Raw genomic sequence first — 66767 nt, forward strand, 5'->3', positions numbered from 1 at the left:
TTTATTTTGGTGAATAAGAATATATGCCAACTCATTTAATAAATTATTTATTTTTAAAATATTTCGTGTCGATTTTGATCTTAAGGGAACTAATTATTTATGTACTAAATCTAAAAATAAGCTATTAAGAAATTAATTAAATAAAATACAATTTTATTTTCTAAAAATTTGGATAAATGGGCTAGGATCTATAATAAACCCAATATGTCCTTTTAAAGACATTTTTAGTATTTATTATGATGGATCTATTTATTTTTATCGTTTATAATAAATAGACATTTAAGAAATTGATTATTAAGAAATTAATAAAGCTTAGTTGAAAATTTATCTATAAATAAATACTAAAGTCCCATTTTAGTTTTGATTTAGTTTAATAATAAATGATTATTTATATGTAAACTGTTATAAATTAATTTCTATTATATGTTATTGTAATGATGCATTTATATGAAAACAGTAACATGATAATAAAAAGGCTTGATAGTAAGGAAATGTCGAACCATGCTTCCGGCATGTAAAAAACGTGGGACGTGTTTTCCGGAACGTAAAATACGGCGAACACAGTAAGGTTGTTTAACCTGATCTGTGGCTCGAGCAACATTGTACTGGAGGAGTGACGACTCCCACTAAGTTAGGGGTTTTGGTTTACCTCACCCTAACAGGCCCTTACATATATCAAACAAAGATCATATGTGTTGCATTCATTAAATAAGTAATCGGGTTCCACGCCCTAACACTCAAGCAGAAGTGTTAGAAAATCATGCCCTGGTACTCAAGCAAAAGGACTAGAAGTTTAATATATTTAAATAAATCTAATCTTAAAATGAATTTCACCTTGCATATTATTTATTGTGATGCACTTATCTTTGCATATTACTTAATGCAATGCATATATTTTCTATACTTGTATAATTGTGGTAAGTTTTTATACTTGGTTTTTTTTAAAGCTGACCGATTTCCATCGGTTGTTCCCATATTTCGAGAGCAGATGCTGCATGTAACTTTACATGAAGTTATTAAGAAGCTATTGTATTGTCTATGTGATGTTAGTATATATGTTGTTTATATTACGGGTATGTAAAAACGATAATTATGTATTAAAGAAAGATGTAATACGTAAAATTATATTTTAATGATTTAAGTTTTCTTTGTTTTTTTTCGAAAATTCTGTTTTGTTTTATTTCTTTTTCGCAATAATCACGGTTCGATAGACTTCCGCTTAGCATTACTTACTATTATATTACTTTAAACCTATATTTGGAAAAGGACTTTCCGTTACATGTAACAATAACCTTACTTGATTTGATACTTTTTACCTCACACTTGTCTTTGTCAAAGACTACCTTATTATCTTTGTTACATAGTTGAGAAAAGCTAAGGAGATTGTACTTGAGACCATCAACCAGTAATACATCATCTATGGAATTATATGAGTCACAACCATCTTTTCCAATACCATGTATGTTGCATTTTGCTTTACCACCAAGACTACTTGTTCCACCAGTTTGTTCTTCAAGTTCAGTGGATAAAGATACTTTTCCACTCATATGCTTTGAACATCCATTATAAAGAATCCATTTGCTAGGTACCTTCAAAATAACATATCAAACCTTTTGGCTAGACCACTTATTAAATTTGTTGCTATATTCGAAGCCAACCAAGTTAAAAGGTCTAGTTCCTTTAACAACCCAAATGTGTATAACATGAGCACTTTTTTGTACAGGATATGTGTATTTAATAACATGAAGATCGGTTCTTCTATAGGGGCATGCAAATTTTATGTGACCTTTCTTACCACAATATGAACAAGTAGGACCATGCTAATTACTTGTCACTTTCACAAAAATGGTTTGAGTCTTTTTGACAAAGTTACTTTGTTTATGATCAATACCACTTTTATTGCTAGGCCTTTGACTTGAACTTAATAACCTATTAAGCTCTTTTTTCGATTTGGCAAATTTGGCAAGAGTATCACTTTGGGATTTACACCTCCCAATCAGATCTTTCTTTTCCTTTTCTAATCTATCTTTGGAATAATTTAGACGTTATCATCTGTCAGGGCCTTAACCATGTTATTTTGACAGTTTTCATTGCCTTGACTTTAACATCGAAAACAGATTTTAGTTGTTCGAATTGAGATTCCAGATATAACGTAGAAGAAGATCATCCAATTCTTTTAGTTAACTTTCTTCTTTGTTTTGACTTTCACAAACTTTGTTTTTAAGAGAGTTTATTTCAAGAGTTGAATTATCTTCATTATTCAGCAGATCTAGCAATATATCTTTAAAACTTCCTTAAGACCATTAATAAGACTATCTATGTTCACCTCAATAGAAGTTTTTGAATCCTTAGTGGAATCTTCACGTGCCATGAGACAAAGATCATCACTACCATTCTCCAACTCACTTGTGGAATCTGAATCACTCTAAGTAGCAAGCATGACTTTCTTTTTTTCATATCTTTTTGTCAACCTTTCTTTTGAAGTCTTTTCTTTTATAATCTCTTTTATCTTCTCTTTTAATTTCCTTTTTCTTCTTGAGACAATCTTTAGATGGGATAAATTTTTAGTGTATTAGATTTAGATGGGGATAAATTGTTTACCTCAAGAAAATCTGAAAGATCGTGGATATTTGTTTTTCTTGAAGTTCCTTATTCTCAGTTTTAATATTTGAGAAAGACCACAAGCAACTAGGGAAAAGTGATCATCATCATCATCTTCACTCTCTTATTCGGATGTGGAGGGTTTTTCCACCTTATTTGCCTTGGGAGACATATAATTTACTTTTGAAGGTAGCTCTGCATCATATATTTTGCATGGTAAGCTCATAATTGAGAAGTTTATCAAGGAGATGTCAAGGGGTAGCTTTTTTAAATCTTGAGCTTCCTTTATGGTTGTTACCTTTGGTTACCATTTACTCTTGAGAAGACATCTCAAACACTTTTGGACTTTGTCTTCATTTGTAAAGGATTTTCCTAAGGAATGAAGATTATTCACTATGAGTGTGAATCGAGTGAAATTCTCCTTTATGGATTCATTGGAAGCCATTTTGAACAATTTATACTTGTGAAGAAAGATACTTGTCTCGGTTTCCTTGACTTGACTAGTGCTCTTATACGTAACAATGAGTTTATTCAATATATCATGTGCAAAAGTACAAGAGGAAATTCTTTCAAATTCGTCTCCATTCAAACTACAATATGTAAAGGTTTATGGCTTTATAGTTCTTAGATATGAGTTAAACGTCACATTATTTGTAATCATTCTGATCACATTTCGGGACCTTGACTCCTTCTCTTTCAGTTATACGATGTCTATGGCCATTTTTTGATAATATTCCAGATTTTAAGATCTTGATCAATAAAAACATTTGCATGACAGAAAGCCAATGAGCAAAGTTGTTTCTACAGAAAAGAGGATAATGGTTAGAAGCACGTCCTTGAGCGAAACCACCACCATCACTTGGGGGATTGATAATGAAATACCTCGTGGATTGCTAAATCAAGCTTTTTATGTGTTAGGCTCTAATACAAATTTAAGAATCAATAAGAATGGTGGAGGAGGGGGGGGGGGGGGGGGGGGGAAGGGTGTTGAGTAGAATGTGACAACTTTTTGACTTTTTACTGATAACAAATCAGGGCCTTGATACGGTATGTCATGACCTTGACAAACGAAAAACAGAAGTTCATTTTGAGGTATAAAATTGAGACTTGTTGTTTGAGCTAAGATAAAAACAGAATGTAATTATGTGAAAATAAAGAACACAAGGATGTAAAGAGTTCAGTCCCTCAAATGACCTAATCTCTACCTTCGAGCTTTTCCTTAACTCTTAGGATTTTGGCAAATGGTCTTTATTCACTTTTCTCCTTAGATTTGTAGATACAAGCTTTAGAAGAAGGTCACATTTATCTTATAATGACTTCCTGTAGCCACAATGCTACCAACTAGAAACTCTAACCCTAGTGAACTAAAGATTCTCTTTCACTTTTCTTTTTTACATTGAATCGTATATTACAAATATTATTACAAGAAATTACTCTAAAGATTATTACAAGACAACGTTAAAAGGTTAACTTGAATGTAGAGCTTTGGAGTAAATCTTGAATAGGATTCTTTAAAGACTTGAAAGACTTTTAACAATGTTTCTTTTGTATACTCATTTGTTTCTTATTCTTCATGTCTTTCTTCTCTTCATTCTTCAGCTTATATACTAGTTGAAGCTTCGAATCCTTAATGTTAACTTTGCCTTAATTGACTCTGTCAAGGCCTCGAAATTGCTACCTTACCTTTGTATCCAAAGTGTTTGTTCCTACAATAAAACTTGTTAGTTTAACCACTATACCATGGTAATAATACATTAGAGTGAAATTATTACTTGCTTAGAATATGTCATTTGATTTTAAGCAAGTGAATATACCAATTATCTCTAAATATATATGGCAACATTTTAGCAAATAAAATCAATTAGTACATTGTCATATATTTGAGATCTTTAACAAATCAATTTAATATCTTACTGAATATATAAATATATATGGAAATCATAATTGTATTATCTAATTAAGCAAGGATAGAAATCACACCTTGGAAGATTATGTAGTCGTTGGATTGAACTGATTTTCGGCAACAAATATGTTTGCCAAATATTATTTTTGCAAACGACTATATAATAGAGATTCTTGCAATATTTTGGTTTATCACATGCTATGAAAACATACAAACCACATAGACAATAATTGCTTGTAATAATCAATAATAAATGATTAATATTGTCTTCCATCATAACATTTAACGATTGATCAATCAAAGGGGTCAAGTCAACAAAGCTAATATTTCGATAAGGACTAACTGGCAGTTGTAATCAAGATAAGTTAAATGTTAGTAATATAAGCTTGCTCTTATTTGTATATTCACAATGTATTTATCCTTTTATCATAATGTAATATACACAATAGCATCAAGCCAACAATGCAAATGATTATTCAAGTAATACACCAAGTATTAAGACAACCTTCATCATATCAACATGGCAACATTATAAAATCATCAAGTTTGTCATCTTCACTAATTTACTTAGTATGCCACTATCATCATATTGTTCATCACTTAATATCAAGTACCCACTCACCTACCCCAGCTAAGTCTCACAACAATACTTACTGCCTATAAACCATGGCCGCACAACTCTGTCTGTCATGCAAGCTTATGGCCGCACACCACTACTTCCAGCCACCACAATCCCGACAAACCATATAATGACTCCCCTTTTATTCCCAACAAATGATCAATCCAAAAAAAATAAAAATCAGAATAACTAAGTCTAAGAAATTGAATCCACTTATAATTTACAATGGCAACTTAAAAAAAAAACAAATTTAAAATTGAATTTCATACATATATTTATGTATTACTTGAGGAATTTACTTTCATTGTTACAATCCAGTAATAATAAATAAACTATTAAAAGTTATAGAATTCATTACCATAAGTTTAAAAGTAGATATAATACATGTTTCATGCTAAAAGCATACTCAAATTATCATATCACTTGATAATATACATGTCCTAAATGACACAACTTTATAAGTAGATGATACTTATAATCACTTTATAGTAATTAAAATAAATTAACTTGTCCCATATGATTTATAAATAAATTATGTACCATTGAATTTCATATGGATCAAAATAATTTTACACCAAAAATATTATTACAAAACTAGTAATAATAATTTGATTAATAAACATTATAGAATTTCAATTGCCATAAAACATAATTTGCAATATTTATGCAAATTAATTTATCCTGTTATATAGGATAACATTATTTTACCATAACTATATTCATAAGTAATAATAAGAACAACCATTTAATTATAATTTCAACATTATTAAAAAAATTACATATTAATATAACTTTAATTATTTTAATAATGGTCCATCCATATTAAACTTAAATTTAATATGTTTCATATAAATCCTACCCCGTACTCTTAGTTATAATATAACTAGCTAGACTGAATTCGGTAGTTAAATAACTCATTTAAGTATGCAAAAATAAATCATTACCCCTTATATTTCCATAATAGGGTAAATTTAAAAATATGTCACTTTAACTTATGTCTCATCTTTTGAGATACTTGACAAAAGTCAATAAATTCAACATTTAGTGATAAAAAAAAACCCAAACCAACCAAAAATATGATTACATCAGTTAAATAAATTGATACTTTGTTTCATAATCCAAACCGTAAACATACATAACAATAATATCATGTAACAAAAGAAAGACTGAAAAAGCATTATCTATTGGAAATATAATGTAAATACAAATAAACCAAACCGATTTGTATTTCCCTTGTGTGGATGGCAATGGAACTCCATACTTTGTAAATCACCAAATCTAGAGTTAAAGTTCTAGAGGGAAGCAGCACAAGTATCCGATGTGGTCACAGGTACTTTTTGCATCAATTCAAAGTCTGTTAAAGTTCTTTTTGATTCTGGTGCATCGTACTCGTTTATTTCTAAATCTAGAGTTAAAGACTGAGGATTGGAAAATCCCGAAAAAACATCTTTCTCAGTTGTTATTCCTTCCGGAGAGACCTTTCATTTTAGTATGTTATTTCGTGGGGTGTCAGTCAATATAGGAAAGACAAATTTCTCGAGTGATTTGTTTTCTTTGGAAATGGAAGGTCTAGATGTAATCCTTGGGATGGATTGGTTGGGTAGATATAAGGCAGTGATAGATTGTGAGGGACAATCCGTAACGCTAAGCGGACCCCGAGGAGAGAAAGTTAAATATAGGAAGTTTCCCAAGGGACTCAAGGTAAAAATCGTGTCGTCCTTAGAAATAAGGAAGCTAATCAAGCAGGGACAACCGTGGTTTTTCTGTAGTATAAGTAAGTTGGAGGTGTGGAAGGTTTGAATTGATGATATTCCTGTAGTCCGTGACTTCAAGGATGTATTTCCAGAAGAGCTTCCAAGCATGCCACCGAAAAGAGACGTGGACTTTTCAATCGATTTGATGCCTGGGATAGGGCCAATTTCAAAAGCCCCTTATCGTATGGCTCCAAAGGAAATGGAAGAATTGAAGGTGCAATTAGAGGAGTTGTTAGAAAAGGGTTATATAAGACCTAGCGTCTCTCCCTGTAGACTCAATTAGGAACGGGAACAGCAACAAGAGGGGGGTGAATTGTTGTTGTTACTAGTTTAAGCGTTTTTGCCCTGTTTTTGCGGAATTGAATAAAATAAATAAAGCTTAAACTTAGAGCGAAATAATTAAAAGAGACAAACGATTTTTACGTGGAAACCTTCTAGGCCTAAATAGAAGGAAAAACCACGACCCCTCAGGATTTCTAAATTCTCCACTATGTTTAAGGCAACTCGTTACAATTACATTAAACATCTTACTTCACTTGAAGCGCATCAACTAGGCCAACTCTTCTCTCTTAAATTGCTTCACTTAAAGCAACAAACTTAGCTTCACTAAAAGCTAATTCTCACCACTAGCTTCACTAGAAGCTTTCTCCTTAGCTTTACTCAAAGCTAATCTCTTCTCTAGCTTCATTAAAAGCTATCTAATTTCCCCCTTAGACTCACCCGAGTCTAATTACAAATTTTCTCAAAAACCCTTACAAAGGATAAAAATTCTCTAAAAATAAAATCAATGAGTTGCACAAGAAAATATTATAAATTAATTGGCATTTTAAAAACAAAATTTTCTTGTAAAAATTATCCCAAAATTACGTATGATTTAATGGCTCATACTAAGGCGAGTTTTGAAGAATAACCGAGTCCACTATTTATAGTGCTAAAATCCCTAAGAATAAGGAATATTCCAATCCATTATCCCATTATCAAAAGATCATGGGAGTAATGTGGATAAAGCAGCCATACGGTTATTTGATTAAGTCAAACCAGATAGAAATAACCGCTGTCTTCTGTTCCCTTCAAGCAGCAGTTTCTTCAATAGCTGTTCCTGTTCCAGTACTAATTGCTAGAACGTGTTTGCTATAAATAGAAACGGTTATGCTTATTACGAATGGTTACTTGCTAACTTGTAGGTATAAGGACGGTCAAGAATGATAGCTAAGACCCATTCAACAACCACTAATTCTATTTTTAGTAAATCGAATATTTACTAAAAATAGATCCTAAAATAAAGGATCTTAGAAAATAAGGACGTTAATTCATTTTATTTAAGAAAAACGATTTGCCAATTAATTTAATAAATCACTACTGCAACAAATTAATTTTATTAAATACATTAACTAAAAATACTAATTAAAATATAATAACCAGAATTTTCAGTCAACGTAGTCAACCTTCAGCTTAGGAACAGTGCGCTGTCTCCAGACTTCAGTTTAGCTAGAACATCCAACTTAGGAACAGTAGATCTGCTGTCTCCATTTTACATCCCAAGCGATATACTTCTCCTAACATCAATTGAAACATTTTGACATGTACGTTTCCATAAGCTAAGGCATAGGTACTATCAACGATCATAATCATAATCGGATATCGACCTGCACAATCTCTAAAAACATGTTCGCTTAAATAAAGTGTAGTCATCATCAAAACTCAAGAGGTCCAACAAATTCCCCCTTTTTGATGATGACAAACTTTTTAAACAAACTTAAACAAAATAGAGTAAAACCAATATTGAAGAGCATGTTCGAGATTAAAACAACTCTACATTACTTAGTAAATTAACTCGTTACAATATAATTTACCAAGCATACATTAAAAACAAATTACTCTATTAATTAGAATTATTTAAAATAACTTAAGCATAATCAAAACATCGGAAGTAGTTTATAACTTAAGATTTCAAATAGAACTAAAACAAAACAAAACTTACCAAACAAAACTTAAAGCACTGTAAGAACTTTTATCATAGCATTCAAGTAATCATCAGAGCATATAAATCATAACAATCAAAGTATGTATCTCAGTATGTATATCAGAGCTAAACTTATTACTAATCAAAGCTTAATTCAAATAAATCATCACATATAATCCAGTTCATATCAGAGCATGTATGAGCATGTATGCAGTAGTAAAACATATAGCATTCAGATCATAGAGCATAGCCACAGTCCTAATGTTCAACAGAATAAATGTATATCAGACTAAGCATACTCAAGCATTATTTAAGTTTGTGCTAAATATTTCCCCTTTTGACATCATTCAAAAAGAATTGGAGCAATCAAGCCACAGCACTAAACATATAGTTATAGTCAAAGAGAGAATAAGGATGCAAAAATTAAAAGCGAGTACCAATGAATACAAACATGATCAACAATGATGAAAATAACAGATATTAAGTAGCACAAAAAGAAAATAGGATTCAGTGTATTAAGCAGTACCCCAGCTGGTACAAAATGAAAAACATAAAAAGATTGTTTAATGAGAGTGATAGTTGCAACAAATAAGAAGGAATGAAAAAGGAGAAATTAAGTTGCAGGAGCTTCATCATCAACATATTCTGTCTCCACCTCTATTGTGTCCAGTTTGGCCCCTAAACGTGCTTCCATTTGGTCCATTTGAGCAGATAGTGAGGCTATAGAGACACGAATTTCATCTTTAAACACAAGGAAGCTTGACTGCAAATCATTGAGTTTCAGGAGAATGGAGGTTAGAGGGTCAGTGGGAACTGTAGTGTCACCTAAACCTTGATGTGGTGAAGGGGGTACAGGTGATGGTGATGGTATAGGTGACTTAGGTGGTGAAGATGGTCGTATTGGTGATTGTGGTGGTAATGGTTTATGGTATGACGGTGTGGCAGGTCTAGGTGAGGAAGGTTGGCTTGGTTGTGCTGTTGTGTATGAGGTATAGTCATCATCAATAACAACAACAGGTTTCTTTCCTTTAGAAGCTAGCCTTCTACTCTTCCTAGGGGTCAAACCAGGTGAAGAACCCTTCTCATTTTTCTTTTCTTCTTCCTCCACAGCAACCTTCACCAGTTCCTTCTCTACTTCCCCCTTACAAGAGTTTTCCTCCTGTTCTTCCTCCTCAGAATGCCCTTCTGCCTTCTCAGTGGCAGAGGGAACAGACTCCTCCTGTTCCTCCTTGTTTACTTCCTCCTCCTCAACATTTTCTTCAAATTCTTCTTCTTCATTGGTGTCCTCTGATTGTTCAAAAATGTTTTCAAGGGTCCCATTTTCAGTTAATCTTAGGCGTAAATTTTTCAAACATTTTACACCCACTTTGTTGTTTGGACCCATGGGATAGTTTGGACCATCAAGAGGAACACCCAATTTCTTAAATATTCAGGTCAACAGTCCACCATATCCTAACACATTCCTTTTAAACATACAATCATTTAAATGACAAATCATTAAAGAAGGAAAATTAATCTTGATGTGGTTTGCCAGACAGTAGATTAACGTAGCATCTCTAAGACTAACCTCACTTCTTTTGGATGTGCGAGGCAAAATGAATCTTCTTGCTATGTTGAACAATTTGTGCATAGGTGATAGCACATTATGACTAACTTTTCCCTTTTTCTCATTCAACCCTAAAAACTTCCAAATTGACTTCTCATTTATACCAGAAAAATCAATTTTTGACCCAACAACATATCTATCAAAACCAGTCGAGGGAACACCCAACCATCCTCCTAAAATCAGGTTATTAAATTCAATTTTGATCCCCTTTACTTCACTAGTACAGACTCCATGGTCAAAAGAAAATTTTAAAGCAAACTCACGCATTAAGTTGGGATACATTGGGTTACAGCAATAGTTTCCCATTAAAGATTCCCAAGCTTGATTTTGCAATATGGCGTGAAATTGAGGAAAAAAATTTGATTCATACCATTGTTTGTCCAATCCGAAGCCAACAATCATTTCTTTTGATATCTCTTCAGCAGATACCTTAACATTAACCTTTGCCCTCTTTGAGGATGATTTCCTCACTGTAGCATCTCCTTTGCGCTTCGAACTTTCATGCACTTCAGAAGGATTAGGTGTGTCCTGCTGCTTTCTTGATGAAGACTCAGTTTTAGGAGTGAGTGGTGTTGGATAGATGACTTGAAGAGGTGTGGGTTGTTTCATTTTTGGGGTTTGATTCTTGGTTTTCATGGTGGTTTGAAAGTTCAAGAGAAAGAAAAACTAGGTTGAAGACGGTTTTGGGGGTTAAATGCAATTGATGATGAAGTGAAGGATTTGACGTGAGAGAGAGTATAAAATGCATGTGAGGGGACGTGTGTTTAGGTAATTCAAGTTCCTTATTTAATTCGTGCATATGAACACAAAATGTGAAATGGAAACAGACGAATTTAGTGAAGAACTATGATGATTTAACTCCCACTTCTTAAAAAAATGCTGGATAAATATATATATTTAATATTATGAAGAAAAATTTTTTATGAAAATAAAAGATAAATGAAAATTTTATGCTACTACAATCTGATCAAATCAAACATGCAATCATAAGAGCACTCACAGTATATACTTTTAAATAGTGCGTACCTGATTCTTTCAATAATTGATTTTTCAATCAAGATTTTTGTGGTTGATCGTCTTTTTCAAATTTCCATTTTGTCTTTAAGGATCACATTTATCACTTACTTCAATTCAACTTAATCATGCCCAGTTCTAATCTCATCTTTTCATGTTGTTCCCTTGGAAGCGGCTTTGTCATGATATCAGCTATTTGCTCGTTTGTATTAACATGCTTGACGATAATATTTTTATTTTCGACGTTGTCCTTAAGAAAATGATGCCTAATGTGAATATGTTTTACTCTAGAATGATGCACTGGATCTTTTGAAATGCATATGGCACTGGTATTATCACAATAAATAGGAACACATTCAAACTTAATACCAAAATCTCTTAGCTGTTGTTTTATCCAAAGCATTTGGGAACAGCAAGCTGCTGCTGCTACATATTCAGCTTCGGCAGTGGATAGTGCAACAGTGTTTTGTTTCTTGGAACTCCATGAAACTAAACATGAGCCAAGAAATTGTACCATACCTGATGTACTTTTTCTATTTACAAGATCACCTGCATAATCTGCATCACTAAAACCTTTCAAATCATAAACATCACTTTTAGGGTAAAATAAGGACAAGTCGTCTGTTCCCTTCAAGTATCTCAAAATCCGTTTTACTGCTGTGAGATGTGATTCTTTAGGGTTGGACTGAAATCTAGCACATAAAACAACACTAAAAGAAATATCGGGTCTACTAGCAGTTAGATATAACAAAGAACCTATCATGCCTCTATACACAGTTTGATCTACGTTAGTCCCATTTAGGTCTTCATCTAGTCTAACATTGGTAGCCATAGGTGTAAGGTTGGTTTTAGCACTGTTTAGTCCATATTTCTTAAGAAGCTATTTGATGTATTTTTGTTGATGAATAAAAATACCATTTTCAGTTTGTTTAATTTGCAAACCAAGAAAGAAATTTAGTTCTCCCATCATGCTCATTTCAAATTCTGTACTCATAAGGTTAGCAAATTCTTTACACAATAAATCATTAGTAGCTCCAAAAATAATATCATCAACATAAATTTGAACAACCAAAATATTAGAACCTTTATTCTTAAAGAACAAGGTTTTGTCGATTTTTCCTCTTATAAAGTTATTTTGAATCAAAAACTTTGAAAGTCTTTCGTACCATTGCCTAGGAGCTTGCTTCAAGCCATATAGGGCTTTATCAAGCTTGTAGACATGATCAGGACAAGAGGTATTCTCAAAACCTGGGGGTTGTTCCACAAAAACTTCTTCATCAAGATAGCCATTTAAAAAAGCACATTTCACATCCATTTGATATAATTTAAAGTTCATGAATGCAGCAAAAGAAATTAAGATTCTGATAGCCTCTAACCTTGCTACTGGAGCAAAAGTCTCCGTGTAATCAATACCTTCTTGTTGATTATATCCTTTAACCACGAGTCTTGCTTTGTTTCTAACGATTGTTCCATGTTCATCTAGCTTGTTCCGAAATACCCATTTCAAACCAATTACCTTCTTGTGTTTCGGTTTGGGTTCCAAGTACCACACTTTATTTCTCTCAAACTCGTTCAATTCATCTTGCATGGCAACTATCCAATCGGAATCCTTTAAAGCTTCCTCGTGACTTTTAGGTTCAAGTGATGATAGGAACGCAAAGTGTGCACAAAAGTTTCTCATTTGAGATCTAGTTTGTGTTCCTTTATTCAAATCACTTATAATCAAATCAAGAGGATGATAGCTTTGATATTTTCAAGGTTTGGGCACAAATTCTCTTGTGGGAACAGTAGCATGTTCTGGTTCATCAGCTTGATTGACATTCTGTTCAGCTACTGGATCAACTTGCTCGTCTGTGGGAACAGCTGGATTGGGAACAGTCTGTTGGTTCTGAAGTACTAGCTGTTCCTGATCAAGATCGTTCCTTTCTGCCTCTTCTGGGATCAGTTGTTCACCTGCTGTTCCTTGATCTTGCATTTTCATTTCTTCTTCATCATTCTCTAGATTTGCAAGACCTATCTTAAAATTATTTGTATCCTGTTCACTTGACAAAAAGTTAGTTTCATCGAAAATTATGTGAACGGATTCTTCCACACTCATTGTTCTTTTGTTATAAACTCTATATGCCTTACTTTGAGATGAATAGCCAAGAAATACTGCTTCATCACTTCTTTCATCAAATTTACCTATATTTCGTTTTCCATTAACATGTACAAAACATTTGCATCCAAACACACGAAAATAGGAGATATTTGGTTTAACACCTTTAAGCAATTCATAGGGTGTCTTTGAAGTGATTGGTCTTATTAATACACGATTCAAAATATAACATGCAGTATTAACAACTTCGGCCCAAAAATTTCTAGGTAGACCACTAGCAATTAACATGGTTCTAGCCATTTCCTCTAAAGTTCTATTTTTCCTTTCTACTACACCATTTTGTTGTGGTGTTCGTGGTGCCGAAAAATTATGACTTAATCCATGCTCATTGCAATAATTCATGAAACTTGAATTTTCGAATTCTCTTCCATGATCTGACCTTATGTGAATAATTTGATTAATGGTAGATTTTTGTATTTTGTTAGCGAAAGAAACAAACTCATTAAAGGCTTCATCTTTACTAACTAAAAATAAAGTCCATGTAAATCTACTATAATCATCAACAATAACAAACACATATCTTTTGCCACTACGGCTTTGTATTCTCATAGGTCCACATAGATCCATATGTATTAATTCAAGTGGTTTATTAGTGGTCACAATATTCTTAGATTTAAACGATGATCTCACTTGTTTTCCTTTGGCACAAGGATCACAAATTTCATCCTTAAGGAATTTTAGAGATGGTAGTCCTCTAACTAGGTCTTTTGATCTTAATGAATTAATCAATGAATAACTAGCATGACCTAGACGCTTATGTCAAAGAAGTGGGTCGTCTTCTATAACACTTAGACACGTTAGACTGTTTCTGGGAACAGTGTCTAGGTCCACCACATAGGTGTTCCTTTTTCTGATTCCCTCAAGAACGGTGTCTCCTGTGTCATTCCTAGAAATAATGCACCCTTTTTGAAGTAAAGTTCATAGAGTTACCTTTAACGCAAAATTGAGAAATGCTTAGTAAGTTATGTTTCAAATCCTCGACTAAAAATACATTATCGATAGCATGGGAACATGACCTTCCAACTTTTCCTTTGGCTATTATCTCACCCTTCATATTGTCACCGAAGGTTACTGTTCCCCCATCATAGGCTTCAAGTGAGAGAAACTTAGATTTGTCACCCGTCATGTGCTTGGAACACCCACTGTCGAGATACCATAAGCTGTTCCCCCTCACTTGGACCTGAAAAAAATAATTGTTAGTTACAGGAACCCAGACTTTCTTGGGTTCCTTGTCGATTTTGCATGAATCATTTTTCTCAATCTGAATGTTATCGACATAGTTTCTGTTGGAGACAGTGTACTGTTCCCTTTTGGTGCACTGGTCCTTCAGATGACCAGTTCCTCCACAAAAGGAACAGAACCTGTCGCTAGGGAGATCAACGTAAGCCTTTTTCTTCTTGTTATTCTTAAAATATTTTAGGCCTTTTGAATTTTTACTTTTAGCATCTTGAATCCATTTGGGAGTAATTTTGATTTTCCCTTTTTCTCTTGAACTTAATTCAAGCTTGTCATCATTGTTACGGTCGGATTCCTGATTTAATTTTAAATTTTGAAAAACATAGCATAAATCTTTAATAGATGCATCATTCAATTCTTCATTTAAGCCTAATAATTTGTATTGTGATAACTCAATATTAACAATAACATTTTCCTTTTTAATTCTCTCCATACTTTCCTTTAGGATTATGTTTAGGTCCAACAAACCGAAAAATCTGTTTTGAACATCATATCTAAAGGTGTTTATATAGGAGACATGGTCTTTGCTTACCTTGAGTTCATTTTCTAATTGGAGACACTTAACATTACAATTTTCAAGTTTAGCTTGTGTCTCCTTTAGCAACTATATTAATTTACTTTTACTAAATTTGGATGGATGAAAATAAAATGAGTTAGAAATATGTACCTGTTGCGGGTTTGAGAACAATTTCATTGTTGGAGTTAGTAGTGGTTACCTCAAAATCTCCAATTTCGATTACTCTCCAAACTTGATAATTTTCCGCTTTGATAAAGATATCCATCCTATTTTTCCATTATTTATAGAATTTTCAATCGAACATGGTTGGTCTTTGAGTAGAATACCCTTCTTCCATTCGCTCGTTCATAATTGACATTTTCGGGAACACCAGGATTCTGCCCTCAGGGTTTCCTGATCTACTGGGAACAGGGCTCTGATACCAATTGTAGACTCAATTAGGAACGGGAACAGCAACAAGAGGGGGGGTGAATTGTTGTTGTTACTAGTTTAAGCGTTTTTGCCCTGTTTTTGCGGAATTGAATAAAATAAATAAAGCTTAAACTTAGAGCGAAATAATTAAAAGAGACAAACGATTTTTACGTGGAAACCTTCTAGGCCTAAATAGAAGGAAAAACCACGACCCCTTGGGATTTCTAAATTCTCCACTATGTTTAAGGCAACTCGTTACAATTACATTAAACATCTTACTTCACTTGAAGCGCATCAACTAGGCCAACTCTTCTCTCTTAAATTGCTTCACTCAAAGCAACAAACTTAGCGTCACTAAAAGCTAATTCTCACCACTAGCTTCACTAGAAGCTTTCTCCTTAGCTTTACTCAAAGCTAATCTCTTCTCTAGCTTCATTAAAAGCTATCTAATTTCCCCCTTAGACTCACCCGAGTCTAATTACAAATTTTCTCAAAAACCCTTACAAAGGATAAAAATTCTCTAAAAATAAAATCAATGAATTGCACAAGAAAATATTATAAATTAATTGGCATTTTAAAAACAAAATTTTCTTGTAAAAATTATCCCAAAATTACGTATGATTTAATGGCTCATACTAAGGCGAGTTTTGAAGAATAACCGAGTCCACTATTTATAATGCTAAAATCCCTAAGAATAAGGAATATTCCAATCCATTATCCCATTATCAAAAGATCATGGGAGTAATGTGGATAAAGCAGCCATACGGTTATTTGATTAAGTCAAACCAGACAGAAATAACCGCTGTCTTCTGTTCCCTTCAAGCAGCAGTTTCTTCAATAGCTGTTCCTGTTCCAGTACTAATTGCTAGAACGTGTTTGCTATAAATAGAAACGGTTATGCTTATTACGAATGGTTACTTGCTAACTTGTAGGTATAAGGACGGTCAAGAATGATAGCTAAGACCCATTCAACAACCACTAATTCTATTTTTAGTAAATCGAATATTTACTAAAAATAGATCCTAAAATAAAGGATCTTAGAAAATAAGGACGTTAATTCATTTTATTTAAGAAAAACGATTTGCCAATTAATTTAATAAATCACTACTGCAACAAATTAATTTTATTAAATACATTAACTAAAAATACTAATTAAAATATAATAACCAGAATTTTCAGTCAACGTAGTCAACCTTCAGCTTAGGAACAGTGCGCTGTCTCCAGACTTCAGTTTAGCTAGAACATCCAACTTAGGAACAGTAGATCTGCTGTCTCCATTTTACATCCCAAGCGATATACTTCTCCTAACATCAATTGAAACATTTTGACATGTACGTTTCCATAAGCTAAGGCATAGGTACTATCAACGATCATAATCATAATCGGATATCGACCTGCACAATCTCTAAAAACATGTTCGCTTAAATAAAGTGTAGTCATCATCAAAACTCAAGAGGTCCAACACTCCCTGTGGAGCCCCGGTATTATTTGTGAGGAAAAAGGATGGAACGATGCGTCTCTGTATTGATTATAGAGAATTCAATAAAGTCACAATTAAGAATAAATATCCGTTACCACGGATTAATGATCTTTTTGATTAGTTGCAAGGGCAGGAGTCTTTTCTAAGATTGATTTACGGTCAGGATATCACCAGTTGCGCATTAAGGAGGAGGATATTAATAAGTCAGCTTTTCGAACCAGATATGGACATTTTGTATTCACTGTAATGCCTTTTGGATTAACCAATGCACCCGCTGCATTTATGGGGTTGATGAATAGAGTTTTTAATGCATATCTTGATAAGTGCGTAGTGGTTTTTATTGATGATATCTTGGTCTATTCTAAGAGACGTGAAGAGCATCAAGAACATTTAAGGGTAGTATTGCAAATTCTTCGAGAAAATGAATTATATGCTAAGTTTTCGAAGTGCGAATTCTGGTTAAAACAGGTGGCTTTTCTAGGTCACCTTGTTTCTAAAGAAGGGATCTTTGTTGATCCGGCAAAGATAAAAGCAGTCCGAGACTAGCCCGCACCCCGAAATGTTACAGATATTTGAAGTTTCTTGGGTTTGGCAGGGTACTATCGTCGTTTTGTGAAGGATTTTTCTCGTGTCACTCGTCTGCTAACATCCTTGATGAAGAAGGAGAAGAAGTTCGAATGGACCGAGGAGTGTGAGAAGGCATTTCAGTTGTTGATGGAGAAGTTAACTACAGCTCCAGTGTTGACCTTACCTGATCCATCTTTGGAATTTTCTGTCTACATTGATGCTTCCAAACATGGATTAGGTTGTGTTTTAATGCAAATAGGAAAGTAGTGGCGTATGCTTCGCGTCAGCTGAAGACTCATGAGGTGAATAATCCAACACATGACTTGGAATTAGTGGCTGTGGTTTTTGCAGTAAAAATCTAGCGTCATTATCTTTATGGTGTCAAATGCAAGGTCTTCACGGACTATAAAAATTTGCAATTTTTGTTCACTCAATCCGATTTGAATTTGCGCCAACGACGTTGGTTAGAACTTATCAGTGATTATGTGGAGATTGCTTATCATGAAGGTCGTGCGAATGTAGTCGCTGATGCTTTGAGCAAAAAAAATCGAGGCATTCAGTCTCAGCGTTAATAACCTTTGAGGAGTTGTGTAAGGAGTTTGAGAGAATGAACTTAGAGATAATCCAAGAAGGGGAGTTGGAAGCCAAGTTGAGTGCATTGTCCATTTAACCTACATTTTTCGAAGAGATTATGGCTAAGCAACTGGAAGACCCCAAGTTCATTAAACTTCGGGAGCAGATCAGTGAAGGGAGAGCTGAAGGTTTTACAATTCATGAGGACGGTAGTCTTCGTTTTAAAGGACGGTGGTGTGTACCGGATGAGTGTGACTCTTTGAAGGAAAAATTATTGAACGAAGCTCATAATTCTATATACTCGGTTCATCCTGGTGGAGACAAGATGTATCAAGATTTAAAATGCATGTTTTGGTGGTCAGGTATGAAAAAGAATATTGCAGAATTTGTTGCTAAGTACTTAACGTGTCAAAAGGTCAAGAGTGAGCATAAGAGACCTGCCGGATTATTACAACCTCTAGAAATTCCACGTATGGAAGTGGGACGACATTTCCATGGACTTTGTGTTGGGTTTTCCACGAACAAGAGCCGGTAATGATACTCTTTGGGTTATCGTGGACAGACTTACTAAGTCGGCAAAGTTTATTCCAATGAATTGTAAGTGGGATATGGAACAACTTGCTCGTGCTTATATTAAGGACGTGATTCGTTATCATGGAATACCTCATACTATTTGTTTTCGATCGGGATACTCGATATTTGTCACATTTCTGGAAATCACTACAACGAGCGTTGGGGACCACCCTTCTTCATAGTACGTCCTTCCACCCAATGACTGATGGTCAGACGGAACGTGTCAATCAAATACTGGAGGACATGTTGAGAGCGATAGCCATGGAATGGAAAGATTCATGGGATGAACATTTGGATCTAGTAGAATTCTCTTATAATAACAGTTACCAAGCTACGATTCAAATGGCTCCTTTTGAAGCACTTTATGGTCGTAAGTGCCATAGTCCTGTATGCTGGGATGATTTTACTGAATCTGTCACCTTAGGACCTGATATGCTTGTTCAAATGACTGAACAAGTGAAGTTAATTCGCGAGAAAATAAAAGCAGCCCAAGATAGACAAAAATCTTACGCCGATCTCCGACGTCGGCCTAATGAATTTGAAGTGGGTGACAAGGTTCTACTTTGTGTGTCTCTAATAAAAGGAGTAGTTCGCTTTGGTGCTCGTGGAAAATTAAGCCCATGTTTCATAGGTCCTTATGACATTGTGGAGAAAGTAGGGAAGTTAGCCTATCGATTAGCATTGCCTAATGCTCTGGGTAAAGTGCACAACATTTTTCACATTTCTCAGTTGAAACGTTACGTTGCAGCCTTTTCTCATGTATTAGATCCAGAGGCGTTAGAACTTGATGAGAGCCTAACCTATGAGGAACAGCTTGTCCGGATATTGGATGCGAAGGTCCATAGTACTCGTCGGAAGGATATCACCATGGTTAAAGTATTATGGTCCAATCACCGCTCACAAGAGGCAACCTGGGAGACAGAATACTCCATGCGAGAGCAGTATCCTCACTTTTTCTCTCAAGTTAGTAAGTTACGGGGACGTAACTTCGATAAGGGGGGTGGAAGGCGATAGGATTTTCGTGCGATTCATGTTTTGGGTTGCTTTGTGTATGTGTATATAGAGATTATCTTTGTTTTACTTGTTTTGTGGTTATGTGTTATGATAAGTGTGGTTTTGGGGTCAAAACCTTTTTAAGGGGGGTAGTCTGTAACACCCCGATATTTTCCCGATATTTTCTTCCTGATATATTTAATAATTCACTAATAATATTATTTCTATATATATATATATTATTTATTATTGGGCTTGGTCATGAGATTTGCAATCCTTTTTGGCAATTAGAATCATTTGGGCCCAAACTTTTCCTTAACCCATCTTTTATATTCAAAAAAAAAAAGGAGGGACTCTTGGTGGAGCTTGTAACTCCCTTAGGGTAATGAATGATCAAGGCATTAATCCCATATAATTAACCCTTCTTAATTCCTTAATCATTTTCATCGTCATCCTTTCATTTCTAAAGTATCCAAGGACAAAAAAAAAAAAAAAAAAAAAACATATCCTCTCAAAATTCATCCTAATCCACATTCCCAACTCCATTACCCTTCATCATTTGGTGTTTTCTTTTACAATTGTAAGTGTAATTCTTAATCTATGTTGATTCTTAAGTTTTAATTTAAAATTCTATGATTATTATATGTGTTATCTTATAATACATGTTTAATTTATAAATTTAAAATTTCATGTATGATTTTGGGATGTATTTTTCTATCTAAATTGATGAAGAATGTTTCTTTTTAGAGTTTTTAGATATGCATATATGTGAAGAATAGGATTGGTTCGTGTGATGGGTGATTTTGAAATTTATATATAAATATAAATGTTCATGTAAAATAAAAAAAAAGCTTATGTGTGTGTTTTTTTTATATGTGAACAATGAATTTAATCTCAAAGATGGTTCATAAGAATTATATAAATTTGGTCATTAATATTTGATAGGCAATATACCTTTTGGAATTCATTTGTTGATGAATTTTGGTGAATCCCGTAGGGTTGGGAAAATGGTAAAAAAAAATATTTTTGGGACACTTTTTAACTTGAAAATAGGTTAAAAATACTTAGAGTACATTATGATTTATGAAAATTGGTACCCGGGGGTTCTGACGCCTTCCGGACGCAACGGTGAAGTCGGAATTTCAGTTTGACAGTGTTAACTTACTGTTCTGGACAGAATACTAAATCTGAATTTTATTTGATGTTATGTTGTGATGAAGTATGTTGTGTGATCATGAATTGTATGCAAGTGTGGTTGGATGTTAGACGTGTGTGTGTGTTTGTGCTTTGATTGTGGTTTGAGAAAGTGAATATATGCTTATTCCCGTATGTACGATTGAATCGTGTAGGAAGTCGATTCGTGACGGGAAGTTGATAGGTTCATTTAAGATTTGCTTTTTGCTTTTTGCTTTCTTAAGGTACGTACACGCAGTAAAATTTTGTACATCGTGGATTGGTTGTTATAAAGAAATGATAATAATAATAATATATTGAATAAAGTATGAAGATGATGTTATGCTTTCTTAATCAAGAGATATGATTTCAATAACTTGATGAGTAGAGGTAGTATGACCTCACTAACTTTAAAGTGGACGTAGTATGACGTCAATTGGTGGAAAGAATTTTACTCGCGGTTTATGGGGGCATTATGAGCCACCGCGGGGGTATGCATACTTAACCATAGGCACCGAAGTAAGGCGTGTTGCCTATGGTAGAGACTTGCTTAGGGGTTAGCTCCCCCTAATGTATTGTCTCACTCTTGAAGTTTGGGGTTTGGTCCGGCAGTATGGCCAGGAAAAGTACAGCATTATGGCTGACTGACTCAATGAATCATTTGAAATTTATCAAAAAGTAAATATTGAACTGTAGCCGACGTATGGTAAGTTGCCATTGTGCTTTATGCTATAATGTCAATGTTATAAGAGATGTTTTTGCTGACGTATACCTTTGATCTTAACGATCCTGCGATGATGTTGTTTTTCCTTTCGGGGTTAATAACTAGCAGTGAGTTAAGTTGCAGGCTGGGGAGTGAGGATTACATCTGAAGAATAAAAGAGATAGAGTACAGAAGGATTTTAATTTCAAACTTTAGTAGCTTTTTAGAAATGGATTTATTCAAGAGGCGACTTCGCTCTCGAGGTGTACTCCTTGGACTTTTGGTTTCATATCTTTTATCCGCTGCTAAGACTACGATATCACTAATTAATCTACAATAAATCTAGTAGAACTCGATCCGCAAGTTTTAACTTTAAAAATTTCGTTTTCTCGTGTCTTTATGACATCTTGGTTTAACTCGGGTCCTGCTTGGTTTTCTTTTAAAATATAAAAATCTCTCTTTTAACGATCTGAGTTTTTTCGGTAAGTTACAAAATCACCACAGTGCGATATTTCAACCTCTTATGAATCGAGGTCCTAAACACAAACACACACACAGAATCACGTATTAGTACGTGTTAACAATTCAATTCCACTCTACACCATCAAGACACCACTATACTTCATAACATTAAATATTTAATCCCTAAAACCTCAATGCTACTTAATTCCAAAAACAACTAGTAAATTTAGAGACCATTTTGGACATTTTACAAATTTCAAACAGAAAATGCGACTTCACCACTGCGTCTGAAAGGCATCAATTGCCTTGGATATCAAATTTCATAATTTTTAACACTCATTTATTATTTTTAATTGATTTTAGCGTTTAAGCGACTTTTAATTCAATCGGAAGTGAAACAACGAAAAAAACTGAAACAGCCCGAACAAGCGGAAACATTATAATAATACTGTTCACTAATATAGCGAAAGACTTACAAATGTTTGGACTGAATCAGACCTATGATTCGATGACCATAGCAAACCAATATTAGAGATAACGAAAACCTTTTAGAAAATTAACTTAAATTTAATTATTTACAAAATATATCTAGAACTTTAAAGTCTTAAATTATAATACCAAACTAAGAAAACGTTTACATAACCCAAAGTCAAAGGGAGTGATGACAAAATCAAAATCCTTACCGCGCACGTAGCACATAATACTTATAGTCATCATCTCCATAGCGAAGCTACCCTGAAAAATGGATCTACTCCCGTAAGAGTAGACCCCATCAAAAGCAGTCAATAATACTAATTATTGAACAAACCAACAAACGATATAATATTGAAAATCACTTGTAATTTAAGTTATTTGTTCATTTTTGTAACCTCTTTCAAATAAGTTTTAATTAAACACACGAAAATATTAAAGAGTATTTTTGTTAATAAATTGAACACGATTAAGAACTACACAAGTTCAAAGCAAACACTTTAGATAAATCTTCACAAAAATCACAACATTTGCCAAACCATCAAAACACATTACTTAAAAACAATATTCAAACATAATAATAATTAATATTAAATTCGGGAATATTCAGTGGCCGCCAAAAGTAGGTTTGATCTAACATTCTGGTAAACGGGTGATCGTCATTACCTAAACGGCTCTTACAAGAACTAAACGGGATCGGGGGCTCGAGGGTGATCCTAAAAGCATATACATGGAATCAAGCTCTAGGGTTTTCAAACAACACCGGATACATAGTATCCAATTGTCCAATTCCCAAAATGACAAACATTTATAATGTCTATTACTTTATACAAACTTTTAAGTAAAACATGCTTTTGTAATCTCTCTAAATACAATGTTAACATACTTTATTTTATTAAATACAGCTTCCATGACATGGATAAATTTTCTTTAAAATCATTTTACAATATTAATAATATTATACATAAATAAAGCAATTAGTAATGAGTTAGAATGCTAAACGAATCATCCTCAACAATGAAAGATTTTAATGAATATTTACATAAATCTTAAATCCTAAATACCCAACTTATATCATACCCAAAAAAATATCAACTAACCAAATAAGAACTCACAACTCAATAAGACCAATCTATAAAACCCAAATCCAAGAATTCGTCACTAAACTAAAGTAATCACACCTATTATAGGTTTAAAGATCATCTCAAATCAATACTAAAGTTTACGTATCCACCCAAGCAATACCCAAGCTTAGTTACAACATTGAAATCCTTTAACAACTTTTATGAAGACACATGCTCACTCAAAGGTTTATAGATAAAATTTCAATAAATATTTTTAAGTGATTCCAATTGGGTGATAAATTAGCCTTCCGTACGGTCGTAACGACTATAAATTTGCCTAAATCCGAGTCCGGACGAAGAAGATATCGCGTTTACAACGGGGTAGAAAGTTGCCTGATACTAACTTCAGCAGCACAAGGTGTTCGTTGAGCACTTTACATGCTCGTTTGAGCACAAACTTCCAGAACCTACTGTCTACTTCTGATCTAGCTTACTGAGTTCTACAGTATAAAGTGCTCGTTCAAGCACAACCTTCCAGGCCCTACTGTCTATTTCTAATCTTCATGCTCGTTCAAGGCAATACTTTTATCAGTTCAAGTTTCTTGTAATTGCTTCACAATCTCACCTACTCAATACCCACTCAAACACCACACATACACACACACATACATTAAGATACACTTAACCACCCATTAATCTACTCATAGAATTCCATCACTTTGAGTAGTTTGTTTTAGCACTCATCTCTTTAGGATACTCTAGTTTAATTTATTCATCTATGATTCTTGGCTTGTTTGCAATCTACAAATTTCAATATGAGTATGAGTGGGTAGTTTGTTTTAGCTTAGTATATGCATCATCACCATGTATGTAGTTTGAATTGCTTTCTTTACCTTTGGCTTGGTTGTGTTGTTTATGGTTTAAGATGGATTTTTCTATCATGTTGTAGTGTCGTTGAATTGAGGGTGAGAGTCGATTTTTAACGATAATCTATGCTTAAAAGTTAAAACATCTCCATGAGAATAGGTAGATGCTTTGATTGGAAATGTTGAATGTGTGCTTCATGTCTTAAATTATGCTTAGCTCCATGAGAATAGGTAGTTGAGTATGTTTAGAAAGCTTTTGATGCTCGAGAGAGAACATTAGTACTTAAGATACGTCCTTCCCCATAACAAAATATCCATGACCTTAGGTTAACGTTTAGTAAACACTACTTTGTTAAAAGCCTAGCCTATGCCTCTTAGCTTATTGATCATTTTATCCTTGCTTTTAGTTCATTGTATCCTTATTTACTGTTATGCTTTAAGTAATTTTAATTGCTTGTTTTAATTATTTCTAACTCCAAACATCATATTATATGTTTTCGAACACACTAATCGATCGAGAAACTATTAACTTATCCTCCACTCCTTGTGGATTCGACCCGTACTTGCCGACATACTACGCTACGCCGTGCACTTGCGGTATTATTATTGAAGGACGTAAAGTCCCGATCAATAATAATAATAATAATAATAATAATAATAATAATAATAATAATAATAATAATAATAATAATAATAATATGACTAATTATACACTAATACGACTATTAATATGTTGTAAGATTGTCTAATCCTTAGGGGTTCGTACAAGTTTTAATCACGGATCGAAAGAAAGAATGATAAAGGAACGATGAAGGGAATGAAAGGTGGTGAATGTCGAATGCAAGGACTGAATTTCTTTTTGTTTTCTATTTGATTTTCGAAAATGCAAATGGAGGATAGTTATGGCTAAGATCGAAACTCACTATGAATCCACGTAGCAAATAACGACACTCTTAAGGCACAGGTGCACGCGCCAAATACAGCAAGCATAAGAACTTTTGCAAATACGACTCTAATCCAAGAATTATGCAAACAACGAGGATTTGAAACAAGCGTTTTAGGTTTTTTTATCATTAATAATCAACTCTCTAAAAAACATAATACATGCTGAACTTATTTATAAAGGAAAGTAAAACGAAAGAAACTAACTTAAAAACCGACTCACAAACCGTGAGTTATGGCTGGCTGTATGGCTTGTGGAAGTTACCACATATGGCCGGTCATAACCACTTGGTAACCACCCATTTTTTGAGTAACTTCTCATGTAACTCTCGTCCCATTATTGCCTATTACAAAACCGACAAATAACTTCCTAAATTTCAGAAATTAACTCCTAATTACTAGCATAAAACCGAAAATAACTATCTAAAGATAACTACCTAAATTTCTGATTTTCTTTTATTGCATACATAAATAACTACCTAGCGAATATGGACTAAAAGGACTTAAAAGGTGATGACTTTGAGCATTCCTTGCACATGCCTGAAATGGCTCTTAACTTGCTGAAAATAACTTCCTCGATGTCGTGCTTTGACTTGATTTTCGTCTTTGTTTTCTTCTTGACTTGTACTTCCATACTTGCTTACGACTTTCAAAATATTTAAAATACATAACATATTTTTTTTATGTTTTTTTAACTTAAAATTAAATATAGAAAACATAAAAGGACCGAGTCTAATAAACACAAAATAAAAACACAAACTAGGAGCTAAGAATTAAAATTCAGATTTGAATTTAATTATGGATGATCTTTGAAATGTGGACTAAATATTGCTTGTTGAATGAGGGTGGTGCGCCAACATTGAACTAGCATTGCAAATAAGATTGAGTGATGGCTTGATATAATCCACACAAAAGCTGCCCTTGTATGATGTTGTTGATGTCTTTGGATAAAACAAGCCATGAATAAAATTTCCTCCCAATTTTGAAATATCCGTGGACTTTGATTTGCAACATAATAATACAATAATAAAACTAATTACATACCAATACTAAACTAATATTTTAATACAACTAATAATACATTAATTAATACGACTAATAATGCACCAATACGAGTAATAATACACTAATAATACACTAATACCACTAATAATAATAGTAATGCACCAACACGACTCATAATATACTAACATAACTAATAATAAACTAATAATGCACTAATACGAGTAATATTACACTACGACTAATTACAATTTGAAGAATTTTAAAAATTAGATTGGTATTTTACACTATTATTAGTTTATAATTATAATTGAGAAGTATAATTTCAATACTAATACGACTAATTATGTACTAATACTACATTAACCCGACTAATAATGCACTAATACAACTAATATTATACTAACGATACACTAAATACGACTAATAATTCATTAATACGGGTAACAATATACAAATGCAACTAATAGTATTAATAATATAGTAATATATGACTAATAATATTGTAATATACTAATAACTTATAAGTGTTAGCTAAGTAATATACTTCATATATTAATACGAGTAATATTATTCTAATATACGACTAATTTTGATGCATTTAGGAATATTAGTTGACCAAATTTATTTTTAGTAACTTTGCATGTAATTTTGTTCAACTAATTATAAATTTATAATCTTGTTTAACTTACTTTTTATAATTTTGTTCAACTAGTTAATAATAATAATAATAATAATAATAATAATAATAATAATTTTAAAAAAATTAATCTTATAGAAGTGTTACTATACTAATACGAGTAATTACATACTAATGCTACAAATAATACATTAATAGGACTAATATTACACTTATACGACTAACAAATACTAATAATGCACCAATACGATATGACCAATAGTATACTAATAATACAGTAATACGACTAATTACATACTAATATTAAAATAATACAACTAATAATACACTAACACAACTAATAATATGCTAATGCAACTAATAATACGAGTAATAATATATTAATTCTACATTAATTCGACTAATTATATACTAATTCAACTAATATTATACTAATGATACACTACTACTACTACTTACATACAATACTACACTAAGACGACTAATTATGACGTACTATATTTAATAATAATAATAATAATAATAATAATAATAATAATAATAATAATAATAATAATAATATGGTAAGAGTGCTATGTTATAAGTATACTAACATTACTTAGATTATTATTGAATAATTGATGGCCTAGTGGTTGGAGTGTTGTTATATCAACCTGGAGGTCTTAGATTCAAATCCTACTCAAGGTATTTGAGTAGAAAAAATATTACTGATTGTTAACATCAAATCCATACATACTATTAGTTGAATTTCTCTATTTACGAGTCTAATTGTATGAAAGATTTGTAGCAGTAGAATATAATTAGCCACGGGATCTACAGTGGCAAAAAAAGAGTTTATGCTACAATCATAATTTTTCTGTGGCAACAATCTAGCCACAATCTTTGTGCCATGGTAGTCTCTGACTTAAATTTTCGTGGTTGGGCATCATAGTTATGAGAAATTCTTACTTATGCCAAAGACTGCTACTGTGGCATAAGTGATGATTTGTAGCGGTGAATGGAAGACTTGGCATTGATAATGGAGACTTGGGTGGTCTTCTTTGTTTTGACATAATTGGTTGAAGACATGAAGGGTAGAAACAATAGAATACTTGAATGAAAAAAAATTTGGAGGTGGAAGGAGGTGTGACAACGTGAGATAGGATATGGAAGGCAAAATAAAGTTGGAAATTAAAATTTTTGAAAAAAACTAAAATTCAACAAACCATTATTTCATACTCTCTCCTATTCAGCTTAGGTGTCCCATTTTCTTTTATGGTCAAGTCACCTTAATTGTCCCATTTCTATTTTTGGTATGCATTTTTGACTATTATGCCCTTAGTAGTTTATGCTATTTTCAATTATACCCTCCGTTACCCATACTAATTTTCCCTCCCTTTTAATTAATCAACATACTTAAATCCTAATTAACATACCCACCCATTTAAACACTGCCTCCCTTTTTAAACCTAAAACCCTACCCATCCCCATTCCTCTTGCCGTTTTCTGATAACCCTGGGTTGAAGCTTCACCTTCTTCCTTAAGTTCTTTCGTGTTGTTCTCTGATAACCCTAATTCTGGGTTGAATCTTCACCGTCTTCCTTAATTTCTTTCGTGTTGTTCTCTGAAAACCCTAAATCTGGGTTGAAGCTTCACCGTCTTCCTTAATTTCTTTTGTGTTGTTCTCTGATAACCCTAGATCTGGGTTGAAGCTTCACCTTATTCCTTAATTTCTTTCGTGTTGTTCTCATGGCAAACTCCAGTTCGCCTTTTAAATCCCCCCTGAACAACCCTAACTCGACAATAAACTCACCAATGAAAAATCCTAACTCGCGTACTTCTTTACTTTGGAGAATCCCCAAATCTCCTTACAAATCGCCTTCTAAGAAAGAGTTTAAGGGGTTCGATGATGGAAACCCTAGATCTGGACTGAAATCGTTTGAGGAAGAGTCTTTTGATTACTATGATGACTCAACTTCTGTTGAGACTGATCCTAAGTGGGGAAGAGAACTTGACTCTGAAGGTGAACCCATTTACACACCTGAGCCTGATATGTATCCTGATCGTGAATATTCTTCCATTGATGCTGTTTTTTCGAATACTGATTGTGAAGAAGAAGATTGGCTTGATAAGCTAGGTCCTTTCTCAAGTAAGTTTCTATCGTGTTAGTCCATGTTCATTTTGACTGATGATGATTTTTAATTTAAACGTTTTTGTACGAATTTTATTTCATTGCTCTATGATCTGAAAGTGAGAGCATTTTTAGCCACCATAAAATCGAACAAAGGGGTTTGGATTGTTTTCCAACGTTTAATGCACAAAGATGTTCGATTTTCTACTCAATGATTTCAAAATAAATAAATAAATAAGTTTACCTGAGAGTACTAAAACAACCAATTTTTTCATTAATGTATATTTGAATAAAAATGTTTCATTGAAAACAACATAAAATTTTTGTTGTTTGCATCTGAAACATCCCATGTTAAAGATCCCAAAAATATGTCCAAAGTCAAAAGGAATTTACATTTGAAACATGTTGCTGTGTTGGTTAAGGTTGTGTTGGCTGATGTTCTGTGCTGTTGTTGCTTTACTGTGTGTCCCAAAAAATTTTGTTGGTTGCTGTTTTGTTGTTCATATGATGATATCTGTTGCTCCTGCTGAAATTCGTTGAGATTGGTTGTTGCTGTTTTCTGATAATTCTACATTCAAATCCCCTTGATCAATCCCCCCCTGCATAGCCAATCAGTTCCACAAGCTGATTCATTTTTTCTGTACTTAGCTTTGTGAATAAATGTTGAAGTGAATCAACAACCAATTGTTTGTCAATACTCAGGTAATCTGGTAAAGTCCCTTCCCTTGCTGCCTTTGTTCTGTTCATGTGAGGAATGTGATAGTCAAACCCCCCTTGTCTTTTCATGACCTCTATCATACAAGCTTGTAAAGTGATGAATACAAACTTTAAATATTGTGGACTTAGATTCTGAAATGCATTATTCACAGCCCTAAGTAATTCTATAACATTGTAAGCAGATTTTTGATATTGCAAAGCTTGAATTGATCTAAAAAAACCTAGATCTAGCACGTTCATGTCAGGGGAATTTGGAGGTTGTTGCACTAATTGTATATAAATCCATCTTTCATTGCCTCTTCTAAAAATTCTTTGTCATTGTGTGCTATATGCGATTTGGCATTGTCTTGTTGAATGTAAATATGCTTTGACAATCTTGCAAGCCATTTTGCTCTTATGGTTGGCAGCACATTAGTGATAAGCATTGCTCTAATGTGCTCTTTTGTGATTGATTGTATTGGTTTTGTTTCCAACTCCCCCCTTTTCTTGTTCTTTGAGCTTCTTTTTGCTGGCTCCTGTGTAATAAATGGCCAAATGCCTATCTTACCATAAAAAAACATCACTTTCAGTTGTAAATATTGGCTTTGTAACAGCACACATAAACATGATTTTTGGAATGAACCTTTTTGATTGACACTCTCTATGTGGTTCTACTTCACCCAGAGCTAGATAATAACTCTGTGTCTCTCGGGTTAGATTGAAGTGTTTTTCGTCTATGTGAACAACGTTAGTATATGGCTTAAACTTGAATGCATCATTTTGTTCATCATATTCACATTTAGATAATGTAAAGCTTAACCTGTGTAACTTGTTGTTTTCATTCAAAGTCGGTTTGATTGCATTTGTGTGCCTTCTTATGACTTTGTTCCTCTTCCACCTACATACCGTTGATTGTGACACGTCCATATGCTTTGCTACTAAATGCTGAGTACCCTTGAGTTCATATTTAATTGCCTTAAATTTTTCTTCATCGAATTTGATTTTGTTTTGCTGCTTCTCTGCCCCCTTTCTTACTGTTGAGGTTAATCACTGTGGTGTTGTTTGTCATCTGCTTCTTGACATCATTCCACAAACGTGTGATTGTTTTCCTAAACACTTAAAACTCAATCGCAAGTGCATTGATTGTGCCTAGCACTGGTTTGCCCTTCTTATTTAATGCAGACAGCAGCTTCTGCATTATTTGTTCTCTTTGTTGTGTACTTAAGTTTTTTGTAGGAGCCATTGTTTTAGATGAATGTGTAATAAATGACCATTGTCATTGTCTATTTATGGTTTCTGTTTTTTCATGTAATGATTGAATTTTTTTTCTGTTTGACAATTCATTTTTGGCGCCTAATACCCATTAATCTCAATTTATGCTGTGTGCTTTGAAATTTTGGTTGAATTAATGGCGCCAGACACCAATATTAGTTTCTTGCACTGGCGGCAGTTTCTGATTTCCTTCTGAATTCTTTATTTTTGGACATTTTAATTTGGGGTTTCAAATTAATTCGGGTAATGTGATGATTTTTTTTCATTTTGAAAATTTGGTTGTTTATAATTTGGAGGCTATTTAAGAAATTATTAATGCGTATTTTTGGTAATTTGGAAAATCTAAAGTCAATGATCGCAAAAAAATTCGCACTCACATGATCAGTAACGACTGCAACTACACCGAAGCTGTTGAAGAATTGAGAAGGCTCTCTGAGATAACGTAACTGATGTATTTAATTTTTAGTATTCTTGAGAAATTTATGTAATTTCCAAAAAATATTGTAAATGTAGGACTTAATTATGTAATTCGAGACTTAATTAGATGATCGATGTAATTTTGGCGTTGTACAGAAAAAAAATTTCAAACTTTTGGTGCCAAAAAAATCAGCTTTTAAATTGGGCTAGAAAGTGTTTGAAATTGGTGGGAATCATTCATTCCTTAATCCTTACAATTAAAAACTCATAATACTACTCTCCCTCCTACCCTTATGATCCCATTTTAATTTTTTTAAAATCCGTGAAAAGCGACACCTATCCTGAATAAGAGCGAGTATTTGTTTCATCCTTCCTTAATGTTGCTTCCCAAGCCAACGTTCCCAAAAAAAAATGGAAAGATGATCTGTGATGAAAGAGAAAGAAAGCAATAGAAAAAACATGAAGAGCAAAGTTGAAGGACAAAGGCGTGTTAAGGGAAAAGTGGAAAGAAATTAGGGATGATCACTAGCTGCTTGTTCATTTTGCTTGAAATTAAATGAGTAAATTCTTTGCTGCTTTTTACATATAATTTATCCTTTAAATATAAAATGTTTCTAAGGCATGAAAATTGTTCATAGTTTACTAATGAAAAGTAAACTAACTGTTCGTTTTATTTTTATTTTTTATGCTACTTTTGCCTCCCTTTCTTCCTCCATGTGAATTCAAGTTTTAATCGTCAAGAATTTATTTCAAGGTATTCAAACCAATTTCGAGTTTCTGATTTTTATTTTAACTAGGCATTTTTGTTGTTCTTTTCTGTATATTTATAAAGAAGGTTTTAACAATCAATTAATGGAACTTGATTCTAAGATGCATGACTCAGTCAGGAATGTTACTGATCGGCAAAGGTTGAGCCAATTGCATCCTCTTCAAAGTAGAAGGTATGGTTTGGATTTGTTTTGCCAGCTTTGAAGTGGGTGTTGAACCCTAATTTTCTCAATGGTATGACTCTTCATTTAAGGATATTTTGTCACTAAATTTTCATGCTATTAACTAGTGTAAATTTAATCCTCTCTCTGAATTTGTATTTGTAGAAGAATTGGTATTTAAGGGGTTTAGGGTTTTAGGTTTTTTAGGGGTTTTTTCGTTCAATGACCCTGAAATCGACGGATGCTTCAGGAATCCAACAATGGTGGAGCTATTTGGTGCCGCATTTTTTCTTCTCTTAATCGCCATTTTTACACTCATCTTTTTTGATGCTTTCAGACGTCGATTTAACAACGTGTATGCTTATTTTAAACCTAATTCTCATTTTTTAAACTACTGATTCTTCATTGTTCCGATTGTTGTTGTTTTTGCAGTCATGTTGATGTGCAAGCGATTTTCAAAGATTCAAATTCTCTTAAACCAACTATTCAGTCACTTTCTTGCATTTATTTTTCAATCTTGTTTTTTTAATAGGACTATTTTTGAATTAGTTACATTCAAAACTTTTGATTAAGATTGAGTTTTCTTAGTGCTTTTTAGTTTTCACATTGTAATTATTTTTCTAATTGAAGTGGTTTGAAGGAATCAGATGGACGATGTTCTGGTGATTGGTAAATTTGTTGCTTCTGTTTCTTCTTTGAAAGTCGTATCTAATATCGTAGCTTTAACTAATATCATACAAACCTACTCCTTCACCTTCTTCACTTTCTTCTTTGAAACTCGTTTCCATCGATTCTCTTCGGTATCTATTATCCATCTCTTATAACTGTTCATTTCTTGCAAAAATGAACAATTTTTTTTTGTGCATTGCTGTTAGATTCCGCTTTCCTTCTTTTTTTTACTTTCATATTGCATTTACTTCTTTTCCTCTGTAATTCCTTCCTGCTACCCTTTTAATTCTCCATATTTCCTCATTCTTCTACTCCTTAATTTCCACTTTATTCTGCTCATTTGGAAATTAGGGATCAACAATTGGAAATTTGTTCTACTCCCTATTTTCCTCGTGTTATTCATCAATTGGAAATTAGAGGTTTTTATTTTCAATGATGTCATTTGAATTTCTCATGTTTGGGCCTCCAATTCAACAAAAATAGGTTCTTCATTTCTCATTTTCTAAGAGTTTTATACTCAATTTATTTCTTAATATAATTAATACTTTTATTGGGTTTTGATGGTTTATTCCTTTCCTTTTTTCCAAATCAATTTGTTGGGTTAAATGACAGATAAAGAGGTTTGCTTTGATCTATTTGCATTCGTTGTTTGATTTTATAATCTTTCACATCTAAAGATAGATATTTCCAGATCTTCAGTGTTTTGTTGCTTGAAAATGCTGGTCCAAAAGCAAAATATATTGGTATACATTTGATGATTGATATACTTGGTATATTTGTTGCACGATTGAAGCACGAGTCCGTTCTTTGCTGCAAGGAGAAATTATGGGTAGTACTCTTCATAGTTGTTGCACCAATGACATGTTGTCATGTAGTACTCTTCATAATTGTTTTCTTACTTATTTCATTAAAAAATGTTAGTGCGTGTTAATGATAATCTAGGTTCTTTTCGCTTGATTTTCTGATGATATGAATGTGTTAATTTTTATTTTTTGGTATGAAATGTCAACATTTTTATTTCTTGATTGATATTTCTAGAAATGTTGTTTTTAAATCCTTGACCATTAATTTGTTTAACAGTATTATCTATGGATGCCCTGACTTTAAATATGTTGAATTTAAGCTTTGAAATTGAAGAAGGTATACCTGTTTGTTTGTTTTGTTTGTTAATTTGAAGTTTGTTTTAGGTTAGAACTAGAACTTAAAGGTTATGCTCAAAATTTATATTGAATTCATTATGGGGTTTTCTTAGGGTTTTTGCTTCTTTCGTGGTTGTATCACTTGACTATTACTTTTATTTGATTTTTTCGAAGATTAATATAGAGCTTTCCTTTGTTCAATTTTCAATTGCGCCCATCTAGAGTTTTACTTCTATAAAAAATATTTTCAAATTAATATCAATATATATATATAACAAGAAAGAAAGGCATAAGCTAGGACGGAAACAAAACAAAAGAAAGGCTACCTATTTATGCAAAAAACTTCAAGGAGATGATTGATGATGAGCATCGCATTAATATGTAAGTTCTGATAATCAGATGGTATATTTTTTATCTACACTAGAGCAACATATATTTCCAATCAATTTACCTAGGTAGATGAATGTGGTTAGTTATGGCTTTCTTCGCTCTACTTACAATTATACTCTACTGTAACAGGATTCTGGAAAACCTATCAGCTGTTGTAATTAAGCAAAGGAGAAATTGATCCAAGATCGAGTGTTCATGAGCCCGTTGCTTTAGTTCTCGAGAAACTCGGGTTTAATTCTTTTTTTCGCAAATTAGAATTTGTCACATGCTTAGTATGAGATAACAAATAAATGGTACAAAAGAGCAAGGGTGGCATCAATATGCAATGTTGGTCAAGAATATTAATTTTTATTTTTATTTTTGAGTTTTTGGGGCTGATTTTCATTATTATAAGGGGGATGAATTTAGTTTCTAGAAATCAGCAAGTTCATTGTATTTGCTAGAAGAATTTTAATACATGAACTCTAATTAATTCATGAATTTGTTGACCAACAAAGGGATGTATTGACTGAAATAGGGGATGTATTTGAAAGCTTCTAGAATCTTGTATTCACCCTATATAAAGGAATGTTTTGTAATCAAAAAAATTCAGATTTTGTTTTATAATATAAACCTTGTGTTTTATGCATTGCTTTTCTTCTTGTGTTTGTCCAAAGAAATAGTAATTTCAATTATCAATTTGAGTTTATCTTGAGTGTTAATTCTTAGGGAAGATTGAGTGTGTCTTGTCTGTAGTTTAAAACCCCAAATTATTGAGTTTGTTTTTGTGATTTGGCTCTTATCTATATTCTTCTACTATTCTTTCTTATCTACTTTCTTCTATTCTTTTAAATTAGAAACTTTTAAATCTAAGTGTGTTCTTCCTAATCACACTTACATCAATTTGAGGTTTAAAAGTTTCTGATTTAAAAGAATAGAAGAAAGTAGATAAGAAAGAATAGTAGAAGAATATAGATAAGAGCCAAATCACAAGAACAAACTCAATGATTTAGGGTTTTAGGCTAGAGACAAGACACACGCAATCTCCCCTAAGAATTAGCACTCAAGACAAACTCAATGTGATAATTGAAATTACTATTTCTTTGGACAAACACAAGAAGAAAAACAATGCATAAAACACAACGTTTATATTATGAAACAAAATCTGAATTTTTTTTTATTACAAAACATTCCTTTATATTGTGTGAATACAAGATTCTAGAAGTTTTCAAATACATCCCCCTATTTCGGTGAATACATCTCCCTTTATTGGTCAACAAATTCATAAATTAATCAGAGTTCATGTATCAAAATTCTTCTAGCAAATACAATGATCTTGCTGATTTCTTGAAACTAAATTCATCCCTCCTTATAATAATGAAAATCATCCCCAAAAACTCAAAAATAAAAATAAAAATTAATATTTTGGACCAACATTGCATATTGATGCCACCCTTGCTCTTTTGTACCATTTATTTGTTATCCCATACTTAGCATGTGACAAATTCTGATTTGCGAAAAAAAGAATTAAACCTGAGTTTCTCAAGAATTAAAGCAACGGGCTCATAAACACTCGATCTGGGATCATGATACCAAATGATGTAAGTGTGATTAGGAAGAACACACTTAGATTTAAAAGTTTCTGATTTAAAAGAATAGAAGAAAGTAGATAAGAAAGAATAGTAGAAGAATATTGATAAGAGCCAAATCACAAGAACAAACTCAATGATTTGGGGTTTTAGGCTAGAGACAAGACACACTCAATCTCTCCTAAGAATTAACACTGAAGACAAACTCAAAGTGATAATTGAAATTACTATTTCTTTGGACAAACACAAGAAGAAAAAGCAATGCATAAAACACAAGGTTTATATTATGAAACAAAATCTGAATTTTTTTGATTACAATACATTCCTTTATATAGGGTGAATACAAGATTCTAGAAGCTTTTAAATGCATCCCCCTAGTTTGGTCAATACATCTCCCTTTGTTGGTCAACAAATTCATGAATTAATTAGAGTTCATGTACTAAAATTCTTTTAGCAAATACAATGAACTTACTGATTTATAGAAACTAAATTCATGGGTTCCATGTAGGATTCAAAGTAAAGTACTCTAAGATATATTGTGTTCAATATAGTTACCTGTAGTTATTGTGCTTCTTTTGCTATAACCGTTGATTCTATATTGTTTCTTTTCTTTTAATAGATGCATAGTCACATGTTGTCTTCCTATTCTTTGCTTGTATCACTAATGTCTTATTATAATAAATTTATTGAGATTAATGATCTTAGCTTTGTTGCAATTTTGTGCACTTTCAAACCAAATATCAAAGTCACCAGATTATCCCAAGGTAAGCATCAGGAAATAAGATAAATTTTAATAGGGAACTAATGGATCTATATTGTTTAATTTGGTTTTGAGTTAGCTTTTTTCGTTATCTTGTCACTGATTTATCCATGTAGGCAGTCTTCTAAAATTATGTTTTACTGCCTTTTAGTAAAAAAAATTTGGTATTTGTTTTTACCTGATTTTAAAAGGGTTAAGATTTAGTAGGTGAAAAAAATGGATATACATATTGGCGTAATTTCAAGCCTAAACTACACAACTCTCTTCACAACCCAAAATTACTTGTAGTTGTTATCCTTATTTTCTTTATTTGCAATACACAGCTTTCTTCACTGCTCAAAATTACTGGTATTTGTTGTCCAATACACAGCTTGCAACTTATTAGTATCACAGATTCACAATCATAACTTTCAGATAGTTGAGTGAGGAATGTTATATTTTTGATTGGCAGAGAGAGTGAAGTCATTACGGGGGAGATGCTTGAAAATCTACAAAGGGTGTCAAAAATATATTTATGTTTAATCTAAATATTTCATTTATTGTAGTCCTCGTTGATAAATGATATATAGATGCAAATTCCTCTTATCAGTGTGAGAGCATCATGCATGTGTTAAGTAATCTTTATTTATATATTTATTTTTGTTTTCATTTTGTTGACATTAAGTTTTAATTATATCTTTGTAGTAATCATATTAGTGAACTTGGCCTGCAGGTTCATTCACCATCGCTTTTAGGTAGTTTTTAGTGGTTTGACGTGAGCCAAAACACAACAAATGATAATGCAAGAAGGTTGCATCATATCATTTGGTCGAGTTTTTAAGGTCTTTAAATCTAATATTATGCGTCATAAGGATGCAAAAACAACTCTTTTTAGGCCAATTTAAGAAATAACTCATTTTCGGAGCCATAACAGTACATATCATGGTGCAAAGATATAGTTCTGATTACTTTATTTTTGTTTGTTGAATTATCTAGAATATATATAAGCATTTTCAGCTGTTGTATTTGAACATGTTGGATAGTCATTGGTACTGTTAGCAAGTATTTCTATTTTTAATCTATTTGATTCAGCTGTTGCACTAAAAATATTCACTTATTTTATCTGTAATTAGTAATTTACTATTCAGAGTTATGGATATAAATTTGAAGTTTACAACGAACAATGATAGTTGTGTAGCTTCTTGATATCCCTCCTATTCAGCTCAATTGTCCCATTTGTTTTTTCACACTTGCCGAGGCAACATTTTAACTCTTAATATCTCAAATTATGCTTAATTAAAAATTATAAAAAGTTGATATTAATAATCCTTGTATTGAGACGAATCAAACAAGATCCCATATGACTATGTTTTAACTTATAGATTAAGAGTAAAATACAAATTAAGAGTGATAAGTGAATAGTGCCAAAAAAAAATGGGACAATTCAGCTGAATAGGAAGTAGTATTACTTATGGATATCATCAGGATAAGAAGTGGAAGTTATTCACATTTAACCTAAGTTATGCATTGCCATTTTTTTTTATACTCTAAAACACTTTTTGTAAAAGATCACTGACATTGCAAACTTGATAGGCGTCTGTGGAGAAGAATGATTCATTTAAGGAACTCATAAAGGTGACTTTATCGTTAGAGTAGTCTACTTCATCCTTAAGATGTTAAATATTAAGTCATTTAAGGAACTTATATAGGTTTTTAAAAAGACATGCAGAAAAAATAACAGAAGGAATATAAAAGGTAAAATAAAGATTAAAAAAGAAAGAAAGAAAGAAAGGGTTTTCAAAAAAAAAATATTACGTGAATTAAACAAAAAGTAGAGAGAGGGGGTGAGTAAAAGAAAACGAAGCAGGAACATTCTTCACTAGAAGAAGAACACAGTAAGAAGGAAGGACGAAAAATCAAGAAGGTAAGATTTTCGTCTACTATGCATTTTAGGTAGGTCTTTCTTCTTCTTATTATTATTATTATTATTATTATTATTATTATTATTCCATATCTTTCTGGAAAAAGGGTGAAATTAGGGTTTGACAAATATAAAATTAGGGTTTTGGTTTCTTACCAATTCTTAGAGAGGAAGGGATGAATTGTGTGTCTAGGGTTTAGAAACATGCTCAATTTATAGGAAAAATTCTTTGTTTAATTTAGGAAGGAATATTATTGATTGAGGGAATTTTGGTAAAAGATTTATGAATAATATAATTAGGAATATTGATGGTCATTAATGGGATTTGTAACAGCTGATATTCAAATTCAAAATTTTATTTTATTTTATTCATTATTTTGTTTTTCTGAAAATTTTGGGGTATTACATCCACCTCTCCTAAACAAAAATTCATCCTCGAACTAATAGGTAAGCTCTCATATATAAAATAAATAAAGGCAACAAATAAAAAAGTTTGGCTTCAAGGAATGTCACATTTTCCCTCCGTTTTAGGGAGTTTCGTCTTCGAAACTAGACCATACCTGGTCAAAAAGTTCAAGGTAATGTCACATTCTCCAAGTCGCTTCCTCTCGCTTCTGCTTTGACCATAATACTTTGATTATCTTGATGGTTTTATTGCAAGTGTTTTTGGTTTTTATGTCAAGTATTTCAATTGCACGCTCCTCAACGGTGAGGTTTTGGTCTAACTCAATGGTTTTAGGTTGAATAATATGGGAAGGATCATGAACGTATTTGCGAAGTTTGGATACATGAAACATGTTGTGGACCTTGGCTGGATCCATAGGTAAAGCTAACCTATATGCCACTTCTCCAACTCTCTCCAATATCTCATATGGTCCCATGTATTGTGGGATCAATTTTCCTTTTCTCCCAAATCGCATCACCCCCTTTGTTGGTAATACTTTTAGTAACACTTTTTCCCCATTTCAAACTCTAACTCCCTTGTCCTTGAGTCTGCATATGACTTTTGTCAATCTTGAGCTACCTTCATTCATTCTTGAATAAGTTTCACCTTCTCCATAGTTTCCTCTACCATTTTCGGCCCTAAATTCAGTGACTTATTGACATCATCCCAGCAAATAGGGCTTCTACATTTTCTCTAGTATAGTGCCTTATATGGAGTCGTTCCTATGCTCGCATGATAATTGTAATTGTATGAGAACTCAATGTACATAAGGTGTTTATCCCAAGCTCCTCCAAAATCCATCACACAAGCTCTTAACATATCCTCAAGGGTTTGAATGGTTCTTTTTGTCTGTCCATCTCTTACGGGGTGAAAGGCTGTGCAAAACTTAATTATAATTTTCATGGCTTCTTGAAGCTTTTTCCAAAAATTTGAAATGAATCTAGAATTCCTATTTCAGACAATATCCTTTGGAACTCCATGTAATCTTAATACCTCGTTGAGGTAGGCGTTTGCCCGTTGTTACATTGACCAGTTAATCTTCATTGCAACACATCTTGCTGTTTTTGTCAATGTGTCTACTATAACCCATAAGGCATTCTTGTCGGTTTTAGTCCTTGGTACAACCATGACAAAATTCATTGATATGGTATCCAATTTCCATCCAAGTATTGATAGAGATTGAAGTTTAATTTCCTACCAAGTTTCATATGTTGAATCTTAACCTTTTGAAAAGTTAGACATTTTGCAACAAAGTTTATCGCATCTTGTTTCATCCTAGGCCACCAAAAGTATTCTTTGAGGTCCTTGTAAAGCTTGTCTCCACCAGGGTGTATTGAGTAATTTTAGATGTGTGCTTCCTTCAATATCTTCTCTTTGAGATTCTCATCATTAGGCACACACCAACATTTCTTATACCTTATTATCCCACTTTCATCAATTTCAAATTTCGGTGCTTGTCCTGCCTCTTTTATTCCTCTTAACTTGGTTAACTAGGTGTCTGATGATTGTTTTTCCCTAATTTCCTCAAATATATCAGGCTCCACAATGAGATTGTTTCAGTATAGGTCAACAAAATCATGCTCCACAATTTTAAGATTCATTTTCTTTAGAGTCTCACATATTTCATCTGTTATGATCATCACATTCAATGTATGACTACTCTTCCGACTCAGTTTATCAGCCACCTTGTTTGCCTTTCCTTCGTGATATACGATATCCAAATCGTAATCACTTTTGAGTTCTAACCATCGTCTTTGCCTCATGTTAAGGTCTTTTATGTGTATAAGAAACTTAAACTCTTATGTCTGTCCAAATGGTGCTCTTTACTCCATACAAATAGTGCCTCCAAATCTTAAATGCAAAAACAATTGCCCCTAACTCCAAATCATGTGTTGGGTAGATTTATTCATATGACTTAAGTTGTCTTGTTGCATAGGCTACTACCTTCCAATGTTACATTAGTACACATCCAAATTCATGCTTCGAGGCGTCACTAAAAACTTCAAATCCATCAATTCCAGAAGCTTGGGTTAAAATGGGTGCAGTTGTGAGTCACTTCTTCACTTCTTGGAATGCCTCCTCACACTTGTCATCCCATTTGAACCTAGTAGTTTTCTGCATCAAATTGGTAAGAGGTTGAGCGACCTTTGAGAAACCCTTTACAAATCTTTTTTAGTATCCCGCGAGTGCTAGAAAACTCCTTACTTCTATTACATTTGTTGGAGTTGACCAACCATGATCAACAGAGACTCCATCTTTTGATACTACATGTCCCAAAAATGCAATTTTCTCAAGCTAAAATTCACACTTGGAGTATTTTGCATAAAACTTCTTTTCACAAAGAATTCCCAATACATTTCTTAAATGTTCTTCATGCTCCTTTCTGCTCTTCAAGAATATTAATATGTCATTGATGAATACAATCACAAACTTATCCAAGTATGGTTTGAAGGTTTTATTTATGAGATCCATGAAGCTGCAGGTGCATTAGTGAGTCTAAAAGGCATGATTGTGAACTCATAATGATCATATCTAGTTCGAAAGGTTGTTTTCGGTATATCATCTTCTAAAATTCGTAGTTGATAATACCCTGATGTTAGATCAATTTTGGTGAATATGGAAGTTCCCTTTAATTGATCAAATAAGTCTTCAATTATAGGCAATGGGTACCTATTCTTGATGGTAACATTATTTAACTCTCTGTAATCAATGCATGATCTTAAGGATCCATCCTTCTTTTTAACAATATCAAGGCTGCTCATGGAGAGACACTCGGTCTTATGTAACCTTTCTCTAGCAATTTTTCTAATTGAACCTTTAATTCCTTCAATTCTACGGGTGCCATCCTATAAGGTGCCTTCAAAATAGGGCCTATCCCCAAGACTACATTGATCTTGAAGCTACTTCTCTCTTAGGTGACATCTCTAGAATATCCTCAGGAAAAACATCTGGGAACTCTCTAACAATAGGGATATGTGTTATATCCTTATCCTCCTTACTCACATCCTTCATGCTGCATAGGTAAATGGTGTGACCTTTTCTAAGGTAGTTGTGAAGTTTTAAGGCTAAGATGATTTTTGTTCCGGATTCGGATGGGCTGTTTTGGTAAGGTATTCTATTCTCCAAGGGTCTGCTTAAGGTAACTTTTTGCTTATGACACTCAATTTTTTCTTAATACTTGCATAACCAGTCTATCCCTAAGATTACGTCAAAATCCTCCAAAGAGAATAGGTAAAGATTAGTAGGTAATTGGGTTTTGGCGATGGTGATGAAGATATTTTGAAAGATACTATTAAAAGGAACACTCTCTCCCATGGACATGGTTAATATTTGCTGAACATGAAGCTGTGGTTTTCAAGGCATGTTTCTCAATGAAGGTTTTTGAAATAAAAGAATGTGACGCTACAGAGTCAAAAAGTACAAAAGCAAGGTAAGAGTTTACAATAAAAGTACCAGTCACAACATCTGTGTTGCTTGCTTCGGAACGACTCATTACATGAATCTTGCCATTGATGGCTCTTGCTCCATTTCTGTTTATGTTGTAGTTGGAGTTAGTACCAGTGGACCCCCCATTATTGCCATGTCCTTGACCATTGTTGTGTTGATGTGAAAATTGATTGTTCCTGGTTCCACCTCCGTTGCCATTGTGGCCCCCATTGTTGTTGTAGCCCCCCATTTTGTCCTTTGTGAGTGTTAGTTCCCTTTGGACACTAATTGGACTTGTGTCCTGGTTCACCACACTCATAACACCTTATCTTCTCTCCTTAACATTTAAACTATGGGTGCTTTTATTGCATCGCTTACAGACAAAATGTTTCTTATTGTAATCACCTTGACGAGCCTGGTTATTGTTGGAGTTATAATTGCTGTTATTTTGGTTATTCCCTCCATTATTATAGCGAGCCTTTTTGTCTTGACCTTAGGTTTGAGAATTTCCTCCATGGTCCTTTCTTTTGTTTCTACCTAAAATTTTCTCTTCTCTTTTTAGGATTCTTTCCATGTTACTTCCCTTTGCATAGGGTTTTAATAGAGTTAATAATGTACCTCCACTAAGCTTCTTTTGGATCTTAAAGCTTAGTCCATCTTCATACTTTTGAGCCATTATAGCATTATCAGGGACCATTTTAGGGAAATACCTATCGTACTCCATGAACTTTTGAGTGTACTCTTCCACACTCATATTGGATCTTTGATTGAACCTAGTGAACTCACAACACTTTTGTCTCCTAATGTGGTTAGGGAAGAAGTGGTTTCTCATAGCGACCTTAAATCTTCCCAACTGAAATTGGGTTTTGAACGGATTATTGGTTCTTGAGTTTCCACCAACGATCAGCATCCTCCCGTAGATAAAAAGTTGCTTGATCAACTTACTGGTTTTCAGGTGTACTACTAGGTATAAAAATTTTTCTTTATAACGCATAACCAGTTTTCTAAAGTTGCGAGATCTTCTCGCCTAATGAAGATTGTCAGCTTCAAATTAGAAATCATTTTTGCCATCATTCCTTGTTATCTTCACCTCCTTAACTGTTGTTAAGTTGACTTTAGAAGAGAAGACCAAAGTTTTGGGATAATTGTTCCAATGCTCTTAAACGATCAGCCAATTGGTCAGGTGTTTCAGCCATGTTTTTGGATTGACGTCTGCCTGAGCGAAAAATATATAATATAGGTCATAAGTTACCTACACCAAGGATAATGATAATATTACCATCTAATAGACAATTTGTAAAGAAAGTTAACTAAAATATCTAAATGAAGAAAGAAAAAAAAAATATTCTACATAATAGGCACGAACTATAGCAAAAGTCCAGTGGTAGTAAATGTTATATAAATTTCCACAAAATAGCACTATACTTTTTAACATTATGCTATTGTAACATTATGAACCAAAAAGCATTTGCTTTCTATTATCTTGAGAAATTACCTTTTTACCCTTGCGTTATTTTATTAAAACAACCCCTTCTCCATCATCCATCTTCTTCCTCTTTCATTCATCTTCTTTCATCCATTTTCAAAATGCAGATGAACTAGTGATTAATCTCACTGATCTTCTCACTCTTTTGAAGTAATTTTCAATACATCTCAAGTATTTATCGAGCCACATGGTTATTATTGTGGTAGAAGGAGCAATTTGGAGCATAGTTGAGTAAATATGATTTGTCCAAATAGTGGAACATTTTTAGGTATTCTATGTTCATTGAGAGTTTTTGTTTTTCCTCTTGACAAATAACAAACAAAAACATAGTTGGTCCTAAAATGCTTTCAGGATGATAACATTGCCTTGAAAGAAATTCATGCACATTACCATTAATGCTAATCCAACTATAGCCTCGATTTTTTTCACCCCTGTTTCATTCATGAATCTCCTTAAGTCTGAAAATTTTCTACACTCATGATTACAAGCCAATGCATTAGATAACAAAAGTTAATTTCTCAAGATAAAGGAAAACAAACGTTTTTTGGTTCATAAAGTTAATGTAGTTTAATATTCCAAAGTACAACGGTATTTTGTGGAAATGTTTTTATGATTTACTACCACTAGCCTTTTGTAAGATTTCATGCCTCCCATGTAGAATATCCAAAAAATAATAATCGATTGCATAATCAAGTTATTTAAAAGAAACGTTTCAATACTAAAAGATTTTATGTCTATGGTCTGATACCTTATTACATGCAAAAGGTAAAGAAACACAAAATAAAAATGCGTTATTCCTCACCCCATTGAAGATGTTCTTCATCGGTCACATGGGTGTAGGACATTCGACTACTAAAATTCTCTTCTTCACCTCGTTCTTCGTTATAATGCCATTCCTCTATGGCATCTATCAAAACCATCTTCAAGAAATCAAGAGTTAAAAACCACCTTCCAGCATGCGTATATCTACTTGTGTTAGGTCTATCGTTAATCATCACATCGCAATTATACTTTCTTCATATAGCCGCCAAAGGGCCCTTGACAGGTAGGATACACAACAAAACATGGGTTCGTCACTCGGGGGTATTATAGCCGGATTGACTCATCCTATCATTCATATGGTAGCTATTAATAGCATGAGACAAATGATGGACATAATGAAAAAACTCTTCTCCATATCTCATGCGAATCAAATATGTAGAGTTAGTATTAAGTCCAGTACTTTTCCTTGTGTTGATTCTTGACATTTAAAAAAATAAATACAAAAACGCAAATAATTAAATAAAGTCATTTAAATAAAAGGAGTAAATTTAAAAATTATTTTATCCCGCTCTCAAAGACCTATATAAATTTACTTTAATTTAATTTAACCTTATATCTATTGATTCAATATTAGCCAAATTACGTTAAAATGTGAAGATCTTAATGCTATATTTAACCTACGCTCTGATACTACTTTGTAACATCCTCTAAATGAAATCCATACAACTTAAAGATTTTTGTTTATTTAAAACAAGATTTAACTTAGAGAGTACTAACAACCATTAAGGACGACAATAATATAACCAAATTAAAATTATTCATTTGGAAGTAGAAGCAAAAATATTCAAATAACAACTCAATAGATAAGTTCTTAATAGTGACATAAAAAAATACGATAGGCCTAAAAAAAACTTCTATGCGTTTATTCTAAGCACCCTCTCTTAAGATCCCCCTAGAACAACCTGCAAAATCAAATGGGAAAAACAAGAGAACAAAATACACAAAAATCAGTATAAACCGAGTAATACGACTCCATTCCGTAAAATAATAACAGTAAATAATTTTTAATATAATTGATTTAACCATTTAAACTAAAAGAAAATAATTTATCATCTTTTAAAATTTTATTGGTTACAATAATAAGACTAAAATATAGAGAAAAATGTGAACGCTGGTAGGCCGGGACTAATCCCTATTAACCTCCTACTACAACAAAGGTCATCACCTTAATAATAATGGCCAGTCACCAAAGTCCCTAATGTGCACACCCCTTCTACTTGAATTACTATAATAGAAGGAAGACGACACAATGATAACATAGAGTATGCAAATAATATGACTCCTTGGTAGCTAAACTAATCTAACAAGACACACTGTTCAACACCCTTACGGGCAACATTTTCCTCTTAAATTTTAGTTGAGAGATAATCGACAATTTTATAACGGCCCAGAAAAAATCGTCATGAAAACTTTATAACAATACAATTTATTTTCCATATATAACATTTTAAACGTTATTATTATATTAAATCTCAACCAAAGATAACCATAGTTAAATAAAATTAATATTAAGATAAAAGATGAAAAGTCTTAAAAGTTGTATAACACAAGAACACTATATTAATCATAATAATATAATCACTTTATATTTCAAAGTATAAAATATATAATTTGAATCATATTGGTTAACGGATTGGAGTATAATGGACATCAAAATTAGCTTTAGTAACGGAAAAGTATTAATGGTTATGGGAACTAGTAGAACGTGTTTTCTATGGGTCCTCCGAAATCTCCGTCTATAATTTTATGTAAAAAGGTTAGATAATCTAATTGTACTACCCCCTTAAAAAAATTAACCATTTTCTTTTAAGGTTAAAAGATGTAAAAGTTTGACAAAAGGTATATATTTTAAAATTACAATTATAATTTTTCAAGTTTATTTCTGAAGTCATTAATATTAAAAGGAATAAAAGCAATAACAAAAGAATAAAATAAAAAGATAAAAATAAAAGGAGAAAACAAAAAGGTTTTTAAAAAGACATGGCTAAAGATAAAAAATAACAAAGGGAATATACAACGGTAAAATAAAGATTAAAAAAAGAAAGAAAGAAAGGTTTTTCAACGAAAATATTACGTGAATTAGACAAAAAGTAGAGAGAGGAAATAAAAGAAAAAGAAACAGGAACATTCTTCATTAGAAGAAGAACAGGGGAAAAAGGAAGGAAGAAAAATCAAGAAGGTAAGATTTTTGTCTACCATACATTCCAAGTAGGTCTTTCTTCTTCATCTTCTTTATCTTCTTCCTCTTATTCCGTACCTTAATGGAAAAAGGTCAAATTAGGGTTTGACATAAATGAAATTAGGGTTTTTGGTTTCTTACCCAATTCTTAGAAAGGGGGGATGAATTGTGTGTCTAGGGTTTAGAAACTGACTCAATTTATACGAAAATTTCTTTGTTTAATTTAGTAAGGAATATTATTGATTAAGGGAATTTTGATTAAAGATTTCTAAATAGTATAATTAGCGATATTGATGGTCATTAATGGAATTTGTAACAGCTGATTTTCAAATTCAAAATATTTTATTTTTATTTTAGAATTCATTGCGAATTATAGCTTTCATGTTTAGTGCTTTTGCGAATTACAGCCTCAATATTCATTTTTTTTTTTACAAATTACAACATTATCAAAGTGACCACCATTCAAGCTAAGTGACCGTTAACCAACCCTAATGACCTTTGAGCAACCTAAATGACCATTGACCATTAATCACCTTTGACATTTGTTGACCAATCCTAATCACCTTTGACTTTCCTAATTATTAATTGAACTCTTTTGTTTTATCACTTTAATGTCGTTTTTACCCATCACAACAATATTTGTCAAAAAACGGACATCTCAATTACAGTTATAGAGTACTCTTTCGATAATCCGATCGAAACTAGTATTTATTCGTCTATTTTTCAGCACATAGATCGAAAAAGATATTCAACATCGTTAAATATCTTTTTCGGTCTATGTGCCGCAAAATTTTCGATCGGATTTTCGAAAGAGTTACCCAATAAGGGTAATCGTGACACACTTTTATGAAAAATATCGTTATGATGGTTTAAAATGACGTTAAATATCTTTTTCGGTCTACGTACCGAAAAATAGGCGAATAAGTACTTGTTTCGATTGGGTTTTGGAAAGAGTTACTCCATAAGGGTATCTGCGACGTCTGTTTTTTAAAAATATGGTTATGATAGTTAAAAACGACATTAAAGTGCTAAAACACAAGGGTACAATTGGTAATTAGGAGAGTCAAAGGTGATTAGGGTTGGTCAACAAAAGTCAAAGATGAGTAGTAATGGTCAACTGTCATTTAGGTTGGTCAAAGGTCATTTGGGTTGGTCAACGGTCACTTGACTTAAATGGTGGTCAATTTGATACTTTCGATATTGTAATTAAAAAAAAAACATTCGCAAAAGCCCTAAACTTGAAGGTTGTAATTCACAATTAATTCTTTATTCACTAATTTTTAAATGAGACAGTCTCACAGTGAGTCCAACTCTATTGAGCTTGCCCAATATACACTTTTCTGTCTTAAAGTGATTACTTATAACATAAAAGCGATTACTTATAATTTTAAAATAATTATTTTTTATAGTCTTAGAGTAATTACTTATAACCTTAAAACGATTACTTACGATTTTAACGTAATCAATTAAAGAAATGGGCTAATTATATGGGTCGTCTCATGGTGAGACGGTCTCATACAAGACGGGTTGTTCTTTATTTTATTTTATTCATTTATTTTATTTTTCTATAAATTTTGAGGTATTACACCGCGCTTTTACATGCGGCCCCACATAGAGTTATAATAAAAGGATATTAACTTATAATTGGAAAATGAGAGAAAACACAAATTGGATGAAAAATGAAATAACGAAATCAAATGAGTTAATAATTTTGTGGACAGATATAAGATCAGAAAGTTCAAAGAAATAATTACCGCAAATAAACTTTTGTTGATTTTCGTATAGTAATATCAACTTTTAATTAATCATAAATAATATTCACTCAGAGTATATTTTCGCACAATAATAATAACTTTTGTTTAACCAATAATTTACCTTTGTTTTGTTGTTTTGGTCGAATAGCATACTTTAAACAAAAATTAGTATTATTCTAGACAAAAACCCCTAAATGAATATTATTATTACAGAAAGTTAATGAAAGTTTAATTATTCAAATTAATTTTTCCGAAATAAAATCAATCTCCTAAAGAGGAAAACCATACAAAGTAAAAAAAAATAAAAATAAAAAAAAATTCGATAGAAATGAAGAAAAGCTCATTGAAACTAATTCATATTACTGTATTATACATCAATGAGAAAAGAGTGAAAATTTTTACAAATAAAAATTTTGAAATTATCTTTGGTTTAATAAATAGATATGATATTATCTAAAGAGAGCTAAAATTGTGTTGATGATATAAAAGAGTTTAAATGTGTAGATGTAATTAATGGAAAATAACGAGTTTCAATTCCAAAGAAGAAAATAAAACAAAATGAGTAGAAAAATAAAGGAAAAATTATTGTGAATAATTCAACCTATAAATCATTACTTCTAATAATCTCACATTTTGAAAATTTTTTAATCATCCAACCTTTGATTTTAGTTTGTTGTAATGGACCCTTCAAGAAATCAGTTGCTATATTAGGTTGTTACCTCTCATCTTCTTACTTCTTTATAATAATCCAATTTATTTTTCATTACCAGCCAATAATCCCAACTTAAAAACTTTTTTTAATAATTCAATATTTGCTTTCAGTTGTTTTCAATAGACACTTCAAGAAGCTAAATAAAATTGCTATTATTTCTTAAACTTATGAAGTTGATCATTGTATAAATAGTAATTGTCTTTACATACATATTCCATCAACTAGGGTTGTTCAAAAAATCCGAGCCGCTTAACTTGACCTATTGATTCGCTGACCCATATGCTAAATGGTAGGTCAATTTTTTTTAAAAATAACATAATTCAGGTCGGGTACCCGACCCACCTTAACCGAGTTAGGTCATGTGCCACAAAATTCATTGGGTTGAGTACCCACCAACCGGTTATGTATTATATTATCAAGTTGAAATTTACATGTTAAAATTTAATGATCAAGTTGAAATTTACACGCTAAAATTTTATAATCAATAGATGAGAGATAACCTAATATAGCAAGTCATTTTCTAAAGGGTCCACTGGCAACAAATTGAAAGCAAAAGTTGAATTATTAAAAAATTTTAAAAGTAAGATTATTTACAGGTAATGAAAAATAGATTGAATTATTCACAACAAATATTCCAAAAATAAATTACTAGAATGTTTAATCACCCCACCATTCTTCAAAAATTTGAAAAAATTAAACTTATTAAAAAATATCCTCAAAATAAGTTTCGAGAAAACTTGTATCCCAAACAAAGCGCCTCATAGTTAACGATCGACCATTGTTACTAATAGCTAACCATATACAAACAAAAGCTTAGATTAAAGTATATTGGAAAAAAATCCACTGTTACTAACAGCGGGCTATTAATATCCAAAGTTAACGACAGTCAAAAAAAGACAACAAAAGTCAACTTGATCGCCCCCACTAATAGCCGATTAGTTGGGCGACTTTTTTTGACTCAGTTTAAGTAATCGTCCGCTATTAGCAACGAGTATAACCAAACCTTAATATTAGACTAGGAGGCGCTTATTTTAAGAAAGATTATTTCCGAAACTTTTTTAGAACAAAAAGCATATTTCGTTCAAATTTTCCCCTTCATGAATCATAAATCTTAATATCCATCAAATGTTGGACAATATCATCCGTTCAACATCCACTTCAATGGGTAAAAAACAATAATATACAGTAATCCCCCATAAGAATCATGTAAAATCATAACGGACCAAATAACATGGACATAAAAATCATTTCTTAGTTAAATATGTACAACTCTAACACAAGACCAAATAGATCACAGTAACAATGAATATCAACATTGCAAAATACTTTTACTTTCTTATCCAGCAACATTTTTTGCTACCCACACTCTAACCCAAATAAAATGTGACCCAAAAATACTAGAACTTTGATACATTGTGGAAGCGTCATCCAAAATCTCCCAAAAATGTGATTCCGAGCAAGACAATCAGATAACACAACTCTGGTAGACATCTGCATGGAACATCAATGTTTAGAAAAAACAACTTAATAACTAATACCAATCAAGGATCAACTTCCATAAATTTTAAATCATCAAAATTTGACAACTGAAGCAAATGAACAAATTGCACACAGGATCACATAAACAAGAGGCCAGGGGCTGCAAAGACGAAGTACTTTAGGTAAGACAGGGTGAGAAAATTTTATATTAACATCACAAAAAACAACAAACTTAGACGAGGGGCTCAAAACCTGTCAAGACTCAACAGCTTATGATGTATTTAGTAGGGTTGTTCATAACCAAATACCCGACATTTCGAATACCCGAAGACCCTTGTACTAGGAAAGCCGGTTAGTTATTTGAACCCTCCATGTCCCAACCCAAAATTATCCAGGTACCCGGACAATGCTGGTCGCGACACCGACTACCCAATTTGTGTGTGCATATTTGGACAGATTATACTGGTAGAATATATGTGGCAACTGGTAGCTTTAAATACTGGGTTTTAATATTCATTCAAGGCATAATAGTGGGTGATTTATTAAATTACTCTTTTATGTTTTTTTTTTTCTTTTTAAGACTTATTGGTATATACTCTGAATGAAGTACAATTATCAGTTCAAAAACCATGAAGAGCTATGCTGAATCGTTGATTGATTTTCAAACAGTGTAAAAAAATATATTGACAAGATGATCCTTTTTACAGAAAAAGACAAAAAAAAGTGTTAAGAAGTCATTAACTAAAAATTACAAGTCAGAAGTACAGACAGAAGACACCTTCTCAAATACACACAAAGCTCTTTGACTATAAGGACTTTACTATCTGCACTATTGACATTGAACGAAAGTGATAACCGTGCTTGAAAATTCTTGAATTAAATGGAAGAGAGACATATATTCAGCTTAGGGAGAAGACGTCAGAAATGGGCAGTTATTGAATGGTAAACAGCGCTATAAGAAATGAGATAGAAGAAAAATCAGAAATGAGGGTGGGGTTAGGCAATAGGGTTATTTTTACACTCATTTACAGCTGGTGCCTGCTGCCAATATTTTTAACTAAAGTTTTGAGTTCCTGTCTGACAGGTACCCAAATAATTTAACTTGTGGCCCATGCCTTGACCCAGCTTAGGGACTTTTTCTTTTCTCTTGAAAATGACCAGCCATTAAAGCTTCGGGTTAGAGGGTCGGGTCAGACAAGTCTTTTTTAAACACCTAATTTTCGGGGTGTTTTGAGCATTCTATTTTATAGACAAGCTAAACTAATGAGTATTATTACTCAAATGTAGAATCAAAATAATTTGTATGTCAAACTACACTATATATACTACATTCTTAAAGATTTTTGAGGGTGGGAGTCTTTACCCACAAGTAGTTCTATCACTACCATTAGCAATAGAAAGATATACAGTTATGACGCAGCAGAAGCTCATGCATGGTATGGGTTAAAGGATTTAGGAACTTATCAAAGTCAAGCTCTCAACCAGGGCCAGAAGCAAAAATAGCATGTCCCTCACGCACAGTCGATTTAGAGGGCTCAAAGTATTGAGGAAATTAAAAAACAGAGGGAATGGGCATTTGAGATGTGCAGCCAACACAGCTTTTTCAATCTCCAAAATCTTTTTAACAAATAATATGGGATACGGAGGGTAGTTTTGCAGGCTATATTGAGGTAGGAAATGGTTGAAACGAAGGGGAGCGAATATTAGTAAGGACAAACAATTCGAATATACACATGATAACCTAAGGAACCTTTTAAATCATGAGGCCATACTTAGTTTTTTCAATGTCATTTTCGGCCTGAAACAACAAAATTGCAATTTTGATTACAAAAATGTTCCATAAAAGCTCAAAATTACTTTGCACAAAAGCCAAGTTAGAACGATAGAGAGAAGAATTGGAGTTACGGTGGTTTAAATTACGTTGGAATAAGATGAAGTACATGAATTGCCACTTAAAGATGGCAATTCAGTCCAAATCTACCCCAAATCTGATCCGATTCGAGGAATTTAATCTGATCCGAGTCCAACAAAAGAAATATTCGAGTCCGAATACAATTATATAAATAGAGTCCGATTAGGAGACGAATCGGAGTAAGACCTCATAAAAAAGTTGATACTCCGACCAGACTCTGACTTCGATTTGACTCTGACTCGACTCAACCCGACAACCGACACACGACTCTAAATTCGAATTTAAACCTATTTTTAATTTGAATAAATTCGAACTTCATATTAAAAATAAAATGAAAATAAATTTTTTGACACCAAATTTGCATACTTGAAATCTGAGTCATAGATTAAATTTTAAATTCAAGTAAAAAGTCTTAAGCTTGATTTGTGTTTCATATTATGTCAAGTACACAAAGCTTATGTTTTAATATCAGTTAATAATATAATACTCAAAGTTTTAAATGTAATTTTTTGGTTTCATGATTGAATATTAAACGAGAAATCATGTAAATTATAGCCAAGGATGTTAAGAGCGTAAATTTAACTTAAATCGAAAACATCTCCTAGAACCGAATCGTAAAATCGAATCATAGAACAGAATGATTCAAAAATTTTGCATAAATAAGTTGTAATTGCTTATGTATATTGTTTAGTCATTTTTATTGTTAAAGAACACTTAAAATTCATTTAAATTTTAAAACTTCGTAATTATTAAAAAAATACATGTTTTCTTCTTATTTGTATCCTTTTTCTATTATTTTTATGAATTCACAAACATAAAAAGATATACACTAATCACATAATCAATAATTTAGTAAAACAAACACACCAAGTAGATATAGTAATAATGCTCCATACAAAATTAGCAATAGCAAATAGAGTGATCTTGTTATAGGTTTATCAAAGCCACATTATATTGTAATAGTTTTAAAATCGTAACAATTTCATAACAATAAATGAAAAAACTCAATAACATTCAGTCAATAATTCAAAAATTATCAATTATCAACACAAATTTAATCATCCAAAAACAGCTTTAACGTAGCAAGAATTTTCTTTAAAAAGCTAAGAGTCCCAAATTTCAAGCGTGCTGTTCATAAAGAATTTATATTATGATCAAAAGTCTCGATTTAATCATTAGAAAGCAAAAAAGTAGAAATTATGGTCTAGGGATAAATAGTTGATTGGGTGGGCTAAGGCCCAATTTAGCATTTATGTGAAGTATTTTTTAAATTGTGTAGATACGGTAGATTCGTACAATTCTAGTTGCAATTCTACGATTCTATACAATTCTAACGATTCTAATTGCGCTTCTAGAATTTGAAACATATTTTCTTTGTTAAGTTGTATTGGAAAGACTACACTATTAGTTTTTTTATGGTTTTAAATCATTAGTATAATATCGATAAGAATAAAATTTTAAAATAATCCAAACTCCATCAAAGGTGTGGAAGTCCGAGTCAGAGCAAAGTTGGAGTATGCATAATCTGACTCCGAGTGGAAGTGTATCCGATTCAAAGTCGAAGGACAAATAATCAAAGCCGAGTATGACCATTGCCTTCCCTAGTTCCACTTTAGCATAAAGGAGATATGTAGAGACATTATAAAGTTTGGTGAGAAAGAAACCGCTCCAAGTGAATGCGTCAAAAACCTTGGTCCATATTCTAGAGCAATGGGGATAACAATCAACTTGCAACACACAAAATTAAGTGTGGGTGGAAAAATTAAAGAGTAGCTACTGAGATATTATGTGGTTGTCATTGAAGTGTACCCTTGAAGCTAATAAACAAATTTTATCGAACAACATTACTAGATCGAAATATTCCGGGTTTAGAAAGAATCAATAATTAAAAATGGAAGTTCCGAAAATAAAAATGCTTCAATAAATGAGTGGGCATACCTTGAGGACTAGAATTTGAGACAAAGAAATAAAAGATTTTAAAAGTCTCAAATATTGAGAATAGCATAAATTTTTTATGCCAAGGATGGTTTGGGCATGTGCAATATGAGCGAATCAAAATACAAGAATAAAGAGCTAGAACTCAAGGAACTCAAAAGGAGGGTGAGGTAGATCACATGTGAATATAAATGATTTGGACTTACAGGATGAGATGGAATAAAATTGTAAAATATGGAGAAGAAAAGTCTATGTGGACGACCAACTAAGTTATTAAAAATGCAAGGCTCACCAAGGCGCAAAAGGCCCCTAGAGAAATTTGTATTGTTCTTGTTGTAAATTGTTGAACATTACTTCCACAATATAATTAAAGAAACTAGCATTCACAGTTCTTGATGCAATAGAAAAGCATTTTCACAAATTAATATTGCATAAAAGCAGCATAAGCTACTAAATTCAGTTTCATCATGTTTTAAAAATTAGCATACATTTCAACTCAAAAAGGGTATAAAGCATGTTGCATCTTCATGATATCAAACACAACTAGCACTAGGCATATTCAAAACAGACAAGACGATCCGATATTCACTCAACTTTGTAACCCGAGCCTGATTTAACCCAACTTAAAAATGGACTTACAATTATGTTAAATCAATGTGGAAACAACACCCAATTTTGAACCGAACCGAAACACCCAATAAAAAATCGACCCAATGACCCGATTGAACACCCCTACCTAGCACACAATACGAAATTTTTAAGAGCCAAACATAATAACACAAAAACTTGATTGATAGAATGGAAACACCTACTGTTAGTTGATCCAAAATTGAGCTTTCCCATTTCTTGATAACTTAGAATCACAACGATGAACATAAAAGGAATATCCTAAGATATTGATGGAGGCAAATTGCAACTAGCTGAAAATAAAGTAGTTGATGGATCAAATCCTTTTGATCCATTAAAGAGTGGGTTAATCCAAAATCTTATTTATGTCAAGTTGCATGAAGTTCACTACCAACGGTAAATCATAACCTCTGTGTTATCACTAACAAGGAGTCACTTAATGGCATCAAGATAATGAAAAGTTGTTGTATCTAATCGAATATCCAAGAAAAAAACAAATCCCTTTCCCACCTCACCAATGAGTAGCCCTTCATATAAATATCTTTACGATATACTTTCTTAATTTCTCTTTTCCCATGGAACAAAATAACGTAAATACAAAAATTTACTCTCAAGGGAACATAAATCATGCATTTCCTACCTCTACAAGTATCAAGTTCAATTAAAACAAATATAGCACCACTAGCCCACCCCTTCTCACCAACACCAGCATATAATCTCTCCCTCCACAGTAAAAAAAATGTTTCTTTACCAGTGGTTCATGCCCTAGATCTATAGTTTATGTTGACTTAGTTCCTTTACACTTCTTTAATACTTGTATGAACAAAGATAGGTGGTCTATATCCTGTGACATTTATGGTGAATTTTTCTAATACTAGAATATATGCCAATGAAATTGGGTTGTGCTAATTAAGCGGTTTACATTTCAAAGTATGATAAGTATTTACTTTCAAATTTATTTTATTTATTTACAAATAGCGAAATAATATGACAACAACGACATAATTGACATATACATCAATCAATGAACACTAAATAAACATAACATATCAATAGATACAATGACAACATAATTGACATATACATGAATGAACACTAAATACACATAACATATATATAGAAACAATGACAACATAATTGACATAAACATGAATGAACACTAATTAAACATATCAATAGAGACATATTGAATATTGAATGCATTGCCGTATGACTTTTTAGCGAAAACAATATGACAATGACAACATAATTGACATATACATAAATGAACACTTAATGAACATAACATATCAATAAATACATATTTAATATCGAATGCCTTGCAGTATATGACATTTTTCTAACAAAATGCATTATGTATATTACATTTAGTTACGTTTATCGAATGCAATACCCTAAATTCATCATCTAAACCCCCTTTCTGTGTCCCACATGACAATTCAATAAAATTATATATTATTCTATTAAATTATGTAATTTTAAAATATAATATATTTATTTATTTTTTTATATTATTAATTAAATAAATATAGTATAAATAGTATGAAATTAATTACCATTTATATTAGCATACCAAAATATATATTCATTTCTTAAAGGAAAATATATAAATATTCCTTATTTTAGAATTTTTATCTGTTTCAAGAATTGATGTAAAAAACACTTATGAATACTTAATCTTATTTAACTTCAAATTAATTTTAAAAATAAAGTGAAAACATAATCAATTAAATTAATCCATCCGGCAAGATTTTAAGAAATTGATATTTGTCATTATTCAACTGTTTCATTATATATTGTATGATTGCATGTTATTTCTTTCAATGATTTAAGGTATAAAAGCTCTTAACCAATAAAATAAAACCTTAAGTCCTTAAAATAAGTATGGTCTAGCAAATCCTCTAAAAAGTACTCTTCTCCCTTCATTCAAACTATAATACAGCGGCTACTAGCTCAGGCTTCCACACAAGTCAAATCCTAAAAATTCATAATATTACTCTGCAAATATTATATATTATTATTAATAATAATAATAATAATAATAATAATAATAATAATAATAATAATAATAATAATAATAATAATAATAATAATAATAATAATAATAATAATAATAATAATAATAATAATAATAATAATAATAATAATAATAATAATAATAATAATAATAATAATAATAATAATAATAATAATAATAATAATAATAATAATAATAATAATAATAATAATAATAATAATAATAATAATAATAATAATAATAATAATAATAATAATAATAATAATAATAATAATAATAATAATAATAATAATAATAATAATAATAATAATAATAATAATAATAATAATAATAATAATAATAATAATAATAATAATAATAATAATAATAATAATAATAATAATAATAATAATAATAATAATAATAATAATAATAATAATAATAATAATAATAATAATAATAATAATAATAATAATAATAATAATAATAATAATAATAATAATAATAATAATAATAATAATAATAATAATAATAATAATAATAATAATAATAATAATAATAATAATAATAATAATAATAATAATAATAATAATAATAATAATAATAATAATAATAATAATAATAATAATAATAATAATAATAATAATCTCTCCAATTCAGCACTAACGTCCCATTTACTTTATGCACCTTATCCAATGCATTTATTCAATTATTAATAACTCTAATTGTGCATTATTAAAAATTATGGAAAGTTAATATGAATAATCCTTGCATTGAGACGAATCAAATAAAATTCCACATGACTATGTTTTAACTTGTAGATTAATAATAAAATACAAATTAAGAGTAAGAGATGAATAGTGTCCAAAAAGCAAATAGGATATTAGTGCTGAATTGGAGGGAGTAATAAATAAAACATGTACTTTAGAAAAACCCTAATACTAATCGTGAGTTGTTCAAAGAGTAGTACTGTAGTAGTATTAAAAATTTATAAATGGAACAAAGCAGGTTACAAATCCCCCCTCACAAATATTTTCGCAGACCAACAGTACAATAAATAGCTAACCCATGTCAACTCAAACAACATCTCACAAGCAAGTAAAAGAGCAATGCCTAATCACAAAGCACAATGTTAAACAAAGTTTAAAATTATACCTTCCTCAGCTTTAATCCAAGCTTTCCTGCCTTGGCTCCGAACGCCCATCATTACCACCTTGCTGAACCCCTGAACTGGATCCACTATCACTGGTCCCTCCAGAATTACCGAGCCCTCTAAACGGCCACGGCAACGAAATTCGAAACCTCCTTTCGCCACTCCGATTTCCTCCCTGAACTCCAGCATTCCCACCCTCCGATGATGGAACGGAACCCTGACCCTGTTCACCTCTCGTTCTTCGGTTCTCGTAATCAGGATCATCAGTAGGTAACTCAAACCGGCAAACAGGACAAGAATTATGCAGCTGAAGCCAAGGAACCAAACAATCAGAATGATATAAATGCTTACAAGGCATCTGTTTCACTTTCAAAGCCAATTCAAACTCATTCATACACACAGCACACGAATTCGACTCCGAATTCACTAAATTCTTACTGATCACAACATCAGGTAGATCATCAATGGCTTGTTTCGAAGCCGGTGGAGTCCCATATCGATTTGGATCATTCTCAGCAAGCTGTTGAATCAATTGCTCCAAACCCGGCCCCAAAAAGTAATCTCCAAAATTTTGAGGAATTCTAAAATTCGATTCAGCCATATCATTTTCAACAACGAATTGTAAATTCGCACCATTACCGCCAAGATTCTGGAGGTAGTTCTGGAGAAAATCGAAAGCATTAAACCCCGAAGGAGAAGTTGGAGTGGGAGAGAAAAAACGAGAAAAACTTCTAGGGTTTTCGAAATCGATTGTTGAGGAAGAGATAACAACTGGCCCACGCCTAACAGTAGTGATGGATGGAGAAAAGAAAGAATCGGGAAAGTCGGGCGATAAGATATAACGACCAATGTTAGGGTTAGGGTTTGGATGGAATTGGTTATTAGATTCGAATTCTTCAAGAAAACCCCCGCTGCAATTGGGGCAAGAAAGATCAGAATTGGGTAGCGGAGTTAGGGTTACGGTGCGATTGCATTGATAGCAGAAATAAGATTGCGATGCTGCGATTGCGACGCCGGCGGACGACATCTTTGACGGAAATGTTGATGCCAATTTGCAGGAGAGCGAATAGAGAATTTTAGAATGGTGTAGGCAATAGAAATGGGGATTTTATGGGTTTTGGTTGAATCAATTTGTGTTGCTACAGAATTCCAGAAGATACTAGTATTAGATGAATGATTCTTGATTTTACATTATGTGGTTGAATTTTGAACGTGAGGGAAATTCTACGAAACTCTTTACATTTTGACTTTGACATTTATTCAAATCTGAAATGTGTCCGTCACTTAACTTTATACTCTTTTTTTCTTTTTTATTATATTTGCTACATTTGATTTTTTTTACATAATTTAATATATTATTTTGTTTATTTATATGTTGAATTATGCATAGCTAAAACATAAAAAGTTAATACTATAATGAAAGTATACAATTAAACGATTCAAACAAGATCCCACTTCACTATATTATTACTTACACATTAGCCGTAATATATAAAATAAATTTGAACAATAAATGATGTCTATAATTAAAATGTAACAAATATTTCAAAACGAAGTAAATAGATTTTAGCAAACTCAACCCTGAAAAGTCGTCCCCCTATTTATTAAGTTGTCACCTTTTCTAAAATAAACTAACTAAAATGCTCTTAGATTTAAAGTTTTATAAAACACTTTACATTACTCTATAACACGATTATTACTAAAAATTTGTACTCTAGCAAGTTGCACTAATAGATTCAATTTAAGGTAAGGAATTTCAAAGCTAAAAAATTTCAATTCGTAAACGACAATTTGAGCTAATTTTTAATTGTTTTTTTGTCAATTTATTTTAAAAAAGGAAAAGTGGGCTAGTCACGTGAAACTACCGAATGATCCGCGGAGGAGTCGCGTGAAACACGCAACTGGACCGTGGTCCGGTCACGAGTTTCATGTGACTCCTGCAACTCAGGCGCATGTTTCACACGACTCGCTCAATTTTCCTTTTTTTTTTTAAGTTTTGACTTTGGTAATTATTTAATTAATTTATATTATTTGTTAAAAGTTTCTTAATTTATAATTTATTTTATTAATAATTTATTTTATTTGTTATTAATTTCTTAAACTTGATGTACATATTTGTATATTAATTTTTTTTATTTATTTTTTTATTGATTATTTAAATTATTTGATTAAATATTTGTTTATTAATTTTTTATTTATTATTTCATTAATTATTTAATATAAGTTGTTAGCTAATTAATTAATAATAATATGTTAGTTATTTAGTATTAATAGTTAATTATGAAAATTATAGTAAATGTCAGGTAACCAAAGTAATGGCAAAGGTTTCTTTAGGGGTCTACTGAGCGGAAATAGCTCTAGACCAACTTTATTGAGAGGGGAGTCAGAGGACCATAATAACAAGGGAGTTATTGGTTATGCTTATCGTGATGGGCAAGAGCAGACGGCCATACATAGTTAGGCCCAGCGTTCTAAGACCTTGCACAAGGTCCGTACACATTTCAATGACCCTATAAGTGCACAAAGATATGCTGGTGGGTCGAGTGATGATGAGTGTAATAGACTCAATTTCGTAACCTCAATTATCCAATTAATTATCCTTTATCTTTGATTTAAAATTTTTTAATACCGATTACCAAAATCAAACCGCCAAAATCCCTAAAGCCTTATTGTCATTTTGAAATAGCCCAAAAGCTTAGTTATTATTTATATTACGAGAATTGTTACATTTTAAAATCGGTTTACGATTTAATTAACGTCTACGTTTTAAACTCGTTTTCCACAACAATTTGCATAACAATTATTTTAATAACTCTACAACTTTAATTTTCGTTAAAAATCTATTTTATACTTCTAAGAAATTATTTGTTATTTCATGTTACAAAAAAAAATTTTAATTTATTTATTTTATAATTTCGTCAAAACGTTGCGTTTTAAGTTCGTTTTCTTAACCGAACGTTGTTAAATTATTTTTTTCGACTTTATAACTTTGATTTATATGTTTTGACACAAATTATATTTATGAATATTATTATCAACTTTAAAGTGTATTTTTAGCTAATTTTGAATACAAACTAAGCTAAATTTCAATACTAAACCTTAAGCAAACTTACCCATTATTTTAATGTACACCTACTAGCACTAAAATAGGATAAATTTAAGCTAAAAATTAGCTTCAAACAGCCCCTACAACCAGCCCTCTCTTCCCCTAAGAAAACATCATCATTTCACTATATCTACACTTACACAAGCCACCTAAAGGTTTACACCTATCCTAGTCTACCTAAACTTGCATGCACCACCATTAATCCATTTTTAAGCATGATAAACCCTCCAAGTCAGCCCTTACAAGCTGATTATATCCCCTCCCCATGTCCCTTTGATTTTTACTTATTCATCCTCCTTAATACACACTTAAACACATTCCTAACTTTCTTTATTTTTTTCCTTATGTTCTTTATGTTTTTAGTTGAAGAATCTTTTGAAGAACAAGCTTAACATCATCCATTTTCAAGTCAAGTTCCTCAAATTTTCTCTCTTAAGGAAATGTTTGTCCATCTAAAAAAAAGGGGATGAATTGTTACCCATCACCTTACTAACTTGAGTTTTGTTTAAATAGGTTGAGAAATATTTATTTTTTCTCTTTCAAGCTTGGATTATTATTTTTTAAGAACTATTTTGGGAGATTATCATTCTCGGAACTTCTTGAAGAATATATTATTTTAAGAGCATTTTTTTATTTTATTCTCTATTTTGGTCTTACTACCACTTGATAGCTAAAATGGTACACACTCTTAACTTTCTTACTATGTGACATTTATATTATATCTACTTGAATATGTGAAAGATATGACAATATGTTAAATTGATTTAATTTTATCTTGCATGCTCACTCAAAGTAAGAATACTATATTTTTTTTTGTGTTAAAAGAAAAAATAAAGTGTTTATTATAAATTTAAGTATATGCATGTTAGTAATTGAAAATTTATGATGTTTTTATATATAATAATGTTAGAAATGTTATTTACATGTTTATATTATAAATATTCAAGTATTGTGATTATTATCCGAAATCGGTATTAAATTAAAGTCACGAAAAAAAATATATAAATCTGAAAATTTTTCATTTATATAATGTTATTGATGGATATATATATATTTTATTATGTGTATTTTTACTTTAATGTTCATGCATGTAAATTTCATGAATTTTTATTACGTAAAAAAACGTAAAAATAGTGTTTTGTGATGTTTTTGTGAAGTTTTTGTTGTGAATAAATTTTTTATGGGCTTAGGAACTTTAGGAGTATATTTTATATGAACTTTACACTAATTAAAAGTTAAAAAATCATTTAGGTTCATTTTCATAAAATAATTTCATTAAAATGGTCAATTATGGAATTTCAAGTAAAAGGGGTTAAATATATTATTAATGGATAAATTAGATAATAAAATCATATTATTATGTCTCCTACAAGTTTGAACCAGAATATAAACGTTCGGTATTTTTTTTATGAACTGTTACTAAGTGTTGGCTACTTATCGAAAAAAAAACGCAAAAATATTAAAATATAAAATAAATACTAAATGGACTATTTTGGACTTGAAATTTTTATGAGACTCTTATATGGACCGTGGGTTTTGAATTTGATCACTCGATAAGCTTATACGACCATCTATTGACCCTTGTCAGTTTTAAATAAAATAGTAAATCCAAAATCGATAAAATATAAAATAAATATTAAACAGACTATTTTGGACTTGAAATTTTTATGGGACACTCTCATATACAGTAGGATTATATGAGAACCCTTGGACAAACTTTCGTGGACATTTAAGGACATTAATAATTTATGTCGGTTTATCAGTAAATTCGCCAAACAATTTATTTAAAATGCATAGGCTCATTTTTATCGAACTTTCTGGTCCAAAACTAACTTCATATAGCTTCTAGACATCTAATATATTTTTTAGAATATTTTAATTGGTTATTATGGATTTTTAATTAATTTATATGTTTAATCGATGAAAATTCCTTATTAAATATTACGAAAAATTTTCCTTAAGTTTCATAAGTTTATATAGTCTTGTATAGAACTTGTATTGCCCCTAGAACCTTGTCATAATTTGAGAATTTTTTTGATGGTAATCTCTTAATTATCGAATTAGCAAATATATTGACTTTTCCTTTAAAGGATGTTGACTTAGAGTTTGACTAGACTAGAGTTGACTTATAGGAATGTGAAATAAATAACATGGAGTCTTGTTTGAAATTATGTGTACTTAGATGAGTGACTCTAATAGTAAGTAAATGTCAAACCACATACCGGCATGTAATCCGACGCCCGTGTTTCCCGGCACGTAGAAATGCGGGGTTAGACAGGGGGTCCGAGAGAGTCCCATCTTGTAGAAGCTCGAGCATAAAAATAGGTGGAGTAACGGCTCCCATCACAGTTAGAGTGTGGAACATGTTCCTCCTTTAGCCAGACTCTTACATATATCAGATAGTCATTATTATGTGTGTTGTGCAAATGTGAATTTTGGGTCTAAGTAGAACCATTGGATGAACCTTATAGTTACCAGATGTAGGTGAATGTAGCAAATACGTTATTTACATTCGTGTGATGAATGTGAAAAATTGTTGAAAATATTCCAAAATTGAAAATGAGAAACGAAAACCGAGGAACTTAAAATTAAGGCTTGCAATGTACTTTTGCATATCTCGTGAATATATTATGATTGTCATATTATTATATTGTTGAGCAGTGACGAAGCCAGTATTTTATAATAGGAGGGGCCAATAATAATACAATACCTATAAATATATTAAATTAAGTTAAAGTTCTTACATGAATAGTTAATAAATCACACTCTTTGGGATTTCATTAGAGCAAAATCATCAATAGTAGAGTCTACGTCAAACAGATCAACTAATTCCCTTTCAAAAGATATTACAAGAAAATATCTTAGAAAATCATCTTCCATTTTTGTCCTTAACTTAGTCTTAACAATGTTCATTGCGGAAAATGCACGCTCACATGTTGCCATAGAAACGCAGATTGTTAGAAGAAGTCGGATCAACCTATCAACCAGTGGAAACTTTGTTGATTTTCCTGTTTCCGTCAATATTTGACATAATAATGCTAAAGTTGCAGGCTTTTCAAATTGCATATGTGTAACATCCCGGAAAAACTCGGATCATTAAAAGGGAAATTTTTATATTTTAAAAGAAAACCAAGCAGGACCCGAGTTAAACCAAGATGTCATAAAGACACGAGAAAACAAAATTTTTAAAGTTAAAACTTGTGGATCGAGTTCTACTAGAGTTATTGTAGATTAATTAGTGATATCGTAATCTTAGCAGCGGATAGATATGAAACCAAAAGTCCAAGGAGTACATCTCGAGAGCGAAGTCGTCTCTTGAATAAATCCATTTCTAAAAAGCTAATAAAGTTCGAAATTAAAATCCTTCCGTACTCTATCTCTTTTATTCTTCAGATGTAATCCTCACTCCCCAGCCTGCAACTTAACTCATTGCTAGTTATTAACCTCGAAAGGAAAAACAACATCATCGCAGGATCGTTAAGATCAAAGGTACATGTCAGCAAAAACATCTCTTATAACATTAACATTATAGCATAAAGCACAATGGCAACTTACCAAACTTCGGCTACAGTTCAATATTTACTTTTTAATAAATTTCAAATGATTCATTGAGTCAGTCAGCCATACTGTTGTACTTTTCCGGCCATACTGCCGAACCAAACCCCAAACTTCCGGAGTAAGACAATACATTAGGGGGAGCTAACCCCTAAGCAAGTCTCTACCATAGGCAACACGCCTTACTTCGGTGCCTATGGTGAAGTATGCATACCCCAGCGGTGGCTCATAATGCCCCCACAAACCGCGAGTAAAATCTTTCCACCAATCGACGTCATACTACGTCTACTTTAAAGTTAGTGAGGTCATACTACCTCTACTCATAAAGTTATTGAAATCATATCTCTTGAATAAGAAGGCATAACATCACCTTCAAACATTATTCAATATATTATTATTATTATTATTATTATTATTATTATTATTATTATTATTATTATTATTATTATTATTATTATTATTATTATTATTATTCCTTTATAACAACCAATCCACGATATACAAAGTTTTACTGCGTGTACGTACCTTAAGAAAGCAAAAGCGAATCTTAAATGAACCTTTCAACTTCTCGTCACGAATCGACTTCCTACACGATTCAATCGTACATACGGAAATAAGCATATATTCACACTTTCTCAAACCACAATCAAGGCACACTCACACACACATCTAACATCAAGCCACATTTAAAAACATATCATGATCACACAACATACTTCATCACAACAAATAAAATTCAGATTTAGTATTCTGTCCAGAACAGTATATTAACACTGTCAAACTGAAATTCCGACTTCATCGTTGCGTCTGGAAGGCGTCAAAACCCCCGGATACCAATTTTCATAATTCATAATGTACTCTAAGTATTTTTAACCTATTTTCAAGCCAAAAAGTGTCCCAAAAACAGATTTTTTAACCATTTTCCTAACCCTACGGGATTCACCAAAATTCATCAACAAATGAATTCCTAATGGTACATTGCCTATCAAATATTAATGACCAAATTTAAATAATTCTTATGAACCATCTTTGAGATTAA

The 66767-nt window shown here is 32.0% G+C and overlaps 2 protein-coding genes and 1 long non-coding RNA gene across 3 annotated transcripts; 2 read left to right on the forward strand and 1 right to left on the reverse strand.

The window, feature by feature from the left end:
- The first annotated feature begins 18896 nt into the window (after positions 1 to 18896).
- LOC130805581 (uncharacterized) lies at positions 18897 to 19989 on the forward strand. The gene is made up of 3 exons (XM_057670362.1): positions 18897 to 19050; positions 19400 to 19672; positions 19757 to 19989. The coding sequence occupies exons 1-3, from the start codon at positions 18897 to 18899 to the stop codon at positions 19987 to 19989; spliced, it is 660 nt and encodes a 219-aa protein (XP_057526345.1).
- Positions 19990 to 32169: 12180 nt separating this feature from the next.
- LOC130805018 (uncharacterized) lies at positions 32170 to 38475 on the forward strand. Its single transcript, XR_009040127.1, has 3 exons — positions 32170 to 34904; positions 35043 to 37245; positions 37954 to 38475. It is a non-coding gene; the product is annotated as an uncharacterized LOC130805018 (long non-coding RNA).
- Positions 38476 to 51172: 12697 nt separating this feature from the next.
- On the reverse strand, positions 51173 to 60324 carry LOC130805019 (E3 ubiquitin-protein ligase RING1-like). The gene is made up of 2 exons (XM_057669618.1): positions 59070 to 60324; positions 51173 to 51456 (listed from the first exon to the last, which is right to left on the reverse strand). The coding sequence occupies exon 1, from the start codon at positions 60092 to 60094 to the stop codon at positions 59081 to 59083; it is 1014 nt and encodes a 337-aa protein (XP_057525601.1). The 5' UTR covers positions 60095 to 60324; the 3' UTR covers positions 51173 to 51456; positions 59070 to 59080.
- Between the last annotated feature and the right edge of the window lie 6443 nt (positions 60325 to 66767).

Source organism: Amaranthus tricolor, chromosome 2, assembly GCF_026212465.1.
Source record: "Amaranthus tricolor cultivar Red isolate AtriRed21 chromosome 2, ASM2621246v1, whole genome shotgun sequence".
Classification (NCBI taxonomy): Eukaryota; Viridiplantae; Streptophyta; class Magnoliopsida; order Caryophyllales; family Amaranthaceae; genus Amaranthus; species Amaranthus tricolor.

What these genes read in the sequence shown, in the direction of transcription:
- LOC130805581 (XM_057670362.1), top strand. Translation starts at nt 18,897, where the DNA reads ATGGACTTTGTGTTGGGTTTTCCACGAACAAGAGCCGGTAATGATACT. An exon ending in TTATATTAAGGACGTGATTC is followed by an intron (nt 19,051 to 19,399) that starts GTTATCATGGAA and finishes CTGTCACCTTAG; the next exon opens with GACCTGATATGCTTGTTCAA. An exon ending in AGCATTGCCTAATGCTCTGG is followed by an intron (nt 19,673 to 19,756) that starts GTAAAGTGCACA and finishes CAGAGGCGTTAG; the next exon opens with AACTTGATGAGAGCCTAACC.
- LOC130805019 (XM_057669618.1), bottom strand. Translation starts at nt 60,094, where the DNA reads ATGTCGTCCGCCGGCGTCGCAATCGCAGCATCGCAATCTTATTTCTGC.